We start from the raw sequence: 72,089 nt of genomic DNA, 5'->3' as shown, positions 1-72,089 counted from the left end.
TATACGTTGTTTAGGACATGATTCTGCACAATATATGTCAAATTCAGTGTAATCCAGCTACAAGATCAAAAGATATAGCCATTCGTTCAAAAACTGCTTATTTCACCGAGTTGAAGCGTTTTTGAGTTGGAGTGCAAATTACTAATGAATTAAAATATGCTGGTTTTTGCTGTTGATATATGTTTTTTAGGACATGATTCTGCACAATATATGTCAAATTCAGTGTAATCCCATCACAGGTTCAAAAGATATAGCCATAAGGTCAAAAAGTGCTTATCTCACCAAGTTGAAGCGTTTTTGATTAAGAGAGGAAATAACTATTAAATTTCATCAAGCCTGTTTCTGCTGTTGATAGATGTTGTATAGGACATGATTCTGCACAATATATGTCAACTTCAGTGTAATTCAGTCATAAATTCAAAAGATATAGCCATAAGGTCAAAAAGTGCTTATCTCACTGAGTTGAAGCGTTTTTGATTTTGAGTGGAAATGACTAATGAATTTCATCAAGCTGGTTTCTGCTGTTAAAATGTGTTCTTTAGGACATGATTCTGCACAACTAATGTCAAATTCAGTGTAATCCAACAACAAGTTCAAAAGATATAGCCATAAGGTCAAAAAGTGCTTATCTCACCGAGTTGAAGTGTTTTTGATTAGGAGTGGAAATAACTAATGGATTTCATCAAGCTGGTTACTGCCGTTGAATTATGTTTTATAGAACATGATTCTGCACAATTAATGTCAAATTCAGTTTAATCCAGCTACAAGTTCAAAAGATATAGCCATTTGTTCAAAAAGTGCTTATCTCACCGAATTGAAGTGTTTTTGATTAGGAGTGGAAATAACTAATGAATTTCACCAAACTGGTTTCTGCTGTTGAAATATGTTGTTTAGGACATGATTTTGCACAAAATATGTCAAATTCAGTGTAATCCAGCGACAAGATCAAAAGACATAGCCATTCCTGAAAAAAGTGCTTATCTCACCGAATTGAAACGTTTTTGATTAGGAGTGGAAATAACTCATGAATTTCATCATGCTGGTTTCTGCTGTTGAAATATGTTGTTTAGGACTTGATTCTGCACAATATATGTCAAATTCAGTGTAATCCTATCACCGGTTCAAAACATGTAGCCATTCGTTCAAAAAGTGCTTATCACAACAAGTTGAAGCGTTTTTGATTAAGAGAGGAAATAACTATTGAAATTCACCAAGCCTATTTTTGCTGTTGATAGATGTTGTATTGAACATGATTCTGTCCAATATATGTCAAATTCAGTGTAATCCAGCGACAAGATCAAAAGATATACCCATACATGCAAAATCTGCTTATCTCAAAGAATTGAAGCGTTTTTGAGTTGGAGTGGAAATAACTAATGAATTTCAATATGCTGTTTTTGCTGTTGATATATGTTGTTTAGGACATGATTCTGCACAATTAATGTCAAATTCAGTGTAATCCAGCTATAAGTTAAAAAGATATAGCCATAAGGTCAAAAAGTTCTTATCTCACTGATTTGAAGCGTTTTTGATTTTGAGTGGAAATGACTAATGAATTTCATCAAGCTGGTTTCTGCTGTTGAAATATGTTGTTCAGGACATGATTCTGCACAATACATGTCAAATTCAGTGTAATCCAGCTACAAGTTCAAAAGATATAGCCATAAGGTCAAAAACTGCTTATCTTATCGAGTTAAATCGTTTTTGAGTTGGACTGGAAATAACTAATGAATTTCATCAAGCTGGTTTCTGCAGGATATATGTTGTTTAGGACATGATTCTGCACAATATATGTCAAATTCTGTGTAATCCCATCACAGGTTCAAAAGATATAGCCATTCGGTTAAAAAAGTGCTTATCTTATCGGGTTGAAGCGTTTTTGATTAAGAGTGGAAATAACTAATGAATTTCACTAACCTGGTTTCTGCTGTTGATATACGTTGTTTAGGACATGATTCTGCACATTATATGTCAAATTCAGTGTAATCCAGCTACAAGATCAAAAGATATAGCCATTAGTTGAAAAACTGCTTATCTCACCGAGTTGAAGCGTTTTTGAGTTGGAGTGCAAATTACTAATGAATTAAAATATGCTGGTTTTTGCTGTTGATATATGTTTTTTAGGACATGATTCTGCACAATATATGTCAAATTCAGTGTAATTCAGCTATAAGTTCAAAAGATATAGCCATAAGGTAAAAAAGTAATTATCTCACTGAGTTGAAGCTTTTTTGTTTTTGAGTGGAAATGACTAATGATTTCCACCAAGCCTGTTTCTGCTGTTGATAGATGTTGTATAGGACATGATTTTGTACAATATATGTCAATTTCAGTGTAATCCAGCAACAAGTTCAAAAGATATAGCCATAAGGTCAAAAACTGCATATCTTATCGAGTTAAATCGTTTTTGATTAGGAGTGGAAATAACTAATGAATTTCATCATGCTGGTTTCTGCTGTTGATATATGTTGTTTAGGACATGATTCTGCACAATATATGTCAATTTCAGTGTAATCCCATCACAGGTTAAAAAGATATAGCCATTCGTTCAAAAAGTCTTCACACCGAGTTGAACCGTTTTTGATTAGGAGTGGAAATAACTAATGAATTTCATCAAGCCGGTTTCTGCTGTTGAAATATCTTGTTTAGAACCTGATTCTGCACAATATATGTCAAATACATGTTAATCCAGCAACAAGTTCAAAAGATGAATCCATAAGGTCAAAAAGTGCTTATCTCACTGAGTTGAAGCGTTTTTGATGTTGAGTAGAAATGACTAATAAATTTCATCAAGGTGGTTTCTGCTGTTAAGATATGTTGTTTAGGACATGATTTTGCACAATATATGTCAAATTCAGTGTAATCCACTGCAAGATCAAAAGATATAGCCATTCGTTCAAAAAGACTTTATCTCACCGACTTGAAGCGTATTTGATTCGGAGTGGATATAACAAATGAATTTCATCAAGCTGGTTTCTGCCGTTGACAAATGTTGTGTAGGACATCATTCTGCACAATATATGTCAACTTCAGTGTAATCCCATCACAGGTTCAAAAGATATAGCCATTCGTTCAAAAAGGACTTATCTCACCGAGTTGAAGCGTTTTTGATTAGGAGTGGAAATAACTAATGAATTTCATCTAGCTGGTTTCTGATGTTGAAATATGTTTTTTAGGACATGATTCTGCACAAAATATGTCAAATTCAGCGTAATCCCATCACAGGTTCAAAAGATATAGCCATAAGGTCAAAAAGTGTTTATCTTATCGGGTTGAAGCGTTTTTGATTAGAAGTGGAAATAACTAATGAATTTCATCAAGCTGGTTTCTGCTGTTGAAATATGTTTTTTAGGACATGATTCTACGCAAAATATGTCAAATTCAGTGTAATCCAGCGTCAAGCTCAAAAGATATAGCCTTTCGTTCAAAAAGTGCTTATCTCACGGAGTTGAAGAGTCTTTGATTAGGAGTGGAAATAACTAATCAATTTCATCAAGCTGGTTTCTTTTGTTGAAATATGTTGTACAGGACATGATTCAGCACAAAAAATGTAAAATTCAGGGTAATCCAGCTACAAGTTCAAAAGATACAGCCATTAGTTCAAAAAGTGCTTATCTCAACGAGTTGAAGCGTTTTTGATTAGGAGTGGAAATAACTAATGAATTTCATCAAGCCTGTTTCTACTGTTGAAATATGTTGTTTAGGACAAGATTCTGCACAATATATGTCAAATTCTGTGTAATCCCATCGAAGGTTCAAAAGATATAGCCATTCGTTCAAAAAGTTCTTATCTTATCGAGTTGAAGCGTTTTTGATTAAGAGAGGAAATAACTATTGAATTTCACCAAGCCTTTTTCTGCTGTTGATAGATGTTGTATAGGACATGATTCTGTACAATATATGTCAAATTCAGTGTAATCCAGCGACAAGATCAAAAGATATAGCCATTCGTTCGAAAACTGCTCATCTCACCGAGTTGAAGCGTTTTTGAGTTGGAGTTGAAATAACTAATGAATTTCAATATGCTGGTTTTTGCTGTTGATATATGTTGTTTAGGACAAGATTCTGCACAATATATGTCAAATTCAGTGTGATCCCATCACAGGTTTAAAAGATATATCCATTCGTTCAAAAAGTCTTCATCTCACTGAGTTGAAGCGTTTTTGATTAAGAGTGGAAAAAAAAAAAAGAATTTCATTAAGCTGGTTTCTGCTGTGGAAATATGTTGTTTCGGACATGATTATGCACAAAATATGTCAAATTCAGTGTAATCCAGGTACAAATTCAAAAGATATAGCCATTTGTTCAAAAAGTTCTTATATCACTGACTTGAAGCGTTTTTGACTAGTAGTGGAAATAACTAATGAATTTCATCAAGCCGGTTTCTGCTGTTGAAATATCTTGTTTAGAACATGATTCTGCACAATATATGTCAAATTCAGTGTAACCCAGCTACAAGATCAAAATATATAGCCATTCGTTAAAAAAGTGCTTTTCTCACCGAGTTGAAGCGTTATTGATTAAGAGTGGAAATAACTAATGAATTTCATTAATCTGGTTTCTGCTGTTGAAATATGTTGTTTAGGACAATAGTCTGCACAAAATATGTCAAATTCAGTGTAATCCAACTACAAGTTCAAAAGATATAGCCATTCGTTCAAAAACTACTTATATCATCGAGTTAAATCGTTTTTGAGTTGGAGTGGAAATAACTAATGAATTTCATTATGCTGGTTTTTGCTGTTGATATATGTTGTTTAGGACATGATTCTGTACAAAATATGTCAACTTCAGTGTAATCCCATCACAGGTTAAAAACATATAGCCATTCGTTCAAAAAGTCTTCATCTAACCGAGTCGAAGCGTTTTTGATTAGGAGTGAAAATAACTAATGAATTTCACCAAGCCTTTGTCTGCTGTTGATAGATGTTGTATAGGACATGATTCTGTACAATATATGTCAAATTCAGTGTAATCCAGCCACTCGTTCAAAAGATATAGCCATAAGGTCAAAAACTGCATATCTTATCGAGTTAAATCGTTTTTGATTCGGAGTGGAAATAACAAATGAATTTCATCAAGCTGGTTTCTGCCGTTGACAAATGTTGTGTAGGACATCATTCTTCACAAAATATGTCAACTTCAGTGTAATCCCATCACAGGTTAAAAACATATAGCCATTCGTTCAAAAAGTCTTCATCTAACCGAGTCGAAGCGTTTTTGATTAGGAGTGAAAATAACTAATGAATTTCACCAAGCCTTTTTCTGCTGTTGATAGATGTTGTATAGGACATGATTCTGTACAATATATGTCAAATTCAGTGTAATCCAGCCACTAGTTCAAAAGATATAGCCATAAGGTCAAAAACTGCATATCTTATCGAGTTAAATCGTTTTTGATTCGGAGTGGAAATAACAAATGAATTTCATCAAGCTGGTTTCTGCCGTTGACAAATGTTGTGTAGGACATCATTCTGCACAAAATATGTCAACTTCAGTGTAATCCCATCACAGGTTAAAAACATATAGCCATTCGTTCAAAAAGTCTTCATCTAACCGAGTTGAAGCGTTTTTGAGTTGGAGTTGAAATAACTAATGAATTTCAATATGCTGGTTTTTGCTGTTGATATTTGTTGTTTAGGACATGATTCTGCACAATATATGTCAAATTCAGTGTAATCCAGCTATAAGTTAAAAAGATATAGCCATAAGGTCAAAAACTGCTTATCTTATCGAGTTAAATCGTTTTTGAGTTGGACTGGAAATTACTCATGAATTTCATCAAGCTGGTTTCTGCTGGATATATGTTGTTTAGGACATGATTCTGCACAATATATGTCAAATTCTGTGTAATCCCATCACAGGTTCAAAAGATATAGCCATTCGTTCAAAAAGTGCTTATCTTATCGGGTTGAAGCGTTTTTGATTAAGAGTGGAAATAACTAATGAATTTCACTAACCTGGTTTCTGCTGTTGATATACGTTGTTTAGGACATGATTCTGCACAATATATGTCAAATTCAGTGTAATCCAGCTACAAGATCAAAAGATATAGCCATTCGTTCAAAAACTGCTTATCTCACCGAGTTGAAGCGTTTTTGAGTTGGAGTGCAAATTACTAATGAATTAAAATATGTTGGTTTTTGCTGTTGATATATGTTTTGTAGGACATGATTCTGCACAATATATGTCAAATTCAGTGTAATCCCATCACAGGTTCAAAAGATATAGCCATAAGGTCAAAAAGTGCTTATCTCCCCGAGTTGAAGCGTTTTTGATTAAGAGAGGAAATAACTATTAAATTTCACCAAGCCTGTTTCTGCTGTTGATAGATGTTGTATAGGACATGATTCTGCACAATATATGTCAACTTCAGTGTACTCCAGCTATAAATTCAAAAGATATAGCCATAGGGTCAAAAAGTGCTTATCTCACTGAGTTGAAGCGTTTTTGATTTTGAGTGGAAATGACTAATGAATTTCATCAAGCTGGTTTCTGCTGTTGAAATTTGTTGTTTAGGACATGATTCTGCACAAGTAATGTCAAATTCAGTGTAATCCAGCTACAAGTTCAAAAGATATAGCCATGAGGTCAAAAAGTGCTTATCTCACCGAGTTAAATCGTTTTTGAGTTGGAGTGGAAATAACTCATGAATTTCATCAAGCTGGTTTCTGATGGTGATATATGTTGTTTAGAACATGATTCTGCACAATATATGTCAAATTCAGTGTAATCACATCACATGTTCAAAAGATATAGCCATTCGTTCAAAAAGTGATTACCTAATTGTGTTGAAGCGTTTTTGATTAAGAGTGGAAATAACTAATGAATTTCAACGAGCTGGTTTCTGCTGTTCAAATATGTTGTTCAGTACATGATTCTGCACAATATATGTCAAATTCAGAGTAATCCAGCTACAAGTTCAAAAGATATAGCCACTCGTTCAAAAAGTGCTTCCTTCAACGAGTTGAAGCGTTTTTGATTAGGAGTGGAAATAACTAATGGATTTCATCAGGCTGGTTTCTGCCGTTGAAATATGTTTTATATAACATGATTCTGCACAATTAATGTCAAATTCAGTTTAATCCAGCTACAAGTTCAAAAGATATAGCCATTTGTTCAAAAAGTGCTTATCTCACCGAATTGAAGTGTTTTTGATTAGGAGTGGAAATAACTAATGAATTTCACCAAACTGGTTTCTGCTGTTGAAATATGTTGTTTAGGACATGATTTTGTACAAAATATGTCAAATTCAGTGTAATCCAGCGACAAGATCAAAAGACACAGCCATTCCTGAAAAAAGTGCTTATCTCACCGAGTTGAAGCGTTTTTGATTAGGAGTGGAAATAACTCATGATTTCATCATGCTGGTTTCTGCTGTTGAAATATGTTGTTTAGGACTTGATTCTGCACAATATATGTCAAATTCAGTGTAATCCCATCACCGGTTCAAAACATGTAGCCATTCGTTCAAAAAGTGTTTATCACACCTAGTTGAAGCGTTTTTGATTAAGAGAGGAAATAACTATTGAAATTCACCAAGCCTGTTTTTGCTGTTGATAGATGTTGTATTGAACATGATTCTGTCCAATATATGTCAAATTCAGTTTAATCCTGCGACAAGATCAAAAGATATAGCCATTCGTGCAAAATCTGCTTATCTCAAAGAGTTGAAGCGTTTTTGAGTTGGAATGGAAATAACTAATGAATTTCAATATGCTGGTTTTTGCTGTTGATATATGTTGTTTAGGACATGATTCTGCAGAATATATGTCAAATACAGTGTGATCCTATCACAGGTTCAAAAGATATAGCCATAAGGTCAAAAACTGCTTATCTCACCGAATTGAAGCGTTTTTGAGTTGGAGTGGAAATAACTAATGAATTTCAATATGCTGGTTTTTGCTGTTGATATATGTTGTTTAGGACATGATTCTGCACAATATATGTCAAATTCAGTATAATCCAGCGACAAGATCAAAAGATATAGCCATTCGTTCAAAAACTGCTTATCTCAACGAGTTGAAGCGTTTTGAGTTGGAGTGGAATTAAATGATGAATTTCAATATGCTGGTTTTTGCTGTTGATATATGTTGTTTAGGACATGATTCTGCACAATATATGTCAAATTCAGTGTAATCCAGCTATAAATTCAAAAGATATAGCCATAAGGTCAAAAAGTAATTATCTTACCGAGTTAAATCGCTTTTGATTAGGAGTGGAAATAACTAATGAATTTCATCAAGCTTTTTTCTGCTGTTGAAATAAGTTGTTTAGGACATGATTCTGCACAAAATATGTCAAATTCAGTGTGATCCCATTACAAGATCAAAAGATATAGCCATTCCTTCAAAAAGGACTTATCTCACCGAAATGAAGCGTTTTTGAATAGGAGTGGGAATAATTAATGGATTTCATCAAGCTGGTTACTGCCGTTGAAATATGTTTTATAGAACATGATTCTGCACAATTAATGTCAAATTCAGTTTAATCCAGCTACAAGTTCAAAAGATATAGCCATTTGTTCAAAAAGTGCTTATCTCACCGAATTGAAGTGTTTTTGATTAGGAGTGGAAATAACTAATGAATTTCACCAAACTGGTTTCTGCTGTTGAAATATGTTGTTTAGGACATGATTTTGCACAAAATATGTCAAATTAAGTGTAATCCAGCGACAAGATCAAAAGACATAGCCATTCCTGAAAAAAGTGCTTATCTCACCGAGTTGAAGCGTTTTTGATTAGGAGTGGAAATAACTCATGAATTTCATCATGCTGGTTTCTGCTGTTGAAATATGTTGTTTAGGACTTGATTCTGCACAATATATGTCAAATTCAGTGTAATCCCATCACCGGTTCAAAACATGTAGCCATTCGTTCAAAAAGTGCTTATCACACCTATTTGAAGCGTTTTTGATTAAGAGAGGAAATAACTATTGAAATTCACCAAGCCTGTTTTTGCTGTTGATAGATTTTGTATTGAACATGATTCTGTCCAATATATGTCAAATTCAGTTTAATCCTGCGACAAGATCAAAAGATACAGCCATTCGTGCAAAATCTGCTTATCTCAAAGAGTTGAAGCGTTTTTGAGTTGGAATGGAAATAACTAATGAATTTCAAAATGCTGGTTTTTGCTGTTGATATATGTTGTTTAGGACATGATTCTGCACAATATATGTCAAATTCAGTGTGATCCTATCACAGGTTCAAAAGATATAGCCATAAGGTCAAAAACTGCTTATCTCACCGAATTGAAGCGTTTTTGAGTTGGAGTGGAAATAACTAATGAATTTCAATATGCTGGTTTTTGCTGTTGATATATGTTGTTTAGGACATGATTCTGCACAATATATGTCAAATTCAGTATAATCCAGCGACAAGATCAAAAGATATAGCCATTCGTTCAAAAACTGCTTATCTCAACGAGTTGAAGCGTTTTGAGTTGGAGTGGAATTAAATGATGAATTTCAATATGCTGGTTTTTGCTGTTGATATATGTTGTTTAGGACATGATTCTGCAATATTTATGTCAAATTCAGTGTAATCCAGCTATAAATTCAAAAGATATAGCCATAAGGTCAAAAAGTAATTATCTTACCGAGTTAAATCGCTTTTGATTAGGAGTGGAAATAACTAATGAATTTCATCAAGCTTTTTTCTGCTGTTGAAATAAGTTGTTTAGGACATGATTCTGCACAAAATATGTCAAATTCAGTGTGATCCCATTACAAGATCAAAAGATATAGCCATTCCTTCAAAAAGGACTTATCTCACCGAAATGAAGCGTTTTTGAATAGGAGTGGGAATAATTAATGGATCTCATCAAGCTGGTTACTGCCGTTGAAATATGTTTTATAGAACATGATTCTGCACAATTAATGTCAAATTCAGTTTAATCCAGCTACAAGTTCAAAAGATATAGCCATTTGTTCAAAAAGTGCTTATCTCACCGAATTGAAGTGTTTTTGATTAGGAGTGGAAATAACTAATGAATTTCACCAAACTGGTTTCTGCTGTTGAAATATGTTGTTTAGGACATGATTTTGCACAAAATATGTCAAATTAAGTGTAATCCAGCGACAAGATCAAAAGACATAGCCATTCCTGAAAAAAGTGCTTATCTCACCGAGTTGAAGCGTTTTTGATTAGGAGTGGAAATAACTCATGAATTTCATCATGCTGGTTTCTGCTGTTGAAATATGTTGTTTAGGACTTGATTCTGCACAATATATGTCAAATTCAGTGTAATCCCATCACCGGTTCAAAACATGTAGCCATTCGTTCAAAAAGTGCTTATCACACCTAGTTGAAGCGTTTTTGATTAAGAGAGGAAATAACTATTGAAATTCACCAAGCCTGTTTTTGCTGTTGATAGATGTTGTATTGAACATGATTCTGTCCAATATATGTCAAATTCAGTGTAATCCAGCGACAAGATCAAAAGATATAGCCATTCGTGCAAAATCTGCTTATCTCAAAGAGTTGAAGCGTTTTTGAGTTGGAGTGGAAATAACTAATGAATTTCAATATGCGGGTTTTTGCTGTTGATATATGTTGTTTAGGACATGATTCTGCACAATATATGTCAAATTCAGTGTAATCCAGCTACAAGATCAAAAGATATAGCCATAAGGTTAAAAAGTGCTTATCTTATCGAGTTAAATCGTTTTTGAGTTTGAGTGGAAATAACTAATGAATTTCACTAACCTGGTTTCTGCTGTTGATATATGTTATTCAAGTCATGATTCTGCACAATATATGTCAAATTCAGTGTAATCCAGCGACAAAATCAAAAGATATAGCCATTCATGCAAAAAGTGCTTATCTCACGCAGATGAAGCGTTTTTGATTAGGTGTGGAATTAACTAATGAATTTCATCAAGTTGGTTTCTACTGTTGAAATATGCTGTTTAGGACATGATTTTGTACAATATATGTCAAATTCAGTGTAATCCCATCACAGGTTCAAAAGATATAGCCATTTGTTCAAAAAGTGCTTATCTCACCGAGTTAACGCGTTTTTGATGAAGAGAGGAAATAACTATTGAATTTCACCAAGCCTGTTTCTGGTGTTGATAGATGTTTTGTAGGACATGATTCTGCACAATATATGTCAAATTCAGTGTAATCGAGCGACAAGATCAAAAGATGTAGCCATTCGTTCAAAAACTGCTTATCTTACCGAGTTGAAGCGTTTTTGAGTTGGAGTGCAAATTACTAATGAATTACAATATGCTTGTTTTTGCTGTTGATATATGTTTTTTAGGACATGATTCTGCACAATATATGTAAAATTCAGTGTAATCCAGCTATAAATTCAAAAGATATAACCATAAGATCAAAAAGTGCTTATCTCACTGAGTTGAAGCATTTTTGATTAAGAGAGGAAATAACAAATGAATTTCATCAAGCTGGTTTCTGCTGTTGATATACGTTGTTTAGGACATGATTCTACACAATATATGTCAAATTCAGTGTATCCAGCTACAAGTTCAAAAGATATAGCCATAACGTCAAAAACTGCTTATCTTATCGAGTTAAATCGTTTTTGAGGTGGAGTGGAAATAACTAATGAATTTCATCATGCTGGTTTCTACTGTTGAAATATGTTGTTTAGGACATGATTCTGCACAATATATGTCAAATTCAGTGTAATCCAGCTACAAGTTCAAAATATATAGCCATAAGGTTAAAAAGTGCTTATCTTCCCGAAGTTAAATCTTTTTTGAGTTGGAGTGGAAATAACTAATGAATTTCATCATGCTGGTTTCTGCTGTTGAAATTTGTTGTTTAGGAAATGATTCTGCACAATATATGTCAAATTCAGTGTCATCCAGGTACAAGTTCAAAAGATATAGCCATTTGTTCAAAAAGTGCTTCTCTCACCTAGTTGAAGCGTTTTTGATTAGGAGTGGAAATAACTAATGGATTTCATCAAGCTGGTTTTTGCCGTTGAATTATGTTGTTTAGAACATGATTTTGCACACAATATGTCAAATTCAGTGTAATCCAGCGACAAGATTAAAAGATATAGCCATTCGAGCAAAAACTGCTTATCTTACCGAGTTGAAGCGTTTTTGATTAGGAGTGGAAATAACTAATGAATTTCATCAAGTTGGTTTCTACTCTTGAAATATATTGTTTAGGACATGATTCTGCACAATATTTTTCAAATTTAGTGTAATCACATCATAGGTTCAAAAGATATAGCCATTCGTTAAAAAAGTCTAGATCTCACCGACTTGAAGCGTATTTGATTCGGAGTGGAAATAACTAATGAATTTAATCAATCTGGTTTCTGCTGTTGATAAATGTTGTTTAGGACATGATTCTACACAAAATATTTCAAATTCAGTGTAATCCTGCGACAAGATCAAAATATATAGCCATAAGGTTAAAAAGTGCTTATCTTCTCAAAGTTAAATCGTTTTTGAGTTGGAGTGGAAATAACTAATAGATTTATTCATTCTGGTTTCTTCTGTTGATATATGTTGTTTAGGACATGATTCTGCACAATATATGTCAAATTCACTGTAATCCTGCGACAAGTTCAAAATATATAGCCATGAGGTTAAAAAGTGCTTATCTTCCCGAAGTTAAATCTTTTTTGAGTTGGAGTGGAACTAACTAATGAATTTCATCATGCTGGTTTCTGCTGTTGAAATTTGTTGTTTAGGAAATGCTTCTGCACAATATATGTCAAATTCAGTGTCATCCAGGTACAAGTTCAAAAGTTATAGCCATTTGTTCAAAAAGTGCTTCTCTCACCTAGTTGAAGCGTTTTTGATTAGGAGTGGAAATAACTAATGGATTTCATCAAGCTGGTTTTTGCCGTTGAATTATGTTGTTTAGAACAAGATTTTGCACACAATATGTCAAATTTAGTGTAATCCAGCGACAAGATGAAAAGATATAGCCATTCGTGCAAAAACTGCTTATCTCACCGAGTTGAAGCCTTTTTGATTAGGAGTGGAAATAACTAATGAATTTCATCAAGTTGGTTTCTACTCTTGAAATATGTTGTTTAGGACATGATTCTGCACAATATTTTTCAAATTTAGTGTAATCACATCATAGGTTCAAAAGATATAGCCATTCGTTAAAAAAGTCTAGATCTCACCGACTTGAAGCGTATTTGATTCGGAGTGGAAATAACTAATGAATTTAATCAATCTGGTTTCAGCTGTTGAAATATGTTGTTTAGGACATTATTCTACACAAAATATGTCAAATTCAGTGTAATCCTGCGACAAGATCAAAATATATAGCCATAAGGTTAAAAAGTGCTTATCTTCCCAAAGTTAAATCCTTTTTGAGTTGGAGTGGAAATAACTAATAAATTTATTCATGCTGGTTTCTGCTCTTGATAGATGTTTTTTAGGACATGATTCTGCACAATATATGTCAAATTCAGTGTAATCCAGCGTCAATATCAAAAGATATAGCCTTAAGGTCAAAAAGGGCTTATCTCATGGAGTTGAAGCGTTTTTGATTAAGAGAGGAAATAACTCATGAATTTCACCAAGCCTGTTTTTGCTGTTGATAGATGTTGTATAGGACATGATTCTGCACAATATATGTCAAATTCAGTGTAATACAGCGACATGATCAAAAGATATAGCCATTCGTTCAAAAACTGCTTATCTCACCGAGTTGAAGCGTTTTTGAGTTGGAGTGGAAATTACTAATGAATTACAATATGCTGGTTTTTGCTGTTGATATGTGTTGTTTAGGACATGATTCTGCACAATATATGTCAAATTCAGGGTAATCCCGCGACAAAATCAAAATATATAGCCATTCATGCAAAAAGTGCTTATCTCACGGAGTTGAAGCGTTTTTGATTAAGAGAGGAAATAACTAATGAATTTCATCAAGTTGGCTCCTGCTGTTGAAATATGTTGTTTAGGACATGATTTTGCACAATATATGTCAAATTCAGTGTAATCCAGCTATAAATTCAAAAGATATAGCCATAAGATCAAAAAGTGCTTATCTCACTGAGTTGAAGCGTTTTTGATTTTGAGTGGAAATGACTGAAGAATTTCATCAAGCTGGTTTCTGCTTTTGAAATATTTACTTAAGGACATGATTTTGCACAATATATGTCAAATTCAGTGTAATCCAGCTACAAGTTCAAAAGATATAGCCATTCGTTCAAAAAGTCTATATCTCACCGACTTGAAGCGTATTTGATTAGGAGTGGAAATAACAAATGAATTTCATCAAGCTGGTTTCTGCTATTGAAATATGTTGTTTAGGACATGATTCTACACAAAATATGTCAAATTCAGTGCAATCCAGCGTCAAGATAAAAAGATATAGCCTTAAGTTCAAAAAGTGCTTATCTTACCGAGTTAAATCATTTTTGAGTTGGATTGGAAATAACTAATGAATTTCATCAAGCTAGTTTCTGCTGTTGAAATATGTTGTATCGGACATGATTCTGCACAAAATATGTCAAATTCAGTGTAATCTAGCTACAAGTTCAAAAGATATAGCCATTCGTTCAAAAAGTGCTTATCTCACTGAGTTGAGGCGTTTTTGATTAGGAGTGGAAATAACTAATTAATTTCATCAAGTTTGTTTCTACTGTTGAAATATGTTGTTTAGGACATGATTCTGCACAATATATGTCAAATTCAGTGTAATCCAGCGACAAGTTCAAAAGATATAGCCATAAGGTTAAAAATTGCTTATCTTACCGAGGTTAAATCTTTTTTGAGTTGGAGTGGAAATAACTAATAAATTTCATTATGCTGGTTTCTGCTGTTGATATATGTTGTTTAGGACATGATTCTGCACAATATATGTCAAATTCAGGGTAATCCCGCGACAAAATCAAAAGATATAGCCATTCATGCAAAAAGTGCTTATCTCACGGAGTTGAAGCGTTTTTGATTAAGAGAGGAAATAACTAATGAATTTCATCAAGTTGGTTCCTGCTGTTGAAATATGTTGTTTAGGACATGATTTTGCACAATATATGTCAAATTCAGTGTAATCCCATCACAGGTTCAAAAGATATAGCCATTCGTTCAAAAAGTGCTTATCTCACCGAGTTAACGCCTTTTTGATTAAGAGAGGAAATAACTATTGAATTTCACCAAGCTTTTTCTGCTGTTGATAGATGTTGTATAGGACATGATTCTGCACAATATATGTCAAATTCAGTGTAATCCAGCGACAAGATCAAAAGATATAACCATTCGTTCAAAAACTGCTTATCTCACCGAGTTGAAGCGTTTTTGAGTTGGAGTGGAAATTACTAATGAATTACAATATGCTGTTTTTTTGCTGTTGATCTGTGTTGTTTAAGACATGATTCTGCACTATATATGTCGAATTCAGTGTAATCCAGCTATAAATTCAAAAGATATAGCCATGAGATCAAAAAGTGCTTATCTCTCTGAGTTGAAGCGTTTTTGATTAAGAGTGGAAATAACAAATGAATTTCATCAAGCTGGTTTCTGCTGTTGAAATATGTTGTTTAGGACATGATTCTACACAAAATATGTCAAATTCAGTGCAATCCAGCGTCAAGATCAAAAGATATAGCCTTAAGTTCAAAAAGTGCTTATCTTACCGAGTTAAATCATTTTTGAGTTGGATTGGAAATAACTAATGAATTTCATCAAGCTGGTTTCATCAAGCTGGTTACTATAGTACAGTACTATAGTGTAATGCAGCTATAAGATCAAAATATATTGCCACAAGGTAAAAAAGTGCCTATCTCACCGAGTTGAAGAGTTTTTGTTTAAGAGTGGAAATAACTTATGGATTTCATCAAGCTGGTTTCTGCTGTTGAAATATGTTGTTTAGGACAAGATTTTGTACAATTTATGTCAAAATCAGTGTAATCCAGGTACATTTTCAAAAGATATAGCCATTCGTTAAAAAAGTGCTTATCTCACCAAGTTGAAATGTTTTTGAGTAGGAGTGGAAATAACTAATGAATTTCATCAAGCTGGTTTCTGCTGTTGAAATATGTTGTTTAGGACATGATTCTGCACAAAATATGTCAAATTCAGTGTAATTCAGCGACAAGATCAAATGATATAGCCATTCGTTCAAAAAGTGTTTATCTTATCGGGTTGAAATATGTTGTTTAGGACAAGATTTTGTACAATTTATGTCAAATTCAGTGTAATCCAGCTACAAGTTCAAAAGATATAGCCATTCGTTCAAAAAGTGCTTTTCTCACCGAGTTGAAGAGTTATTGATTAGGAGTCGAAATAACTAATGAATTTCATTAATCTGGTTTCTGCTGTTGAAATATGTTGTTTAGGACATGATTCTGCAAAAAATATGTCAAATTTAGTGTAATCACATCACAGTTTCAAAAGATATAGCCATTCGTTCAAAAAGTGCATATCTTATCGCGTTGAAGCGTTTTTGATTAAGAGTGGAAATAACTAATGAATTTCACAAATTTGGTTTTTGCTGTTAATATATGTTGATAAGGACATGATTCTGCACAATATATGTCAAATTCATGTTAATCCAGCCACAAGTTCAAAAGATGTATCCATGAGGTCAAAAACTGCTTTTCTCACCGAATTGAAGCTTTTGATCAGGAGTGGAAATAACTAATGGATTTCATCATTCTGGTTTCTGCTGTTGAAATATGTTGTTTAGGACAATATTCTGCACAAAATATGTCAAATTCAGTGTAATCCAGCGACAAAATCAAAAGATATAGCCATTCGTTCAAAAAGTGTTTATCTTATCGGGTTGAAATATGTTGTTTAGGACAAGATTTTGTACAATTTATGTAAAATTCAGTGCAATCCAGGTACATTTTCAAAAGATATAGCCATTCGTTAAAAAAGTGCTTATCTCACCGAGTTGAAGCGTTTTTGGTTAGGAGCGGAAATAACTAATGAATTTCATTAATCTGGTTTCTGTTGTTGAAATATGTTGTTTAGGACATGATTCTGCACAAAATATGTCAATATCAGTATAATCCAGCTACAAGATCAAAAGATATAGCCATAAGGTCAAAAAGTACTTATCTTACCGAGTTAAATCGTTTTTGATTAGGAGTGGAAATAACTATTGAATTTCATCAAGCTGGTGTCTGCTGGTGATATATGTTGTTTAGGACATGACTCTGCACAATATATGTTAAATTCAGTGTAATCCCATCACATGTTCAAAAGATATAGCCATTCGTTCAAAAAGTGTTTATCTTATCGGATTGAAGCGTTTTTGATTAAGTGTGGAAATAACTCATGAATTTCATCAAGCTGGTTTCTGCTGTTCAAATATGATGTTCAATACATGATTCTGCACAATTAATGTCAAATTCAGTGTAATCCAGCCGCAAGTTCAAAAGATATAGCCATTCGTTAAAAAAGTGCTTATCTCATCGAGTTAAATTGTTTTTGAGTTGGAGTGGAAATAACTGATGAATTTCATCAAGCTGGTTTCTGCTGTTGATATATGTTGTCTTGGACATGATTCTGCACGATATATGTCAATTTCAGTGTAATCCCATCACAGGTTAAAAACATATAGCCATTCGTTCAAAAAGTCTTCATCTCACCGAGTCGAAGCGTTTTTGATTAGGAGTGAAAATAACATATGAATTTCATCAAGCTGGTTTTTATTGTTGGAATATGTTGTTTAGGACATGATTCTGCAATATATATGTCAAATTCAGTGAAACCCAGCTACAGGATCAAACTATATAGCCATTCGTTCAAAAAGTGCTTTTCTCACCGAGTTGAAGCGTTTTTGATTTTGAGTGGAAATGACTAATGAATTTCATCAAGCTGGTTTCTGCTGTTGAAATATGTTGTTTAGGACATGATTCTGTACAATATATGTCAAATTCATGTTAATCCAGCTATAAGTTCAAAACATATAGCCATAAGGTCAAAAAGTGCTTATCTCACTGAGTTGAAGCGTTTTTGATGTTGAGTGGAAATGACTAATGAATTTCATCAAGCTGGTTTCTGCTGTTAAGATATGTTGTTTAGGACATGATTCTGCACAAAATATGTCAAATTCAGTGTAATCCAGCGTCAAGATCAAAAGATATAGCCATTCGTTCAAAAAGTGTTTATCTTATCGGGTTGAAATATGTTGTTTAGGACAAGATTTTGTACAATTTATGTAAAATTCAGTGCAATCAAGGTACATTTTCAAAAGATATAGCCATTCGTTAAAAAAGTGCTTATCTCACCGAGTTGAAGCGTTTTTGATTAGGAGCGGAAATAACTAATGAATTTCATTAATCTCGTTTCTGTTGTTCAAATATGTTGTTTAGGACATGATTCTGCACAAAATATGTCAAATTCAGTGTAATTCAGCGACAAAATCAAAAGATATAGCCATTCGTTCAAAAAGTGTTTATCTTATCGGGTTGAAATATGTTGTTTAGGACAAGATTTTGTACAATTTATGTCAAATTCAGTGTAATCCAGCTACAAGTTCAAAAGATATAGCCATTCGTTCAAAAAGTGCTTTTCTCACCGAGTTGAAGAGTTATTGATTAGGAGTCGAAATAACTAATGAATTTCATTAATCTGGTTTCTGCTGTTGAAATATGTTGTTTAGGACATGATTCTGCAAAAAATATGTCAAATTCAGTGTAATCCAGCGACAAGATCAAAAGATATAGCCATTCGTGCAAAAAGGGGTTATCTCACGGAGTTGAAGCGTTTTTGATTTGGAGTGGAAATAACTAATGAATTCCATCAAGCTGGTTTCTGCTGTTAATATATGTTGTTTAGGACATGATTCTGAACAATATATGTCAAATTCAGTGTGATCCCATCACATGTTCAAAAGATATAGCCATTCGTTAAAAAAGTGCTTATCTCATCGAGTTAAATTGTTTTTGAGTTGGAGTGGAAACAACTAATGAATTCCATCAAGCTGGTTTCTGCTGTTAATATATGTTGTTTAGGACATGATTCTGCACAATTAATGTCAAATTTAGTGTAATCCAGCCGCAAGTTCAAAAGATATAGCCATTCGTTCTAAAAGTGTTTATCTTATCGTTTCACGATGTGCTGGGGCGGACTCGAGCAGGGAACCACACTTCGGGGCAGAGATGGGTGGAAAGCGCTTTTATTTGGTTGAAGTTGCAGAACTGGATGCGAACGGGACGGGTTGCAGACTGGACTGGACGGGTTGCAGACCGGACTGGACGGGACGAGTTGCAGACTGGACAAGACGAGTTGCAGACTGGACAAGACGAGTTGCAGACTGGACAAGACGAGTTGCAGACGGAACGGCAGAGGCTGGGCCTCAACAGTACGGGTTGCGGGAGGGAACAGAGGTCACGCCGGCCGTCTGGGCCCGGCCGTGACTCGGGAAGGGAACAGAGGTCACGCCGGCCGTGACTCGGGAAGGGAACAGAGGTCAGGACGGCCGTGACTCGGGAAGGGAACAGAGGTCAGGACGGCCGTCTGGGCCCGGCCGTGACTCGGGAAGGGAACAGAGGTCATGCCGGCCGTCTGGGCCCGGCCGTGACTCGGGAAGGGAACAGAGGTCACGCCGGCCGTCTGGGCCCGGCCGTGACTCGGGAAGGGAACAGAGGTCACGCCGGCCGTCTGGGCCCGGCCGTGACTCGGGAAGGGAACAGAGGTCACGCCGGCCGTCTGGGCCCGGCCGTGACTCGGGAAGGGAACAGAGGTCACGCCGGCCGTCTGGGCCCGGCCGTGACTCGGGAAGGGAACAGAGGTCACGCCGGCCGTCTGGGCCCGGCCGTGACTCGGGAAGGGAACAGAGGTCACGTCGGCCATCTGGGCCCGGCCGTTAGTCGGGAAGGGAAAGGAGGTCACACCTGGGGTCCGGTCATAGCAGGCTGAGGTCCGGGTTGGCAAGGGTGAGGTCCAGGTCGTGGCAGGGTCCCAGAGTAGTTCATGAAGACCACAATCCCCCGGCGCCAGGCAGAGAGTACCGCTGCCCTTCATAGGGATCTCGATTAGCGGCATCTGCTGCAGCTGGCACAGATTACAACGGGGATCAGCTGTGAACCCTGACATATCGGGTTGAAGCGTTTTTGATTAAGAGTGGAAATAACTAATGAATTTCACCAAGCTGGTTTCTGCTGTTTATATATGTTGTTCAGTACATGATTCTGCACAATATATGTCAAATTCAGTGTAATCCAGCTACAAGTTCAAAAGATATAGCCATTCGTTCAAAAAGTGCTTCTCTCACCGTGTTGAAGCGTTTTTTATTAGGAGTGGAAATGACTAATGAATTTCATCAAGTTGGTTTCTACTGTTGAAATATGTTGATTAGTACATGATTCTGCACAATATATGTCAACTTCAGTGTAATCCCATCACAGGTTAAAAACATATAGTAATTTGTTCAAAAAGTGTATATCTTATCGGGTTGAAGCGTTTTTGATTATGAATGGAAATAACTAATGAATTTCATCAGGCTGGTTTCTGCTGTTGAAATATGTTTTTTAGGACATGGTTCTGCACAATATATGTCAAATTCAGTGTAATCCAGCTACAAGATCAAAAGATATAGCCATAAGGTCAAAAAGTACTTATCTTACCGAGTTAAATCGTTTTTGATTAGGAGTGGAAATAACTATTGAATTTCATCAAGCTGGTGTCTGCTGGTGATATATGTTGTTTAGGACATGACTCTGCACAATATATGTTAAATTCAGTGTAATCCCATCACATGTTCAAAAGACATAGCCATTCGTTCAAAAAGTGTTTATCTTATCGGATTGAAGCGTTTTTGATTAAGTGTGGAAATAACTCATGAATTTCATCAAGCTGGTTTCTGCTGTTCAAATATGATGTTCAGTACATGATTCTGCACAATTAATGTCAAATTCAGTGTAATCCAGCCGCAAGTTCAAAAGATATAGCCATTCGTTAAAAAAGTGCTTATCTCATCGAGTTAAATTGTTTTTGAGTTGGAGTGGAAATAACTGATGAATTTCATCAAGCTGGTTTCTGCTGTTGATATATGTTGTCTTGGACATGATTCTGCACGATATCTGTCAATTTCAGTGTAATCCCATCACAGGTTAAAAACATATAGCCATTCGTTCAAAAAGTCTTCATCTCACCGAGTTGAAGCGTTTTTGATTAGGAGTGAAAATAACAAATGAATTTCATCAAGCTGGTTTTTATTGTTGGAATATGTTGTTTAGGACATGATTCTGCAATATATATGTCAAATTCAGTGAAACCCAGCTACAGGATCAAACTATATAGCCATTCGTTCAAAAAGTGCTTTTCTCACCGAGTTGAAGCGTTTTTGATTTTGAGTGGAAATGACTAATGAATTTCATCAGGCTGGTTTCTGCTGTTGAAATATGTTGTTTAGGACATGATTCTGTACAATATATGTCAAATTCATGTTAATCCAGCTATAAGTTCAAAACATATAGCCATAAGGTCAAAAAGTGCTTATCTCACTGAGTTGAAGTGTTTTTGATGTTGAGTGGAAATGACTAATGAATTTCATCAAGCTGGTTTCTGCTGTTAAGATATGTTGTTTAGGACATGATTCTGCACAATATATGTCAAATTCAGTGTAATCCAGCGTCAAGATCAAAAGATATAGCCATTCGTTCAAAAAGTGTTTATCTTATCGGGTTGAAATATGTTGTTTAGGACAAGATTTTGTACAATTTATGTAAAATTCAGTGCAATTTCGGTACATTTTCAAAAGATATAGCCATTCGTTAAAAAACTGCTTATCTCACCGAGTTGAAGCGTTTTTGGTTAGGAGTGGAAATAACTAATGAATTTCATTAATCTGGTTTCTGTTGTTGAAATTTGTTGTTTAGGACATGATTCTGCACAAAATATGTCAAATTCAGTGTAATCCAGCGACAAGATCAAAAGATATAGCCATTCGTGCAAAAAGGGGTTATCTCACGGAGTTGAAGCGTTTTTGATTTGGAGTGGAAATAACTAATGAATTCCATCAAGCTGGTTTCTGCTGTTAATATATGTTGTTTAGAACATGATTCTGCACAATATATGTCAATATCAGTATAATCCAGCGACAAGATCAAAAGATATAGCCATAAGGTCAAAAAGTACTTATCTTACCGAGTTAAATCGTTTTTGATTAGGAGTGGAAATAACTATTGAATTTCATCAAGCTGGTGTCTGCTGGTGATATATGTTGTTTAGGACATGACTCTGCACAATATATGTTAAATTCAGTGTAATCCCATCACATGTTCAAAAGATATAGCCATTCGTTCAAAAAGTGTTTATCTTATCGTTTCACGATGTGCTGGGGCGGACTCGAGCAGGGAACCACACTTCGGGGCAGAGATGGGTGGAAAGCGCTTTTATTTGGTTGAAGTTGCAGAACTGGATGCGAACGGGACGGGTTGCAGACTGGACTGGACGGGTTGCAGACCGGACTGGACGGGACGAGTTGCAGACTGGACAAGACGAGTTGCAGACTGGACAAGACGAGTTGCAGACTGGACAAGACGAGTTGCAGACGGAACGGCAGAGGCTGGGCCTCAACAGTACGGGTTGCGGGAGGGAACAGAGGTCACGCCGGCCGTCTGGGCCCGGCCGTGACTCGGGAAGGGAACAGAGGTCACGCCGGCCGTCTGGGCCCGGCCGTGACTCGGGAAGGGAACAGAGGTCACGACGGCCGTGACTAGGGAAGGGAACAGAGGTCAGGACGGCCGTCTGGGCCCGGCCGTGACTCGGGAAGGGAACAGAGGTCACGCCGGCCGTCTGGGCCCGGCCGTGACTCGGGAAGGGAACAGAGGTCACGCCGGCCGTCTGGGCCCGGCCGTGACTCGGGAAGGGAACAGAGGTCACGCCGGCCGTCTGGGCCCGGCCGTGACTCGGGAAGGGAACAGAGGTCACGCCGGCCGTCTGGGACCGGCCGTGACTCGGGAAGGGAACAGAGGTCACGCCGGCCGTCTGGGCCCGGCCATTAGTCGGGAAGGGAAAGGAGGTCACACCTGGGGTCCGGTCATAGCAGGCTGAGGTCCGGGTTGGGAAGGGTGAGGTCCAGGTCGTGGCAAGGTCCCAGAGTAGTTCATGAAGACCACAATCCCCCGGCGCCAGGCAGAGCGTGCCGCTGCCCTTTATAGGGATCTCGATTAGCGGCATCTGCTGCAGCTGGCACAGATTACAACGGGGATCAGCTGTGAACCCTGACATATCGGGTTGAAGCGTTTTTGATTAAGAGTGGAAATAACTAATGAATTTCATCAAGTTGGTTTCTACTGTTGAAATATGTTGATTAGTACATGATTCTGCACAATATATGTCAACTTCAGTGTAATCCCATCACAGGTTAAAAACATATAGTAATTCGTTCAAAAAGTGTATATCTTATCGGGTTGAAGCGTTTTTGATTATGAATGGAAATAACTAATGGATTTCATCAAGCTGGTTTTTGCCGTTGAAATATGTTGTTTGGAACATGATTTTGCACAATATATGTCAAATTCAGTGGAATCCAGCAACAAGTTCAAAAGATATAGCCATTCGTTGAAAAATTGCTTATCTTACCGAGTTGAAGCGTTTTTGATTAGGAGTAGAAATAACTAATGAATTTCATCAAGCTGGTGTCTGCTGGTGATATATGTTGTTTAGGACATGACTCTGCACAATATATGTTAAATTCAGTGTAATCCCATCACATGTTCAAAAGACATAGCCATTCGTTCAAAAAGTGTTTATCTTATCGGATTGAAGCGTTTTTGATTAAGTGTGGAAATAACTCATGAATTTCATCAAGCTGGTTTCTGCTGTTCAAATATGATGTTCAGTGCATGATTCTGCACAATTAATGTCAAATTCAGTGTAATCCAGCCGCAAGTTCAAAAGATATAGCCATTCGTTAAAAAAGTGCTTATCTCATCGAGTTAAATTGTTTTTGAGTTGGAGTGGAAATAACTGATGAATTTCATCAAGCTGGTTTCTGCTGTTGATATATGTTGTCTTGGACATGATTCTGCACGATATCTGTCAATTTCAGTGTAATCCCATCACAGGTTAAAAACATATAGCCATTCGTTCAAAAAGTCTTCATCTCACCGAGTTGAAGCGTTTTTGATTAGGAGTGAAAATAACAAATGAATTTCATCAAGCTGGTTTTTATTGTTGGAATATGTTGTTTAGGACATGATTCTGCAATATATATGTCAAATTCAGTGAAACCCAGCTACAGGATCAAACTATATAGCCATTCGTTCAAAAAGTGCTTTTCTCACCGAGTTGAAGCGTTTTTGATTTTGAGTGGAAATGACTAATGAATTTCATCAAGCTGGTTTCTGCTGTTGAAATATGTTGTTTAGGACATGATTCTGTACAATATATGTCAAATTCATGTTAATCCAGCTATAAGTTCAAAACATATAGCCATAAGGTCAAAAAGTGCTTATCTCACTGAGTTGAAGTGTTTTTGATGTTGAGTGGAAATGACTAATGAATTTCATCAAGCTGGTTTCTGCTGTTAAGATATGTTGTTTAGGACATGATTCTGCACAATATATGTCAAATTCAGTGTAATCCAGCGTCAAGATCAAAAGATATAGCCATTCGTTCAAAAAGTGTTTATCTTATCGGGTTGAAATATGTTGTTTAGGACAAGATTTTGTACAATTTATGTAAAATTCAGTGCAATCCCGGTACATTTTCAAAAGATATAGCCATTCGTTAAAAAACTGCTTATCTCACCGAGTTGAAGCGTTTTTGGTTAGGAGTGGAAATAACTAATGAATTTCATTAATCTGGTTTCTGTTGTTGAAATTTGTTGTTTAGGACATGATTCTGCACAAAATATGTCAAATTCAGTGTAATCCAACGACAAGATCAAAAGATATAGCCATTCGTGCAAAAAGGGGTTATCTCACGGAGTTGAAGCGTTTTTGATTTGGAGTGGAAATAACTAATGAATTCCATCAAGCTGGTTTCTGCTGTTAATATATGTTGTTTAGGACATGATTCTGAACAATATATGTCAAATTCAGTGTGATCCCATCACATGTTCAAAAGATATCGCCATTCGTTCAAAAACTGCTTATGTCACCGAGTTGAGGCGTTTTTGAGTTGGAGTGGAAATAACTAATGAATTTCAATATGCTGGTTTTTGCTGTTGATATATGTTGTTTAGGACATGATTCTGCACAATATATGTCAATATCAGTATAATCCAGCGACAAGATCAAAAGATATAGCCATAAGGTCAAAAAGTACTTATCTTACCGAGTTAAATCGTTTTTGATTAGGAGTGGAAATAACTATTGAATTTCATCAAGCTGGTGTCTGCTGGTGATATATGTTGTTTAGGACATGACTCTGCACAATATATGTTAAATTCAGTGTAATCCCATCACATGTTCAAAAGATATAGCCATTCGTTCAAAAAGTGTTTATCTTATCGTTTCACGATGTGCTGGGGCGGACTCGAGCAGGGAACCACACTTCGGGGCAGAGATGGGTGGAAAGCGCTTTTATTTGGTTGAAGTTGCAGAACTGGATGCGAACGGGACGGGTTGCAGACTGGACTGGACGGGTTGCAGACCGGACTGGACGGGACGAGTTGCAGACTGGACAAGACGAGTTGCAGACTGGACAAGACGAGTTGCAGACTGGACAAGACGAGTTGCAGACTGGACAAGACGAGTTGCAGACGGAACGGCAGAGGCTGGGCCTCAACAGTACGGGTTGCGGGAGGGAACAGAGGTCACGCCGGACGTCTGGGCCCGGCCGTGACTCGGGAAGGGAACAGAGGTCACGCCGGCCGTCTGGGCCCGGCCGTGACTCGGGAAGGGAACAGAGGTCACGACGGCCGTGACTAGGGAAGGGAACAGAGGTCAGGACGGCCGTCTGGGCCCGGCCGTGACTCGGGAAGGGAACAGAGGTCACGCCGGCCGTCTGGGCCCGGCCGTGACTCGGGAAGGGAACAGAGGTCACGCCGGCCGTCTGGGCCCGGCCGTGACTCGGGAAGGGAACAGAGGTCACGCCGGCCGTCTGGGACCGGCCGTGACTCGGGAAGGGAACAGAGGTCACGCCGGCCGTCTGGGCCCGGCCATTAGTCGGGAAGGGAAAGGAGGTCACACCTGGGGTCCGGTCATAGCAGGCTGAGGTCCGGGTTGGGAAGGGTGAGGTCCAGGTCGTGGCAAGGTCCCAGAGTAGTTCATGAAGACCACAATCCCCCGGCGCCAGGCAGAGCGTGCCGCTGCCCTTTATAGGGATCTCGATTAGCGGCATCTGCTGCAGCTGGCACAGATTACAACGGGGATCAGCTGTGAACCCTGACATATCGGGTTGAAGCGTTTTTGATTAAGAGTGGAAATAACTAATGAATTTCATCAAGTTGGTTTCTACTGTTGAAATATGTTGATTAGTACATGATTCTGCACAATATATGTCAACTTCAGTGTAATCCCATCACAGGTTAAAAACATATAGTAATTCGTTCAAAAAGTGTATATCTTATCGGGTTGAAGCGTTTTTGATTATGAATGGAAATAACTAATGGATTTCATCAAGCTGGTTTTTGCCGTTGAAATATGTTGTTTGGAACATGATTTTGCACAATATATGTCAAATTCAGTGGAATCCAGCTACAAGTTCAAAAGATATAGCCATTCGTTGAAAAATTGCTTATCTTACCGAGTTGAAGCGTTTTTGATTAGGAGTAGAAATAACTAATGAATTTCATCAAGCTGGTTTCTGCTGTTGAAATATGTTTTTTAGGACATGATTCTGCACAAAATATGTCAAATTCAGTGTAATTCCATCACAGGTTCAAAAGATAGAGGCCATTCGTTCCATAAGTGTTTATCTTATCGGGTTGAAGCGTTTTTGATTAAGAGAGGAAATAACTATTGAATTTCATCAAGCTGGTTTCTGCTGTTGAAATATGTTGTTTAGGACATGATTCTACACAAAATATGTCAAATTCAGTGTAATCCAGCGTCAAGATCAAAAGATATACCCTTTCGTTCAAAAAGTGCTTATCTCACGGAGATGAAGCGTTTTTGATTAGGAGTGGCAATAACGAATGAATTTCATCAAGCTAGTTTCTGCTGTTGAAATATGTTGTTTAGGACATGATTCTGCACAATATATGTCAAATTCAGTGGGATCCCATTACAGGTTCAAAACATATAGCCATTGGTTCAAAAAGGACTTATCTCACCGAGTTGAAGCGTTTTTGATTAGGAGTGGAAAAAACTAATGGATTTCATCAAGCTGGTTTCTGCTGTTGAAATATGTTGTTTAAGACATGATTCTGCACTAAATATGTCAAATTCAGTGTAATCCAGCGACAAGATCAAAATATATAGCCATTCGTTCAAAAAGTGCTTTTCTCACCGAGTTGAAGCGTTTTTGATTTGGAGTGAAAATAACTAATGGATTTCATCAAGCTGGTTTCTGCTGTTGAAATATGTTGTTTAGGACATGATTCTGTACAATATATGTCAAATTCAGTGTAATCCAGCTATAAATTCAAAATATATAGCCATAAGGTCAAAAAGTGCTTATCTCACTGAGTTGAAGCGTTTTTGATGTTGAGTGGAAATGACTAATGAATTTCATCAAGCTGGTTTCTGCTGTTAAGATATGTAGTTTAGGACATGATTCTGCACAATATATGTCAAATTCAGTGTAATCCAGCGTCAAGATCAAAAGATATAGCCATTCGTTCAAAAAGTCTTTATCTCACCGAGTTGAAGCGTATTTGATTCGGAGTGGAAATAACAAATGAATTTCATCAAGCTGGTTTCTGCCGTTGACAAATGTTGGTTAGGACATCATTCTGCACAATATATGTCAACTTCAGTGTAATCCCATCACAGGTTCAAAAGATATAGCCATTCGTTCAAAAAGAACTTATCTCACCGAGTTGAAGCGTTTTTGATTAGGAGTGGAAATAACTAATGAATTTCATCTAGCTGGTTTCTGATGTTGAAATATGTTTTTTAGGACATGATTCTGCACGATATATGTCAAATTCAGTGTAATCCCATCACAGGTTCAAAAGATATAGCCATTCCTTCAAAAAGTGTTTATCTTATCGGGTTGAAGCGTTTTTGATTAAGAGTGGAGATAACTAATGAATTTCATCAAGCTGGTTTCTGCTGTTGAAATATTTTTTTAGGACATGATTCTACGCAAAATATGTCAAATTCAGTGTAATCCACCGTCAAGATCAAAAGATGTAGCCTTTCGTTCAAAAAGTGCTTATCTCACGGAGTTGAAGCGTTTTTGATTAGGAGTGGAAATAACTAATCAATTTCATCAAGCTGGTTTCTGTTGTTGAAATATTTTGTATAGGACATGATTCAGCACAAAAATTTAAAATTCAGGGTAATCCAGCTACAAGTTCAAAAGATACAGCCATTAGTTCAAAAAGTGCTTATCTCACCGAGTTGAAGCGTTTTTGATTAGGAGTGGAAATAACTAATGAATTTCATCAAGTTGGTTTCTACTGTTGAAATATGTTGTTTAGGACATGATTCTGCACAATATATGTCAAATTCTGTGTAATCCCATCCAAGGTTCAAAAGATATAGCCATTCGTTCAAAAAGTTCTTATCTTATCGAGTTGAAGCGTTTTCGATTAAGAGAGGAAATAACTATTGAATTTCACCAAGCCTTTTTCTGCTGTTGATAGATGTTGTATAGGACATGATTCTGTACAATATATGTCAAATTCAGTGTAATCCAGCGACAAGATCAAAAGATATAGCCATTCGTTCGAAAACTGCTCATCTCACCGAGTTGAAGCATTTTTGAGTTGGAGTTGAAATAACTAATGGATTTCAATATGCTGGTTTTTGCTGTTGATATATGTTGTTTAGGACATGATTCTGCACAATATATGTCAAATTCAGTGTAATCCAGCTATAAGTTAAAAAGATATAGCCATAAGTTCAAAAAGTGCTTATCTCTCTGAGTTGAAGCTTTTTTTGTTTTTGAGTGGAAATAACTAATGAATTTCATCAAGCTGGTTTCTGCTGGTGAGATATGTTGTTTAGGACATGATTCTGCACAATATATGTCAAATTCAGTGTAATCCACCTACAAGTTCAAAAGATATAGCCGTAAGGTCAAAGAGTGCTTATCTTACCGAGGTTAAATCTTTTTTGAGTTGGAATGGAAATAACTAATGAATTTCATCATTCTGGTTTCTGCTGTTTATATATGTTGTTTTGGACATGATTAAGCACAATATATGTCAAATTTAGTGTAATCACATCACGGGTTCAAAAGATATAGCCATTCGTTCAAAAAGTGCTTATCTTATCGGGTTGAAGCGTTTTTGATTAAGAGTGGAAATAACTAATGAATTTCACCAAGTTGATTTTTGCTGTTGATATATGTTGTTTAGGACACGATTCTACACAAAATATGTCAAATTCTGTGTAATCCAGCTACAAGTTCAAAAGATATAGCCATAAGGTCAAAAAAGTGCTTATCTTACAGAGGTTAAATCTTTTTTGAGTTGGAGTGGAAATAACTAATGAATTTCATCAAGCTGGTTTCTGCTGTTGAAATATGTTGTTTAGGAAAAGATTCTGCACAATATATGTCAATTTCAGTGTAATCCCATCACAGGTTAAAAAGATATAGCCATTTGTTCAAAAAGTCTTCATCTCACCGAGTTGAAGGGTTTTTGATTAGGAGTGGAAATAACTAATGAATTCCATTAAGCTGGTTTCTGCTGTTGAAATATGTTGTCTAGGACATGATTCTGCACAATATATGTCAATTTCAGTGTAATCCCATCACAGGTTCAAAAGATTTAGCCATTCGTTCAAAAAGTCTTCAACTCACTGAGTTGAAGCGTTTTTGATTCGGAGTGGAAATAAAAAAATGAATTTTATTAAGCTGATTTCTGCTGTGGAAATATGTTGTTTAGGACATGATTCTGCACAAAATATGTCAAATTCAGTGTAATCCCATCACATATTCAAAAGATATAGTCATTCATTCAAAAAGTGTTTATCTTATCGGGTTAAAGCGTTGTTGATTAAAAGTGGAAACAACTAATGAATTTCACCAAGCTGGTTTCTGCTGTTCAAATATGTTGTTCAGTACATGATTCTGCACAATATATGTCAAATTCAGTGTAATCCAGCTACAGGTTCAAAATATATAGCCATTCGTTAAAAAAGTGCTTTTCTCACCGAGTTGAAGCGTTATTGATTAGGAGTGGAAATAACTAATGAATTTCATTAATCTGGTTTCTGCTGTTGAAATATGTTGTTTAGGACAATATTCTACACAAAATATGTCAAATTCAGTGTAATTCAGCGACAAAATCAAAAGATATAGCCATTCGTTCAAAAAGTGTTTATCTTATCGGGTTGAAATATGTTGTTTAGGACAAGATTTTGTACAATTTATGTCAAATTCAGTGTAATCCAGGTACATTTTCAAAAGATATAGCCATTCGTTAAAAAAGTGCTTTTCTCACCGAGTTGAAGCGTTATTGTTTAGCAGTGGAAATAACTAATGAATTTCATTAATCTGGTTTCTCCTGTTGAAATATGTTGTTAAGAAAAAGATCCTGCACAATTAATGTCAAATTCAGTGTAATCCAGCTACAAGTTCAAAAGATATCGCCATTTGTTAAAAACGTCTTATCTAACCGAGTTCAAGCGTTTTTTATTAGGGATGAAAATAACAAATGAATTTCATCAAGCATGTTTCTCCTGTTGAAATATGTTGTTTAGAAAATGATTCTGCACAATATATGTCAACTTCAGTGTAATCCAGCTACAAGTTAAAAAGATATATCCATAAGGTCAAAAACTGCTTATCTTATCGAGTTAAATTGTTTTTGAGTTGGAGTGGAAATAACTCATGAATTTCATCATGCTGGTTTCTGCTGTTGAAATATGTTGTCTAGGACATAATTCTGCACAATATGTGTCAATTTCAGTTTAATCCCATCACAGGTTAAAAAGATATAGCCATTCGTTCAAAAAGTCTTCATCTCACCGAGTTCAAGCGTATTTGATTCGGATTGGAAATAACTAATGAATTTCATCAAGCTGGTTTCTGCTGTTGAAATATGTTGTTTAGGACATGATTCTGCACAATATATGTCAAATTCAGTGTAACCCAGCTACAGGATCAAAATATATAGCCATTCGTTCAAAGAGTGCTTTTCTCACCGAATTGAGGCGTTTTTGATCAGTATTGGAAATGACTAATGGATTTCATCAAGCTGGTTTCTACTGTTGAAATATGTTGATTAGGACATGATTCTGCACAATATATGTCAACTTCAATGTAATCCCATCACAGGTTCAAAAGATATAGCCATTCGTTCAAAAAGTGTATATCTTATCGGGTTGAAGCGTTTTTGATTAAGAGTGGAAATAACTAATGAATTTCACCAAGCTGGTTTCTGCTGTTCAAATATGTTGTTTAGGACACGATTCTACACAAAATATGTCAAATTCAGTGTAATCCAGCGTCAAGATCAAAAGATATAGCCTTTCGTTCAAAAAGTGCTTATCTCACCGAGTTGAAGCGTTTTTGATTCGGAGTAAAAATAACGAATGAATTTTATCAAGCTGGTTTCTGCCGTTGAAATATGATGTTTAGGACATGATTCTGCGCAATATATGTCGAATTCAGTGGGATCCCATTACAGGTTCAAAAGATATAGCCATTGGTTCAAGAAGGACTTATCTCACAAAGTTGAAGCGGTTTTGATTTGGAGTGGAAAAAACTAATGGATTTCATCAAGCTGGTTTCTGTTGTTGAAATATGTTGTCTAGGACATGATTCTGCACTAAATATGTCAAATTCAGTGTAATCCAAGGACAAGATCAAAAGATATAGCCATCCGTACAAAAAGTGCTTATCTCACAAAGTTGAAGCTTTTTTGATTAGGAGTGGAAATAACTAATGAATTCCATCAAGCTGGTTTCTGCTGTTGATATATGTTGTTTAGGACATGATTCTGCACAATTAATGTCAAATTCAGTGTGATCCCATCACAGGTTCAAAAGATATATCCATTCCTTCAAAAACTGCTTATCTCACCGAGTTGAAGCGTTTTTGATTGAGAGAGGAAATAACTAATGAATTTCACTAAGCCTGTTTCTGCTGTTGATAGATGTTGTATAGGACATGATTCTGCACAATATATGTCAAATTCAGTGTAATCCAGCGACAAGATCAAAAGATATAGCCATAAGGTCAAAAAGTGCTTGTCTTACCGAGTTAAATCGTTTTTGAGTTGGAGTGGAAATAACTCATGAATTTCATCAAGCTGGTGTCTGCTGGTAATATATGTTATTTAGGACATGATTCAGCACAATATATGTTAAAATCAGTGTAATCCCATCACATATTCAAAAGATATAGTCATTCATTCAAAAAGTGTGTATCTTATCGGGTTAAAGCGTTGTTGATTAAAAGTGGAAACAACTAATGAATTTCACCAAGCTGGTTTCTGCTGTTCAAATATGTTGTTCAGTACATGATTCTGCACAATATATGTCAAATTCAGTGTAATCCAGCTACAGGTTCAAAAGATATAGCCATTCGTTCGAAAAGTCTATATCTCACCGACTTGAAGCGTTTTTTATTCGGAGTGGAAATAACAAATGAATTTCATCAAGCTGGTTTCTGCTGTTGAAATATGTTGTTTAGGACGTGATTCTACACAAAATATGTATAATTCAGTGTAATCCAGCGACAAAATCAAAAGATATAGCCATTCGTTCAAAAAGTGCTTATCTTATCTTATCTTAAAAAATTGCTTATCTCACCGAGTTGAAGCGTTTTTGAGTTGGAGTGGAAATAACTAATGAATTTCAATATGCTGGTTTTTGCTTTTGATAGATCTTGTTTAGGACATGATTCTGCACAATATATGTCAAATTCAGTGTAATCCAGCTATAAATCCAAAAGATATAGCCATAAGGTCAAAAAGTGCTTATTTCACTGAGTTGAAGCGTTTTTGATTTTGAGTGGAAATGACTAATGAATTTCATCAAGCTGGTTTCTGCTGTTGAAATATGTTGTTTAGGACATGATTCTGCACAAAATATATCAAATTCAGTGTAATCCAGCTACAAGTTCAAAAGATATAGCCATAAGGTCAAAAAGTGCTTGTCTTACCGAGTTAAATCGTTTTTGAGTTGGAGTGGAAATAACTCATGAATTTCATCAAGCTGAAGTCTGCTGGTGATATATGTTATTTAGGACATGATTCAGCACAATATATGTTAAAATCAGTGTAATCCCATCACATGTTCAAAAGATATAGTCATTCATTCAAAAAGTGTTTATCTTATCGGGTTGAAGCGTTTTTGATTAAAAGTGGAAATAACTAATGGATTTCACCAAGCTGGTTTCTGCTGTTCAAATATGTTGTTCAGTACATGATTCTGCACAATATATGTCAAATTCAGTGTAATCCAGCTACAAGTTCAAAAGATATAGCCATTCGTTCAAAAAGTGTTTATCTTATCGGGTTGAAGCGTTTTTTATTAGGGATGGAAATAACTAATGAATTTCATCAAGCTGGTTTCTGCTTTTGAAATATGTTGTTTAGAAAATGATTTTGCACATTATATGTCAACTTCAGTGTAATCCAGCTACAAGTTAAAAAGATATATCCATAAGGTCAAAAACTTCTTATCTTATCGAGTTAAATTGTTTTTGAGTTGGAGTGGAAATGACTAATGAATTTCATCATTCTGGTTTCTGCTGTTGATATATGTTGTCTAGGACATGATTCTGCACAATATATGTCAATTTCAGTGTAAACCCATCACAGGTTAAAAACATATAGCCATTCGTTCAAAAAGTCTTCATCTCACCGAGTTGAAGCGTTTTTGATTAGGAGTGAAAATAACGAATGAATTTCATCAAGCTGGTTTCTACTGTTGAAATATGTTGTTTAGGACATGATTCTGCAATATATATGTCAAATTCAGTGTAATCCAGCTATAAATTCAAAATATATAGCCATAAGGTCAAAAAGTAATTATCTTACCAAGTTAAATCGCTTTTGATTAGGAGTGGAAATAACTCATGAATTTCATCAAGCTGGTTTCTGCTGGTGATATATGTTGTTTAGAACATGATTCTGCACAATATATGTCAAATTCAGTGTAATCCAATCACATGTTCAAAAGATATAGCCATTCGTTCAAAAAGTGTTTATCTTATCGGGTTGAAGCGTTTTTGATTAAGAGAGGAAAAAACTAATGAATTTCACCAAGCTGGTTTCTGCTGTTCAAATATGTTGTACAGTACATGATTCTGCACAATATATGTCAAATTCAGTGTAATCCAGCCACAAGTTAAAAAAAAAAAGCCATTCGTTCAGAAAGTGCTTCTCTCACTGAGTTGAAGCGTTTTTGATTAGGAGTGGAAATAACTAATGGATTTCATCAAGCTGGTTTTTGCCGTTGAAATATGTTGTTTAGAACATGATTCTGCACAATTAATGTCAAATTCAGTGTAATCCAGCTACAAGTTCAAAAGATATAGCCATTCGTTAAAAAAGTGCTTATCTCACCGAGTTGAAGCATTTTTGATTAGGAGTGGTAATAACTAATGAATTTTCATCAGGTTGGTTTCTACTGTTGAAATATGTTGATTAGCACATGATTCTGCACAATATATGTCAACTTCAGTGTAATCCCATCACAGGTTCAAAAGATATAGCCATTCGATCAAAAAGTGTATATCTTATCGGGTTGAAGCGTTTTTGATTGGGAATGGAAATAACTAATGAATTTCATCAAGCCGCTTTCTGCTTTTGAAATGTGTTGTTTAGGGCATAATTCTGCAAAATATATTTCAAATTCAGTGTAATCCAGCTACAAGATCAAAAGTTATAGCCATTCGTTCAAAAAGTGCTTATCTCACCGAGTTGAAGCTTTTTTGATTTGGAGTGGAAATAACTAATGAATTCCATCAAGCTGGTTTCAGCTATTGAAATACGTTGATTAGGACATGATTTTGCACAATATATGTCAAATTCAGTGTAACCAAGCTACAAGATCAAAATATATAGCCCTTCGTTCAAAACTTGCTTATCTCACCGAGTTGAAGCGTTTTTGATTAGGAGTGGAAATAACTAATGGATTTCATCAAGCTGGTTTTTGCCGTTGAAATATGTTGTTTAGAACATGATTCTGCACAATTTATTTCAAATTCAGTGTAATCCAGCTACAAGTTCAAAAGATATTGCGATACGTTCAAAAAGTGCTTATCACACCGAATTGAAGCGTTTTCGATTCGGAGTGGAAATAACTAATGAATTTTATCAAGCTGATTTCTGCTGTTGAAATATGTTGTTTAGGACATGATTCTGCAATATATATGTCAAATTCAGTGTGATCCCATAACATGTTCAAAAGATATAGCCATTCCATCAAAAAGGACTTATCTCAGCGAAATGAAGCGTTTTTGATTAGGGGTGGAAATAACTAATGAATTTCATCAAGCTGGTTTTTGATTTTGAAATATGTTGTCTAGGACATGATTCTGCACAATATATGTCAAATTCAGTTTGATCCCATTACAGGTTCAAAACATGTAGCCATTCGTTCAAAAAGTGCTTATCTCACCAAGTTGAAGCGTTTTTGATTAGGAGTGGAATTAACTAATGAATTTCATCAAACTGGTTTCTGCTGTTCAAATATGTTGTTTAGGACATGATTCTGCACAAAATATTTCAATCTCAGTGTAATCCAGCGACAAGATCAAAAGATATAGCCATTCGTTCAAAAAGTGCTTATCTCACCGAGTTGAAGCGTTTTTGATTAAGAGAGGAAATAACTCATGGATTTCATCAAGGTGGTTTCTGGTGTTGAAATGTGTTGTTTAGGGCATTATTCTGCACGATATATGTCAAATTCAGTGTAATCCAGCTATAAATTCAAAAGATATAGCCATTCTTTCAATAAGTGTTTATCTTATTGGGTGTAAGCGTTCTTGATTAGAAGTGGAAATAACTAATGAATTTCATCAAGCTGGTTTCTGCTGTTGAAATATGTTGTTTAGGACATGATTCTGCACAAAATATATCAAATTCAGTGTAATCCAGCTACAAGTTCAAAAGATATTCCCATCCGTTCAAAAAGTGCTTATCTCACCGAGTTGAAGCGTTTTCGATTCGGAGTGGAAATAACTAATGAATTTTATCGAGCTGGTTTCTGCTGTTGAAATATGTTGTTTAGGACATGATTCATCACAAAATATGTCAAATTCAGTGTGATCCCATTACAGGTTCAAAAGATATAGCCATTCCTTCAAAAAGGACTTATCTCACCGAAATGAAGCGTTTTTGATCATCAAGCTGGTTTTTGCTGTTGAAATATGATGTTTAGGACATGATTCTGCACGATATATGTCAAAGTCAGTTTGATCCCATTACAGGTTCAAAAGATATAGCCATTCGTTCAAAAAGTGCTTATCTCACCGAGTTGAAGCGTTTTTGATTAGGGGTGGAAATAACTAATGGATTTCATCAAGCTGGTTTCTACTGTTGAAATATGTTGTTTAGGACATGATTCTACAAAATACATTTCAAATTCAGTGTAATCCAGCTACAGGTTCAAAAGATATAGCCAGAAGGTCAAAAAGTGCTTATCTTACCGAGTTAAATCGTTTTTGAGTTGGAGTGGAAATAACAAAACATTTTCATCATGCTGGTTTCTGCTGTTGATATTTGTTTTTTAGGACATGATTTTGCACAATATATGTCAAATTCAGTGTAATCCAGCGACAAGATCAAAAGATATAGCCAGAAGGTCAAAAACTGCTTATCTCACCGAGTTGAAGCGTTTTTTAGTTGGAGTGGAAATAACTAATGAATTTCAATATGCTGGTTTTTGCTGTTGATATATGTTTTAGGACATGATTTTGCACAATATATGTCAAATTTAGTGTAATCCCATCAAAAGTTCAAAAGATATAGCCATTCGTTCAAAAAGTGTTTATCTTATACGGTTGAAGCGTTCTTGATTAGAAGTGGAAATAACTAATGAATTTCACCAAGCTGGTTTCTGGTGTTAAAATGTGTTGTTAAGGGCATGATTCTGCACGATATATGTCAATTCAGTGTAATCCAGCTATTTTTCAAAAGATATTGCCATTCGTTCACAAAGTGCTTATCTCACCAAGTTGAAGATTTATTGATTAGGAGTGGAAATAACTAATTAATTTCATCAAGCTGGTTTCTGCTGTTGTTATTGTTGTTTAGGACATGATTCAGCACAAAATATGTGAAATTCAGTGTGATCCCATTACAGGTTCAAACGATAAAGCTATTCGTTCAATAAGGACTTATCTCACCGAGTTGAAGCGTTTTTGATTAGGAGTGGAAATAACTACTGAATTTCATCAAGCTGGTTTCTGGTGTTGAAATGTGTTGTTTAGGGCATGATTCTGCACGATATATGTCAAATTCAGTGTATTCCAGCTATAAGTTCAAAAGATATAGCCATTTGTTCACAAAGTGCTTATCTTATCGAGTTAAATTGTTTTTGAGTTGGAGTGGAAATAACTGATGAATTTCATCAAGCTGGTTTCTGCTGTTGATATATGATGTTCAGTACATGATTCTACACAATTAATGTCAAATTCAGTGTAATCCAGCGGCAAGTTCAAAAGATATAGCCATTCGTTAAAAAAGTGCTTATCTTATCGAGTTAGATTGTTTTTGAGTTGGAGTGGAAATAACTGATGAATTTCATCAAGCTGGTTTCTGCTGTTGATATATGTTGTCTTGGACATGATTCTGCACGATATATGTCAATTTCAGTGTAATCCCATCACAGGTTAAAAACATATAGCCATTCGTTCAAAAAGTCTTCATCTCACCGAGTCGAAGCGTTGTTGATTAGGAGTGAAAATAACAAATGAATTTCATCAAGCTGGTTTTTATTGTTGGAATATGTTGTTTTTGACATATATATTGCAGAATCATGTCCTATTCAGTGTCACCCAGCTACAGGATCAAACTATATAGCCATTTGTTCAAAAAGTGCTTTTCTCACCGAGTTGAAGCGTTTTTGATTAGGAGTGGAAATAACTAATGAATTTCATCAAGCTGGTTTCTGCTGTTGAAATATGTTTTTTAGGACATGATTCTGCACAAAATATGCCAAATTCAGTGTAATCCCATCACAGGTTCAAAAGATATAGCCATTCATTCAAAAAGTGTTTATCTTATCGGGTTGATGCGTTTTTGATTCGGAGTAGAAATAACTAATGAATTTCATCAAGCTGGTTTCTGCTGTTGAAATATGTTGTTTAGGACATGATTCATAACAAAATATGTCAAATTTAGTGTGATCCCATTACAGGTTCAAAAGATATAGCCATTCCTTCAAAAAGGACTTATCTCACCGAAATGAAGCGTTTTTGATCATCAAGCCGGTTTTTGCTGTTGAAATATGTTGTTTAGGACATGATTCAGCACAAAATATGTCAAATTCAGTTTGATCCCATTACAGGTTCAAAAGATATAGGCATCCGTTCAAAAAGTTCTTATCTCACCGAGTTGAACCGTTTTTGATTAGGAGTGGAATTAACTAATGAATTTCATCAAGCTGGTTTCTGCTGTTGAAATATGTTGTTTAGGACATGATTCTGCACAAAATATTTCAAACTCAGTGTAATCCAGCGACAACATCAAAAGATATAGCCATTCGTTCAAAAAGTGCTTATCTCACCGAGTTGAAGCGTTTTTGATTAGGGGTGGAAATAACTAATGGATTTCATCAAGCTGGTCTCTACTGTTGAAATATGTTGTTTAGAACATAATTCTGCAAAATACATTTCAAATTCAGTGTAATCCAGCTACAGGTTCAAAAGATATAGCCAGAAGGTCAAAAAGTGCTTATCTTACCAAGTTAAATCGTTTGTGAGTTGGAGTGGAAATAAAAAAACAATTTCATCATGCTGGTTTCTGCTGTTGATATATGTTTTTTAGGACATGATTCTGCACAATATATGTCAAATTCAGTGTAATCCCACCACAAGTTCAAAAGATATAGCCATTCGTTCACAAAGTGCTTATCTCACCAAGTTGAAGCGTTATTGATTAGGAGTGGAAATAACTAATTAATTTCATCAAGCCGGTTTCTGCTGTTGAAATATGTTGTTTAGGACAAGATTTTGTACAATTTATGTCAAATTCAGTGTGATCTCATTCCAGGTTCAAAAGATATAGCCATTCGTTCAAAAAGTGCTTATCTCACCGAGTTGAAGTGTTTTTGATTAAGAGTGGAAATAACTAATGAATTTCATCAAGCTGGTTTCTGCTATTGAAATATGTTGTTTAGGACATGATTCAGCACAAAATATGTAAATTCAGTGTGATCCCATCACATGTTCAAAAGATATAGCCATTCGTTCAAAAAGTGTTTATCTTGTCCGGTTGAAGCGTTATTGATGAAGCGTGGAAATAACAAATGAATTTCACCAAGCTGGTTTCTGCTGTTGAAATATGTTGTTTAGGACATGATTCAGCAAAAAATATGTCAAATTCAGCGTGATCCCATTACAGGTTCAAAAGATATAGCCATTCGTTCAAAAAGTACTTATCTCACCGAGTTGACGCGTTTTTTTTAGGAGTGGAAATAACTAATGAATTTCATCAAGCTGGTTTCTGCTGTTGAAATATGTTGTTCAGGATAAGATTTTGTACAATATATGTCAAATTCAGTGTGATCCAGCTACAAGATCAAAAGATATAGCCATTCGTTCAAAAAGTGCTTATCTCAACGAGTTGAAGCGTTTTTGATTAAGAGTTGAAATAACTAATGAATTTCATCATGCTAATTTCTGCTGTTGAAATATGTTGTTGAGGACATGATTCTGCACAAAATATATCAAATTCAGTGTGATTCCATTCCAGGTTCAAAAGATATAGCCATTCGTTCAAAAAGTGCTTATCTCAACGAGTTTAAGCGTTTTTGATTAGGAGTGGAAATAACTAATGAATTTCACCAATTTTTTTTTTTTCTGTTCAAATTTGTTGTTTAGGACATGATTCTGCACAATATATGTCAAATTCAGTGTAATCCAGCTACAAGTTCAATAGATATAGCCTTAAGGTCAAAAACTGCTTATCCCACCGAGTTAAATCGTTTTTGAGTTGGATTGGAAATAACTAATTAATTTCATCAAGCTGGTTTCTGCTGTTTAAATATGTTGTTTAAGACATGATTCAGCACAAAATATGTCAAATTCAGTGTGATCCCATTACAGGTTCAAAAGATATAGCGCTTCGTTCAAAAAGTGCTTATCTCACCGAGTTGAAGCGTTTTTGATTAGGAGTGGAAATAACTAATGAATTTCATCAAGCTGGTTTTTGCCGTTGAAATATGTTGTTTAGGACATGATTCTGCACAATATATTTCAAATTCAGTGTAATCCAGCTACAAGTTCAAAAGATATAGCCATTCGTGCAAAAAGTGCTTATCTCACTGAGTTGAAGCGTTTTAAATTCGGAGTGGAAATAACTAATGAATTTTATCAAGTTGGTTTCTGCTGTTGAAATATGTTGTTTAGGACATGATTCAGCACAAAATATGTCAAATTCAGTGTAACCCAGCGACAAGATCAAAATATATATCCATTCGTTCAAAAAGTTCTTATCTCACCGAGTTGAAGAGTTTTTGATTAATAGTGGAAATAACTCATGGATTTCACCAACCTGGTTTCTGCTGTTGAAATATGTTGTTTAGGACAAGATTTTGTACAATTTATGTCAAATTCAGTGTGATCTCATTACAGGTTCAAAAGATATAGCCATTCGTTCAAAAAGTGCTTATCTCATGGAGTTGAAGCGTTTTTGACTAGTAGTGAAAATAACTAATGAATTTCACCAAGCTGGTTTCTCCTTTTGAAATATGTTGTTTATGACATGATTCAGCACAAAATATCTCAAATTAAGTGTGATTCCATTACAGGTTCAAAAGATATAGCCATTCGTTCAAAAAGTGCTAATCTCACCGAGTTTACGCATTTTTGATTAGGAGTGGAAATAACGAATGAATTTCATCAAGCTGGTTTCTGCTGTTGAAATATTTTGTTTAGGAAATGATTCAGCACAAAATATTTCAAATTCAGTGTGATCCCATTACAGGTTCAAAAGATATAGCCATTCCTTCAAAAAGGATTTATCTCACCGAGTTGGAGCGTTTTTTATTAGGAGTGGAAATAACAAATGAATTTCATCAAGCTGGTTTTTGCTGTTGAAATATGTTGTTTAGGACATGATTCTGCACAAAATATATCAAATTCAGTGTGATCCCATTACAGGTTCAAAAGATAAAGCCTTTCGTTCAAAAAGTACTTATCTCACCGAGTTGAAGCGTTTTTTATTAGAAGTGGAAATAACTAATGAATTTCATCAAGCTGGTTTCTGCTGTTGATATATGTTGTTTAGGACATGATTCTGCACAATATATGTCAAATTCAGTGTAATCCAGGTACAAGTTCAAAATATATAGCCATAAGGTCAAAAAGTGCTTATCTTCCCGAGTTAAATCGTTTTTGATTAGGAGTGGAAATAACTAATGAATATCATCAAGCTGGTTTCTGCTTTTGATATATGTTGTTTAGGACATGATTCTGCACAATATATTTCAAATTCAGTGTAATCCCATCACAGGTTCAAAAGATATCCCCATTCGTTCAAAAAGTGTTTTTCTTATCGGGTTGAAGCGTTTTTGATTAAGCGTGGAAATAACTAATGAATTTCATCAAGCTGGTTTCTGCTGTTGAAATATGTTGTTAAGGACATGATTTTGTACAATTCATGTCAAATTCATTGTAATCCAGGAAAAAGTTCAAAAGGTATAGCCATTCGTTCAAAAAGGACTTATCTTACCGAGTTGAAGCGTTTTTGAGTTGGAGTGGAAATAACTAACGGTTTTCATCAAGCTGGTTTCTGCTGTTGAAATATGTTGTTTAGGACATGATTCTGCACAATATATGTCAAATTCAGTGTAATCCAGCCATAAGTTCAAAAGATATAGCCATTCGTTCAAGAAGTGTTTATCTTATCGGGTTGAAGCGTTTTTGAATAAAAGTGGAAATAACTAGTGGATTTCACCAAGCTGGTTTTTGCCGTTGAAATATGTTGTTTGGAACATGATTTTGCACAATATATGTCAAATTCAGTATAATCCAGCCGCAAGTTCAAAAGATATAGCCATTCGTTCAAAAAGTGCTTATCTCACCGAGTTGAAGCGTTTTTGATTAGGAGTGGAAATAACTAATGAATTTCATCAAGCTGGTTTCTGCTGTTGAAATATGTTGTTTAGGACATGATTCAGCACAAAATATGTCAAATTCAGTGTGATCTCATTACTGGTTCAAAAGATATAGCCATTCGTTCAAAAAGTGCTTATCTCACCGAGTTGAAGAGTTTTTGAGTTGGAGTGGAAATAACTAACATATTTCATCAAGCTGTTTTCTGCTATTGAAATATGTTTTTTAGGACATGATTCAGCACAAAATATGTCAAATTCAGTGTGATCCCATCACAGGTTCAAAAGATATAGCCATTCGTTCAAAAACTGCTTTTCTCACCGAGTTGAAGCGTTTTTTATTAAGGATGGAAATAACAAATGAATTTCATCAAGCTGGTTTCTGCTGTGGAAATATGTTGTGTAGGACATGATTTTGCACAAAATATGCCATATTCAGTGTAATCCAGGTACAAATTCAAAAGATATAGCCATTCGTTCGAAAAGTGCTTATATCACTGACTTGAAGCGTTTTTGACTAGTAGTGGAAATAACTAATGAATTTCATCAAGCCGGTTTCAGCTGTTGAAATATGTTGTTTAGGACATGATTCTGCACAATATATGTCAAATTCAGTGTAATCCAGGTACAAGTTCAAAAGATGTAGCCATTCGTTCAAAAGTGCTTATCTCACCGAGTTGAAGCGTTTTTGATTAGGAGTGGAAATAACTAATGAATTTCATCAAGCTGGTTTCTGCTGTTGAAATATGTTGTTTAGGACATGATTCTGCACAATATATGTCAAATTCATTGTAATCCCAGCACAGGTTCAAAAGATATAGTCATTCGTTCAAAAAGTGCTTATCTCAAAGAGTTGATGGGTTTTTGAGTAGGAGTGGAAATAACTAATGAATTTCATCAAGCTGCTTTCTGCTGTTGAAATATGTTGTTTTGGACAAGATTTTTTACAATATATGTCAAATGCAGTGTTATCCAGCCACAAGTTCAAAAGATATAGCCATAAGGTCAAAACGTGCTTATCTTACCGAGTTAAATCGTTTTTGAGTTGGAGTGGAAATAACTCATGAATTTCATTATGCTGGTTTCTGCTGTTTATACATGTTTTATAGAACATTATTCTGCACGATATATGTCAAATTCAGTGTAATCCCATCACAGGTTCAAAAGATATAGCCATTCGTTCAAAAAGTGTTTATCTTATCAGGTTGAAGCATTTTTGATTAATAGTGGAAATAACTAGTGGATTTCATCAAGCTGGTTTCTACTGTTGAAATATGTTGTTTATTACATGATTCAGCACAAAATATATCAAATTCAGTGTGATCTCATTACAGGTTCAAAAGATATAGCCATTCGTTCAAAAAGTGCTTATCTCACCGAGTTGAAGCGTTTTTGAGTTGGAGTGGAAATAACTAACGAATTTCATCAAGCTGGTTTCTGCTGTTTCAGCTGGTTTCTTCAAGTGCTTATCTCACTGAGTTTAAGTGTTTTTGATACAGAGTGTAAATGACTTCAGATTCCTTTCTAGCAGCTTACTGGTGCTGAAATATGTTGAAAAGGACCAGATTCAGCACAATATATGTCAAAGTCATTGTGATCCTGCAACATTTTCAAAAGATATAGCCATATGTTCAAAAAGCTCTTATCTCACTAAGTTTAAACGTCTTTGGTACGCAGTGTAAATAACTACAGATTCATTTCAATCAGGTTACTTGTCTTCAAATATGTTGAAAACAACCATATTCTGCACAATATATGTCAAAATCACTGTAATCCAGCAACATATTGAAAAGATACAGCCATATGGTCAAAAAGTGCACTCTCACTGTATTGAAGCTTTTTTGGTACACAATGTAAATAAATCATAAAAGTCTTCAAGCAGGTTACTGGTGCTGAAATATGTTGAAAAGGACCAAATTCATCACAATATATGTCAAAATCACTGTAATCCAGCAACAAATTGAAAGATATAGCCATACGGGCAAAAAGTGCTTATCTCACTGCGTTGAAGCAGTTTTGATACAGAGTGTAAATAACAAAAGATTCATTTAAAGCAGGTTACTGGTGCTGAAATATGTGTAAAGGGACCAAATTCTGCACAAAATATATCAAAATAGTTGTGATCCTGCAACCGATTCGAAAGATATAGCCATACAGTCAAAAAGTTCTTATCTCACTGAGTTGAAGCGTTTTGGTACACAGTGTAAATAACTACAGATTCCTTTCAAGCAGGTTAGTGGTGCTAAAATATGTTGAAAAGGACCAGACTCTGCACAACACATGTCAAAATCACTCTTATCCAGCATTACATTCAAAAGATATATCCATATGGTCAAAAAGTTATTTTCTCACTGAGTTAGAGCGTTTTTGATACAGATTGTAAATAACTAAAGATTCCTTTCAAGCAGGTTACTGCTGCTGAAATGTGTTGAAAAGGACCAGATTCTGCACAATATATATCAAAATCACTGTAATCCAGCAACATATTGAAAGGATATAGCCATATGGTCATAAAAGTCCTTATCTCACTGAGTTGAAGCGTTTTTGGTACACAGAGTAAATAAGTCATGAAAGTCTTCAAGCAGGTTACTGGTGCTGAAATATGTTGAAAAGGACCATATTCTGCACAACCTATGTAAAAATCACTGTAATCCAGCAACAAATTGAAAAGACATAGCCATATGGTCAAAAAGTGCTTATCTCCCTGAGTTGAAGTGTTTTTGATACAGAGTGTAAATAACTAAAGATTCCTTTGAAGCAGGTTACTGGTGCTGAAATGTGTTTGAAAGGACCAAATTCTGCACAATATATGTCAAAATAATTGTGATCCTGCAACCGATTCAAAAGATATAGCCATATGGTCAAAAGGTGCTTATCTCACTGAGTTGAAGCGTTTTTGCTACAGAGTGTAAATAACTACAGATTCCTTTGAAGCAGGTTACTTGTGCTGAAATATGTTTGAAAGGACCAAATTCTGCACAATATATGTCAAAATAATTGTGATCCTGCAACCGATTCAAAAGATATAGCCATATGGTCAAAAGGTGCTTATCTCACTGAGTTGAAGCGTTTTTGCTACAGAGTGTAAATAACTACAGATTCCTTTGAAGCAGGTTACTTGTGCTGAAACATATTGAAAAGGAAACAATTCTGCACATTATATGTCAAAATTATTCAAATCCAGCCACTTGGTTGAAAGATATAGCCATGTGGTCAAAAACTGCTAATCTCACCGAGTAAAAGCGTTTAGTGTACAAATTGTAAATAACTTATGAATTCTCTCAATCTTGTATCTGGTGCTGATATATATTGAAAAGATCATGATTCTTTACAATATATATCAAAATCCCTCTTATCCAACCACAGCATTGAAAGATATAGCCATGAGGTCAAAAACTTTTTATCGCACTGAGTTGAAGCGTTTACTTTACAAAATGTAAATAACATATGAATTCTCTCAAGCTTTTTTCTGGTGTGGAAATATGTCTAAAAGGAAATGATTCTGCACAATATATATATCAAAATCACTCAAAATCCAGCCATAGGTTCGAAAGATATATCCAGGTGGTCTAAAAGTGCTTATCTCACTGACTTTAAGCTTTTACTGTACAAATTGTAAATAACTTAGGAATTCTCCCAGGCTTGTGTCTTGTGCTGATATATGTTGAATAGAACATGATTCTGCACAATAAATGTCAAAATCACTCAAATCCAGCCACTTGGTCCAAAGATATAGCCATGTGGCAAAAAAGTCTTATCTCACCGAGTTGAAGCGTTCACTGTGTAAAAATTGTAAATAACGTATCAATTCTCTCAAGCTTTTGTCTGGTGCTGAAATATGTTGAAAAGAACATAATTCTGCACAAGATATGTCAATTTTTTTTTTTTTTTTTTTTTTTTGGGGGGGGGGGGGCGAGAGGATGCTGGCGCGCTTAGCTGCCGCTTCCCGCTCTCAAACCAACCAATCTAACCAACCAAAGACAAATCTCTCAATAGTTACGATCCTCCAGCCAACTAACCAAAGTCTAATCGCCCTGTAGCTACCGTTACTGTCTCGATCTCTCCACCAATCTACCTGCATCTCACAACCTCGACATCCCACCGGACTGCTTGTGTTCTGCTAGCTAGCCGGCTAGCGTCTCGAAACTCCGGATCCCGACGGCGCCTAGCAAGACGGCATTTCCATCGGCCGAAATCTGCTTGCTCCACCTGCTCCACCATCTCTTTCTCCACCAGCAACTATCTCCAACATCCAGCTCCAGCACCTGCCTCCTCATAGCCCCGGGTATGACACTCAGCTACACTCCGAAGCAACTCCTCCAGCTCATCCCTAAACTACCCCCCCCTACGACACTCCTCGCCACACTCTGTAATCATGGACTTCTTCGTCGACCCCACTACATTCACCGTAGCTCCCGTCGCAACTTTTCATACTTTCTTACAACAGAAAATTCAATTCCAACGCTATGGACACAGCACAGCTCATAAACCGGACCCCAAACCTCTTCCCCGCGTCATCACAATAAACCGCATCATCATCCCCGCGTGAACTATTTAAACCTCCGTCAAATTCCAACTTCCGCCCCATCCACTTCACAACAAAAGGCAATAAAAATCGCTCTCTTCAATACAAGATCCCTCAACAATAAAAGCCTCATATTAAATGATTTCATCTCTGATAAACAACTTGACCTTCTGTGCCTAAATGAAACATGGCAAAAACCCCAGGATTATTTCTCTCTCAACCAAACCACCCCCACTGGATACTCTTACCTGGACAAACCGCGCACTGAGGGCAGAGGAGGAGGGATTGCTGCAATTTTCCACAAAGATCTCCAACCTCGCATACTCTCCATCCCTTCTGCCCCTTCTTTTGAACACCTGACTTTTAAACTACCCGGACCCAAACCACTCATCACAGCGATCATATACCGCCCCCCCAAACCCAACCCATCTTTTCTATCAGATCTCTCAGAATTCATCACCTCGCTATTTTCAGTTTCAACCACCGTTATACTTCTTGGCGACTTTAACCTTCATATTGACTCCCTGGACTGTAAAGATGCATCTGACTTCTTGGACCTACTCAACTGCACAAACTTCACACAACACATAACCTTTCCCACCCATAACCACGGACACATCCTTGACCTGGTCTGCTCCACTGGCTCACAGATTCACAACATCTCCAGTTTTGATCTCTCCATATCTGATCACCTGGCCATCACATTTGATATCAACATCCCCACGCCCCTACCTAAGCCCAGCCGCAAAATCACTTTCCGCAACCTAAAATCTGTCTGCCCAGTAAAACTCTCCACCTGCATAACCAACACTCTCTCTAATCTCACCCTTCCAGTAAATCCAACCCCTATGGACCTGGTCAACATTTACAATAACACCCTTTCTACCTCCCTCAATACGCTGGCTCCTTTGAAATCCAAAACAGTCACATTCACTCACTCTGCCCCCTGGTTTACCCCGGAACTCCGCAAGCTAAAAAAACAACTCCGTAAACTTGAACGACTACATAAGAAAACCGGCCTCACTGTTCATGCCCAAGCCTATAAGGACCATATGCAACATTACAAGACAGCACTCAATGAAGCCCGTTCCCGTTACTACTCTGGCATCATTCACTCGGGATCCTCCAATCCACGCTCTCTGTTCTCCACCATAAACAAACTACTCAAACCGCACGACAACATCTCATCCACTTTCACCCCGGAAAAATGTGACCTCCTCATGTCATTTTTCACCTCAAAGACAGACACCATCCATAATCAACTTGCATCTTCCTCTGCCACCACCCCAGTCCCAGAGTCCCTACTCACCTCCCCTTCTATCCATCGACTCACTCACTTCTCTCCAATAACTACAGCAGATCTCACCAAAATACTCACCACCATGAAGCCATCCACCTCCCCCCTGGATCCCATGCCTTCAAATCTTGTCATAGCCTGCCTCACCCCCTTTGCCCCACTCATCACCGATACCATTAACGCCTCCCTCACCTCTGGAACAGTCCCCACATCACTTAAGCTTGCTGCCATCACCCCTCTCCTTAAAAAACCTGGCCTCGACCCCGACGACCCCAACAACTTCCGACCCATCTCCAAACTCACATTCCTCTCAAAAGCACTGGAAAGAGCTGTCACAGCACAATTAAATCAACACCTCTTCACACATGACCTGTATGAAACTTTCCAATCCGGCTTCAGAAACCAACACAGCACTGAAACAGCTCTCATCAAAGTAACAAATTACCTCCTTCTCTCTGACTCCGGATCCCTCACCATCCTCCTCCTCCTTGATCTCAGCGCTGCCTTCGATACAGTCAACCATCAAATCCTCCTCAACCGTCTGGAATCATTAGGCATCACCGACACCGCCCTCTCCTGGTTCCACTCTTACCTCTCCGGCAGATCTCACTACATCAACACAAACAACCATACATCTTCCACCACCCCCGTCCGACACGGAGTTCCACAAGGCTCAGTTCTTGGCCCCGTACTTTTCACCCTCTACACACTGCCACTTGGACACATCATCCGCCGCCATGGACTCCATTTTCACTGCTATGCTGATGACACTCAGCTCTACATAAACACCAAAACAATCACTCCCGAAATCCTTTCCTCCCTTACCGACTGCATCACAGACATAAAAACCTGGATGAACCAAAATTTCCTCAAACTCAACAGCAACAAAACAGAAATTATCATATTCGGCCCAAAATCCTTGCTCAATTCCTGTCACAATCTCGCAGTCTCCATTGATGGTCACTCTGTTTCCCCCTCCCCCCTGGTAAGAAATCTTGGAATCTACATGGACCCTGCACTCTCTTTTAGGCCACACATAAATCACATCACCAAAACATCTTTTTTCCACCTCCGAAACATAGCACGCCTCCGACCCACTCTTTCACCCTTTGCTGCTGAAACACTAATCCATGCATTTATCACCTCCAGACTCGACTACTGCAATAGTATCCTATATGGCCTCCCCTCTAATGCCCTTCAAAAACTGCAATACATCCAAAACTCTGCTGCCCGACTACTTACCCGCTCCCCTTCCAGAGAACACATCACCCCCATTCTCCGTCAACTTCACTGGCTGCCCATCAAACAACGCATCCACTTCAAGATCCTCCTCACCACCTACAAAGCCCTCAACAACCTCGCCCCCCCATATCTCACCGACCTTCTACGTCGCCACTCTCCGGCGCGTTGTCTTCGCTCCTCGGATGAAAACCTCCTAACTCCAATCTGTAAGTCCAAGTACCGCACCCTGGGAGACAGAGCCTTCGCCATCGCCGCCCCCACCCTCTGGAACTCCCTCCCCCCAGCCATCCGAGAGTCAAACTCATTGTCTTCCTTCAAAAACAACCTCAAGACCCACCTCTTCCAAACCACCTACAACACCTACAGCTCTTCCCATTAACAATGTTTATGTTCTATGTTTTTCTGTCGTCAACTTGTAAAGCGTCTTTGTGTACCGTGAAAAGCGCTATACAAATCGTATGTATTATTATTATTATTATTATTGAATTCAGTCAAATCCAGCCACTTGGTCCAAAGATATAGCCATGTGGTCAAAAAGTGCTTATGTCACCGAGTTGAAGCGTTAACTGTACAAATTTAAGATAACTTATGAATTCTTACAAGTTTGTTTCTGGTGCTGAAAGATGTTGAATAGAACATGATTCTGCACAATATATATCAAAATCTGTTTTATCCAACCGCAGGTTTAAAAGATATTGCCATGTGGTCAAAACGTGCTTATCTCACCGAGTTGAAGCATTTACTCGACAAAGTGTAAATAACATATGAATTCTTTCAAGCTTGTGTTTGTTGCTGATATATGATGAAAAGGATATGATTCTGTACAATATATGTCCAAATTACTCCAATCCAGCCACTTGGTCGAATGATATAGCCATGTGGTCAAAAAGTGCTTATCTCACCAAGTTGAGGAGTTTACTGTTCAAATTGTAAATAAATTATGAATTCTTACAAACTGTGTTTCGTGCTGAAATATGTCTAAGAGATCATGATTCTACAAAGAATATGTCAAAATAACTCAAAGCCAACTGCAGTTTCAAAATATATTGCCATTTGGTAAAAAGTGCTTATCTCACAGAGTTGAAGCATTTATTGTACTAATTGTAAAAAATGTATGAATTATTTCAAGCTTGTTTTTGGTGCTGCAATATGATGAAAAGGAAATGATTCTGCAGAATATGTATCAAAATTACTCAAATCCAGCCACTTGGTCAAAAGATTAGCCATGTGGTCAAAAAGTACTTATCTAACCGAGTTGCAGCGTTTACTGTACAAATTGTAAATAACGTATCAATTCTCTCAAGCTTTTGTCTGGTGCTGAAATATGTTGAAAAGAACATGATTCTGCACAATATATGTCAAAATCACTCAAATCCAGCCGCAAGCTCAAAATATATTGCCATTTGGTCAAAGAGTCCTCATCCCACAGAGTTGAAGCGTTTATTGTATAAATTGTAAATAACTTAGGAATTCTTTCAAGCTTGTGTTTGGTGCTGATATATGATGAAAATGAAATGATTCTCTACAATTTATCTCAAAATTACTCCAATCCAGCCCCTTTGTCAAAAGATATAGCCATGTGGTCAAAAAGTGCTTAACTCACCGAGTTGAAGAGGTTTACTGTACAAATTGTAAATAACATATACATATTTGCAAGCATTTGTTTGGTGCAGAGTATGTTAAACAAAGAAACCATTCAGCACAATATATGTCAAAATTACTAAAATCCAGCCACTTGGATGAAAGATATAGCCATGTGGTCAAAAAGTGCTTATCTCACCGAGTTGAAGCGTTTAATGTACGAATTGTAAATAACATATGAATTCTTTCAAACTTGTGTTTGGTGCTGAAATATAATAAAAAGTAAATGATTCATCACAATATATGTCAAAATCACTCAAATCCAGCCCCAGGCTCAAAATATATTGCCATTTGTTCAAAAAGTGCTCATCTCACAGAGTTGAAGCGTTTATTGTACAAATTGTAAATAACATAGGAATTCTTTCAAGCTTGTCTTTGGTGCTGATATATGATGAAAATGAAACGATTCTGCACAATGTATGTCAAAATTACTCCAATCCAGCCCCTTTGTCAAAAGATATAGTCATGTGATCAAAAAGTGCTTATCTCACAGAGTTGAAGAGGTTTACTGTACAAATTGTAAATACCTTAAATCTTTTGTCTAGTGCTAAGACATGTTGAATAGAACATGATTCAGCACAACATATGTCGAATTCAGTGTAATCCAACCGCAGGTTAAGTAGATATAACCATGTGGTCAAAAACTGCTTATCTCACCGAGTGAAAGCGTTTGCTGTACAAAGTGTAAATAGCATATGTGGTCAAAAACTGCTTATCTCACCGAGATAACTTTTGCTGTACAAAGTGTAAATAGCATATATATTTTTGCAAGCTTATGTTTCGTGTGGAGTATGTTGGAAAGGAATCTTTCTGCAGAATATATTTCTAAATGACTAAAATCCAGCCAGTTGGTTGAAAGATATATCCATGTGGTCAAAAAGTGTTTTCTCACGAAGTTGAAGCGTTAACTGTACAAATCGTAAATAACCTATATATTTTTTGCAAAAAATTGTCTGGTGTGGAGTATTTTGAAAAAGAAATAATTCTGCTCAATATACGTCCAAATTACTCCAATCCAGCCAATTGGTCGAAAGATATAGTCATGTGGTCAAAAAGTGCTTATCTGGACTTCTGGTGACACAATGTTCTGAGACATACGCACAGAGTTGAGCCCTCCCGAAAATTGGTAGTATTCAGCAGTTTATGAAAAAATACTTGTCAGTTTAATGGTGGAAGAGTGAGTCTGAAGCATTACAGATTAGGATGAGCACTGCCAGAGACACACGGAACGCAGCAAAACAGCAAAAACAGCAAGAAGAAGCGAAAGGAAAAAAATCGGCCGCCATCTTCCCGAAGCCAGGTGAGCGGAAAAATGGATGAACAGAACATGGAGAACATTCTTCGTGAGTTGAAAGAATTGAGGAAAGAAAATAAGCAAGCATTTGCAGACACTAGGGAACAATTAACTAGACTGGAGGTGTCGGTCACGGACTTGATTCAAAGGATGAAGAAGCAAGAGCAGAGAACTGAGGAAGCGGAGACCAGGATATGCCAGGTGGAGGACACAGGCCAGCGCCATGAGAGGATGCTGAGGCACCTGTTGAAACGGGAGGCGGCCCTGACGAACATGTGCGATGATCTACAGAACTGGATGCGCCGCAACAATCTGAGAATTTATCAAGTACCCGAGGAAAGTGAGAAAGGTGACATGATTGGTTTTGTGAGGAACTTAATTGAGACGGCACTACAGGCACTACAACTCCCGCCCGGGCTAAATATAAAAATCGAGAGGGCACACAGATCACTGGGGCTAAAGCCTGCGAGTTCAGCGCCTCCGCGCTCCATTATCGTGAGGTTTCTGGATTATACAGTAAAGGAAGCAGTGCTGCGACAAGCATGGGCCCAAAACGAGTGAAGTTCCAAAAAGGAGTGATTTACTTTGACCATGATTACTCTCCAGAAATACAGAGGAAGAGAACGCGGGTCCGAGGATTGATCAAGCAGCTGAAGGAGAAGGAGATCCGGGCAATGTGCCGCTATCCAGCGCAGCTGAGAATCAACTTGGAGTCGGGAGTGAAAATATTTCCTCCGCTGGCAAAGACAGGATGGTGGGAAGAGAGAAAGAAAGGACACATCACTGTCCGCCGCATACCTGCGGGCTGTTTTGCTGGACTAAAATGATGAAGAGTACTGTGCCCGGGTAATGTTAAAATAATTAGATAACGTTAATACTGTCAATCTTAAAGTTCTATGTGTATTACTGTTCATAGTTTAAACAGCCAAATATGCTGAAGTTAATTGAATCATATTGTAAAGTTATTGAGAGGAGAGGAGAGTTAACTTTGCTATTATTTTCAATTGATATTTTTTTACGATGAGACCTGTGTTGGGATCACCGCCTCACCAAAGATTTTGTTTTTTTCTTTGGTCTGTGGTTGGGACAGCACTTAGTGCACTTTTCCCAGAGGGAATCTTAAATCACAACCCTCTGCCTGCATTACAACAGGAGCTGGACAGATATCTGTACTCAGCTGGACTATTGGAAGTCACATATGTTTACTTTATTTTTTCTGTTTTGTGTTTAAAGAGTTCTTATTTCCTTGACATGTCGGTTTGGTCAGCAAACCGACATGTCAAGGATAGTTACTTTATGCAAAGGTGAATCTGGGGAGAGTAAAATGAAAATAGGAAATGCCGATTTATGTCAGAGGTAGGGATTATCAGTTATAATGTCAAAGGATTAAATAATCCTATAAAAAGGAAGAAAATGCTGACTCAGTTGAAGAAATGTAATTGCTCAATAGCGTTACTACAGGAAACTCACTTAAATGAGGTAGAACATAAGAAATTGAGGAGAGACTGGGTTGCACAGGTATTCTATGCTTTTTGTTCAAACAGCAGAAAGAGGGGAGTAGCAATTTTAATCAGTCATTCAATTAGTTTTGCAATTCAGAGAGAAGTGAAGGATAAAGCGGGGAGATATATACTTATTATGGGAACAGTAGGTGGAGTAGAGCTAACTATCATGAATATCTATGCCCCCAATGAAGATGGCCCCAATTTCTTTAAAGAAGTGGCAACTGTAATGGCAAGAGAAGCCAGAGGTACTATAATTTTAGGAGGAGATTTCAATTGTGTTTTAAATGTAAAATTGGATAAAACTCCTTTTGATTATGGGCCCATTAGCAGGAAATCCAGGGCAGCAAAACATATGTTGGAAGAATAAGGACTTGTGGATGTTTCGAGGGCTAAGAACCCAACCACGAGAAATTTCACCTTTCTGTCCATGGTACATGGGTCATATTCAAGAATTGATTTGATTTGCATCTCAAAACAAAGCTTATATAAAGTCAGAGAATGTGTTATTGAACCTGGTACCCTATCTGATCATGGTCCTGTATATATGAAATTAAATTTAGGCTTTGGTTGGCACTTCAAATACTGGAGACTAAATATTTCCTTGTTGACAGATCCAAATATAAAGGAAAACATAAAAAAAACAATTGATGAATACCTCAAAATTAATGATAATGGATCAGTATCCCCCTCGACTCTTTGGGAGGGGGCAAAGGCTGTGCTGAGAGGGAAATGTATTGAAATTGCGGTTGGATTAAACAGACAGAGATTGGAAAAGGAAAAACAGCTGGAAAGTGACATAAAAAGACTACTACATGAACACAAAATGACAAGGGACAAAAATGTCTTTAAACAAATACATGAAAGTAAAACCTCTTTGGATGAACTTCTCACACAAAAAGCAGAGGGAGCACTTCGATACACAAGCCAAAGGTACTATGAAAAGGGAAATCGGGCGAGCCGGCTATTGCCTTTCAACTGAGGAAACAACAATCAAGCCGTATTGTCCCTAAGATAAAACACCCCTCCTCTCTGACCGAGGTCTCCCACCCAGAGGAGATAGCTGAGGCATTCCATACTTACTATAAAAATCTTTATGATACATCAGGAGAAACACAAGACAAAAGGATATTAGAAGATATATTCAAAAATCTTAACTTAAGAAAACTCTGCATCTGAGGCGGACGAATTAATAGCTCCTATCCGAGAAAACGAGATACAAGACGTTATTAAATCATTAAAAAACAACAAATCCCCTGGCACAGATGGTTTACCAGGTGAATTTTATAAGGCCTTTGGAGAGGAGCTTGTGCCAAAACTTTGCCAGATCTTTAATTATGCCTTACAGGAAAATGACCCACCTCAGAGCTGGTCTGAGGCAGTAATAACGGTTATACACAAAGAGGGGAAAGATCCATTAGACTGTGATGCCTATAGGCCGATCAGTTTGTTGGGGAATGACGTAAAGATTATTAGTGCCATGTTAGCAAATAGAATGCAGAAATACTTAGGTAAATTGATTAATCCAGACCAGACCGGTTTCATACCAGGTCGACAAGGAGCAAACAATATTAGAAGAGCATTAAATGTACAATCATTGGCAAGACATTCAGTTCACCCGTCAATGCTTCTCAGTCTAGATGCTGAGAAGGCGTTCGACAGGGTGGACTGGACATATCTGAAATTTACTATGGAACAAATGGGATTTAATTTGACATTTATAAAATGGATTGAAGCACTGAATAAAGACCCAATATCAAGGGTCAGGGTGAATGGGTACTGCTCCCAATTTTTTCACCATAAAAAAGGAGTCAGGCAGGGGAACCCAATCTCGCCTATTTTGTTCGCATTGTGTATTGAACCGCTTGCTGAATTGATAAGGACAAACGATTCGATCGAGGGAATAGTAGATGAAGGAGGGGAGATACACAAAATTTCGTTGTTCGCGGATGACGTTCTTTTGTTTATAAGAAACCCTCAGTCATCTATACCGGCCCTTATGCAATGCCTGAGAGACTATGGGGAGATGTCAGGGTACAAGGTGAATGAGGGGAAATCAGAAGCAATGATGATAACAGGATGCTGGCCGACATGCTTGGATGGAGAGGTGAAATTCAAGTGGTCAAAAGGGGGCTTTAGATACCTGGAAATCATTCTCACACACGACACAAGTCAGCTATATAAGGCAAATTATGGTAAACTAATTTCTCAGATCAAAAATGACATGGAAAGATGGGAGGTGCTTCCTTTGTCCTTAGTTGGGAGGATAGAAAGTATCAGGATGAATGTCCTACCTAGAATGCTGTTTCTGTTCAATGCTCTGCCGATCACTGTTCCTGTATCTACCTTTACATCACTGGATAAGCTCATTTCCAAATATATATGGCAGAACAAGAGGCCCAGAGTGAGATTGAAAATACTCTGTACACCCAGAGATAAGGGCGGATTGGCCTTGCCACACTTCCGAAGTTACTACCTGGCAGCACAACTTGGAAAATTGGTCTCATGGATAAAACTAGATATGGACACAAGATGGGTGCATATACAGCAAGGTTCATTTAAAAATGTGTCGCTTACAACTCTTCCCTTTCTAAATTCAAAAGCAAGACGTGGACTTAAGATACAAAATTAATATGTCAACCATACACCTAAGGTTTGGGAAAAGACAAGACGATTCCTTAAGCTACCTCTATCCCTATCAAGGGCAGCAAAAATAACAGCAGCAGGTGACTTTCTGCCAGCAAAGATGGACGGTGGTTTCATTAGTGGGCAGGGAAAGGTTTAATCACAATAAATCAGTTATTTGAAGGAAGAACTCTGAGGGCTTTTTCACAACTTCAGGCAAAATACGACATTGACTCTAAGGATTTATTTAGATATTTTCAAATTCGACATTATTTGATGACACACAAAGAATGGGACAATATTAAAGAAGCTTCAACTAATTATGAACAATATTGATTGAGATAGTTGAGAACAAAATGAACATTAAAAATACAATATCAGATATATATGGCAGGATAAGTATGGACACTTTAGTAGACACACTGGATGTGAAAGCTAAGTGGGAACTGGAATCTAATGCCGTGATTGCTGATGGAGAATGGGAGAGTTCTTGGTTACCCTGGCAAAAATGTTTAAGCAGCCCAACATGGAGGGAGTTCAGCTGGAAGTTAAGAATAAGGTATTTTAAAACTCCCTTGATAATAGCTTCTTATGATGATAACTGTTCTCCCCTGTGTTGGAGGGGCTGTGGCATAACGGGGGACTTCTCCCACATCTTTTGGGACTGCCCTAAACTGATGAAATTCTGGGAAGAGGTAAAAAAACAAATAAGTGAGATTTTAAGATCATACAGACCAATTGATCCACAGCAATTTATTATGGGTACAGCATCAACAAGCAAGTTAAGGAAAAACCAGGTGTTTTCGCTTAGAGTTCTTCTATTAATTGCACATAAAATGATCACAGTAAACTGGCTCAAACCCCACCCACCTACCTTGGACCGGTGGCGTCAGAGACTTAAGGATGTAAACTTCATGGAACGCATAACAGCAAACTTACAAATTCAGACAGACCTATATCTTGACAAATGGTCACCCATTCAAAAATATTTGGAGAGTTGAAGATATTATCTCTATTTGACTGAGTTAGATGTTTTTTTTGTGTTTTGTTTTTTTTTTTTTTTTTTTTAGTTTTATTTTATTTTTCGCTTGCTATTGAGGAAATAAGTGACCTATAAAGAATATTGTATAATGTATATCTTGTTATGAGGTTTTGTAAGAATGTTGTGACTCTGGTAAGGAACCTGTTCTAATAAATTTTCAAAAAGAAAAATGTCAAAATCACTAAAATCAAGAAACTGGTTCAAAATATATTGCCATGTTGTCTACAAGTGCTTATCTCACACAGTTGAAGCGTTTACTGTCTTCTTCTTTCGGCTTTTCCCGTCAGGGGTCGCCACAGCGAGTCAACTTTCTCCATCTAACCCTATTCTCCGTATCCTCCTCTCTCACACCAACTACCTTCATATCTTCTCTCACCACATCCATAAATCCTCTCTTTGGTCTTCCTCGAGACCTCTTGCCTTGCAGCTCCAATTACAGCATCCGTCTACCAATATATTCTCTATCCCTCCTCTGTACATGACTGAACCATCTCAGTCTGGCTTCTCTGACCTTTTCTCCAAAACATCGAACATGTGCTGTTCCTCTGATAGACTCATTCCTGATCCTATCCATCCTGGTCACTCCCAAAGAGAACCTCAACATCCTCATCTCTGCAACCTCTAGTTCTGCCTGCTGTCTTTCGGTCATTGTAACAGTTTCTAGTCCATACATCATTGCTGGTCTCACCACTGTCTTGTACACCTTTCCTTTTATTCTGGCTGAAAGTCTTCTATCACATAGTACCGCTGACACTTTTCTCCACCCATTCCAACCTGCTTGGACCCGTCTCTTCACCTCTTTTACGCGCTCTCCGTTGCTCTGGACTGTTGACCCTAAGTACCTGAAATCCTCCAGCTTCTTGATCTGCACTCCCTGTAGCCTCACCGTTCCACCCGAGTTCCCCTCATTCACACACATACGGTATGTTCTGTCTTGCTGCGACTAACTGTCATTCCTCTCTTTTGCAGAGCATACCTCCACCTCTCTAGATTTTCCTCTACCTGTTGTCTGCTCTCACTACAGATCAAAATGTCATCCGCAAACATCATGGTCCATTGGGATTCCTGTCTAACCTCATCTGTCAGCCTACCCATCACCATTGCGAACAAGAAGGGGCTCAGAGCTGATCCCTGATGGAGTCCCACCTCCACCTTGAACTTCTCTGTTACCCCTACAGCACACCGTACCAGTGTCTCACAGCTAGCATACATGTCCTGCACCAGTCTAACATACTTCTCTGCCACTCCAGACTTCCTCATACAATACCAGAGCTCCTCTCTTGGCACCCTGTCAGATGCTTTTTCTAGGTCTACAAAAACACAAACCAGCTCCCTCTGGCCTTCTCTGAACTTTTCTATTAGCATTCTCAACGCAAATACTGCATCTGTAGTACTCTTCCTAGGCATGAAGCCATACTGCTGTTCACAAATGCTGACTCCTGCTCTCAGTCTAGTTTCCACTACTCTTTCCCATAACTTCATTGTATGGCTCATCAACTTTATCCCTCTATAATTGCCACAATTCTGCACATCCCCTTTATTCTTAAAAATAGGCACCATCACACGTCGTCCCCATTCTTCAGGCATCTCCTCACTCTCTTAGATCCCGTTGAATAATCCGGTCAGAAAATCTACCGCTGTCTCTCCAAGACACTTCCACACCTCCACAGGTATATCATCAGGACCAACTGCTTTTCCACTCTTCATCCTCTTCAATGCCTTCCTTACTTCACTTTTACTCATTTGTGCTACTTTATGGTCTACAATAGTCCCCTCTTCTACCCTTGCCTCTCTTTCGTTTTCCACATTCATCAGCTCTTCAAAGTACTCTTTCCATCTTCCCATCACTCTTCTAGCATGTGTCATTTCCCTCTCTGTCCTTAATCACCCGGACCTGTTGTACATCCTTTCCATCTTTATCTCTCTGTTTCGCCAACCTGCATAGATCATTCTCACCCTCCTTACTATCTTACCGAGCATACAAGTCATCATACGCCCTTTGTTTTGCCTTTGCTACCTCTATCTTTACCTTTCGCCGCATCTCCCTGAACTCCTGTCTGTTCTCTTCAGTCCTCTCAGTATCCCACTTCTTCTTCGCTAACCACTTTCTCTGAATATACTCCTGCACTTCCTCATTCCACCACCAAGTCTCCTTATCTACTTTCCTTCCAGATGACAAACCAAGTACTCTTCTACCTGTCTCCCCGATAACACTAGCTGTTGTCGTCCAATCATCTGGAAGCTCACCCTGACCACCCAGGTCCTTTCTCAACTCCTCCCTGAAAACCATGCAACACTCCTCCCTTTTCAGCTTCCACCACTTTGTCCTCTGCTCTGCCTTTGTCCTCTTCATCCACCTTGTCACCAGAGTCATCCTACAAACCACCATCCTATGCTGTCTGGCTACACTCTCACCTACAACTACTTTGCAGTCACTGATCTCTTTCAGGTTACCTCGTCTATACAAGATGTAGTCTACCTGCGTGCTCCTACCTCCGCTCTTATAAGTTGCCCTATGTTCCTATTTTTTCTGGAAAAAGTTGTTCACTACAGCCATTTCCATCCTTTTTGCAAAATCTACCACCATCTGTCCCTCTGCTTTCCTATCCTGGATACCAAATCTGCCCATCACTTCTTCATCCCCTCTATTGCCTTCACCAACATGTCCATTGAAGTCTGCACCAATTACCACTCTCTCATTTCTGGGAATATTCTGCATCACTTCATCCAACTCATTCCAGAACTTCTCCTTCTCTTCAGATTCACATCTCACCTGTGGGGCATAGCCACTAACAACCTTGAGCATCACACCTTCAATTTCCTATTTCAGACTCATAAGTCTATCTGACATTCTTTTCACCTCTAGGACGTTCCTAACAAACTCCTCCTTCAAGAGAACTCCTACTCCATTTCTCTTCCTGTCAGTATCATGATAGTACAGCTTAAAGCCTGCTCCTATGCTTCCAGTCTTACTACCTTTCCACCTGGTCTCCTGGACACACAGTATATCCACCTTCCTTCTCTGCATCATGTCCACCAACTCTCTACCTTTTCCTGTCATAGTCCCAATATTCAAAGTCCCTACTCTCAGTCCCAGGCTCTTTCCTTTCCTCCTCTCTCTCTGCTTCCGAACACGCGCTCCTCCTCTTCTTCTTGTTCTTGTTCTTCGACCCACAGTGGCCCAATTTCCATTAGTACCCTGTAGGTCATCAGTACCAATGGCGGTCGTTGTTAACGCGGTCCGCGACCGATCCGGTGTGGTTATGGTTGACTCGCATGTTTGGTTTTGGCAAAAGTTTTACGCTGGATGCCCTTCCTGACGCAACCCTCAGCAGTGTCTCCCTGTGCCGGTCCCAAACCCGGATAAATGTACTGTGCCCCCCCAAGGCAGGCTTGGAGAGACACAGGCCAGTGCCGCCCTGAGGCTGCATTACCCTCTCTTTCTAACATGTTTTATAAAAATATGCTTCTCTTCCTTATAGCTCATCACACATGTCTTTATTTTTTCAGTCCATGCCTCAGCCAGCCTTAAGCTCCACTGATGCGCATGTGCGGATGCCTCTATCTAGCGGACATAAAATATAGACAGTCAATTAAATGTGAATGTGTTGGCGTGATGCTCCGGGATGTGTGGAGCTCAGGGAGCTCCACGAGTGAGGGAGAGAAGTTGGGGTGGGGGTGTAAGTAGGGTCTAGGATTCCCCGAGTCAGGGCCAGCGATGCATTTAGAGGCATACTGCATAGAAGATAATGGCTTCATATTCTTCTTGGACTTTTATACAGCCTTTGACTCGGTCGAACATCCATTTATCATAGCGACGCGCGAACATTTTGGATTTGGTTTAAAATTCAGGAATGTGATCCGTGGGCTCCAGGAGAATATTCATAGCTGTGTCACCCTGCCAAGCGGCACCACTCCAAGCCTCCATGTGGGTTGATGTGGGAATCCCCCAAGGTTGCCCCATCTCACCCTATTTATTTATACTTGCTACCGAAATGCTAGCCGTTTATGTTAAAAATAGCAACGATATCCAAAAGTTAAACGTGTTGGGGACAGAAATTGTTATTAGCCAGCTGGCAGATGACACAACCTTGATGAACATCAAGTCCAAATGAGCGTTGAAAAACATTCTCCAAGGCTTCAGGATTGTCATTAAACTTAAAGAAATGCAAACTTCTTGCGCTGCACGACTCGCCACTAAAGGAAATCAGCAATGTTCCTATCAAATCAGAAATAAAATACTTGAGCATTTTCCTATCTAAGGACCAAAAGTTAAAGCAATCCAGGAACATTGAATCAAAGTAAAGCTAAATTGAATATATGGCTCAGTTTAGATTCAAAGAGATTTATCAATATTAGGCTGGATATATTTGACTAAAAGGGAATGTTTATCCAGATGTATATACCCAGTGTATTCCAATGCTGCTCCAAATCAACTCATAAAATCTATTAACCAAATAAATTTCAACTTTATCTGGAGGAACAGACCACACCATCTAAAAAAAAAAAAAAAAAACACATTTGGTGAAAGAAACAAGTGAAGGAGGGCTGAAAGTGATAGAGTTGGACTGCCTGAATGGGACATTGATGATGTTTGATCCAGGATTTCAACCAGTTCACCTTCATTCTTTCTGGTATTGTACTCCAAACTACTTATTCAACATAGTCGGCAGCCTAAGTCTTCTGCTTATCTCTGACTTTGATATCAACAAGATTCCTGTCCAATTTTCAGCGTTCCATAAACAAATATTATATTGGAAAATGATATACGTACATGATTTCTCACCACACAGTACAATAATTTGGAACAATAGATATGTACTGCATGGCAACAAACCTCTCCCATTGTCATCCAGCAAGTCAATTATTGACCATATACCTTTCTCAAACCATTCCTTGTAAAACAGTCCTCAACTATGAACAGTTCTGTACTACACAGATTTAAGCCTCCCGTATTAGAGTTCATAAAGTTACGAAACGCACTGCCTCGACAATTTGTATTCCCGACCAAAAATTTAATGACGCACCAAACCGTACAACCAGTGTTACGGTTGGTTTCCAAGAGGACAGACACAGGTTCATAGATTCGCAGGAGGTATAAGTTGATAGACCGGGAGGTCATACACACATCAGGGAGAAGAATACGCAGACTTGTCATAGCAACGAGATCAGACAATGTCTGCAACTTTAGGCAAGAGTATAAAGGGCGGGCCCAATTAGTGGGATTGTTTCCTGGTGAGGCGTGTTCACCAGGTGCAGGGGATAACTGCCGTGATTGCTGTGCCGCTTGCCCGGGGATCCGATGAGTCGTGACAGTACCCCCCCCCTCCAGCCTCCTTCTCCTTGGACGAGGGCGCACGGCGATGGGGACGACCACAGGGACGCGGAGCCGGTTGACCTGGATGGGCGCTATGGAACTCCTCCCACAGCAGTGGGTCCAGGATGTCCTTGCGGTGGACCCAGGAGCGTTCCTCTGGCCCGTACCCCTCCCAGTCGACCAATCTCGACACCGCCGGGGTCAACTGGAGTACCTGGAGTATCTGGCGTACTGCATAGATGGGTCGTCCAGGAGGGGAGGTGGTGGAGGCGGCACAGCAACCCCAGGGCCTGCAGCGTCTGAAGAGTAAGAGGAATACCACGGTTTTAACAGAGATACATGAAATAACGGGTGAATTTTATATTCAGGCGGGAGTTGTAGGCGAAAAGTAACCGGATTGATCTGGTGGGAGATCCTGAAGGGCCCGATATACTTTGGCCGAGTTTTTTGCAGGGGTGTTTCATGCGAAGGTCCCGTGTCGAGAGCCACACTTTCTGTCCCACGACATAGGCAGGGGCCTGGGCTCGGTGGGCATCCGCACAGCAGCGGCGGCGGCGTAGAGCCCCTTGCAAATGCCGGTGGGCTCTGGCCCACACCCTCTCGCTCTCCCTGAACCATTGATCAACTGCTGGGACTTCTGAGGATTCTCCTGTCCAGGGAAACATGGGTGGTTGGTAGCCAAGCATGCACTGGAATGGCGTCAACCCGGTGGTTGGTTGCTGAGGGAATTTTGAGCATATTCTGCCCAGGGAAGGAATTGACTCCGAACGTACTGCCAGCAACACCCTGCAAATTGAAGGTAGCGGCATACCTCTTGGATCTTGCGTTCTGTTTGGTTACCATCCCCAGACGACAAGCTCACTGTCACCCCCAGCAGGCGAAGGAAGGCTCTCCAAAACCTGGATATGAATTGAGGTCCTCGATCAGAGACGATGTCCTCCGGCAGTCCAAAGTTCCGGAAGACCTGGTTGAAGAGGGCTTCTGCTGTCTCTGATGCTGTAGGGACTCCCCTCATGGGGATCAACTTGCATGCCTTAAAAAAAAAAAAAAAAAAAATCGATCCCCCCCTCCAAGGGATACACGAGCATCCTAGTGGTTGTGGAAGGTCTGTGGCATAATCAATGTGAGATGGGACCAGGGTCTATTTGGGATGGGTAAGGGTTCCAGTTTCCCTGCTGGTAGGTGACGAGGCATTTTTGCCCTGGCACAGTCGGGGCATTGGCTGACATATCTTCGGACGTCTCTCGACATTCCTGGCCACCAATATTTGTTTCGAAGTATGTTCTGAGTCGCACTCATTCCTGGATGCCCGGTACCTGGTGCGGAGTGTGCAGAGGTGAGGAGAGATTCCCGGATGGTCTGTGGTACGTAGGTACGATTTGCCGGAGTGTTGGGTGGTGCGGGGTCGGACACGGTGTGCTCGTAAACCCCATCCGGTGGAGCCTGGATGAAGAAATCCGGGAAGCATCAGTCAGGATTTTCTCTGTCACGGATTCACTCCAGAAAACGCCCTGGAAGAACCAGAGCGTCGGCTCGCCCATCGAGAGCACCAGATTTCAGTTCAACATCCGATATCGCCCTGGCAAAGAAGAGGGCCCATCTAGCTTGGCGGGGGTTTAACCTCTTGGCTTGGCGCAGGTACTGCAAGTTCTTGTGGTCTGTTAGCACCGTGAAAGGGTATTTCGCGCCCTCAAGCCAGTGGCACCACTCTTCCAATGCCAGCTTGATGGCCAGGAGCTCTCTATTGCCAATATCATAATTGCTCTCTGCCTTCTTTTCAAAAAGGATGAGTTCAGCACAGGGCTGGAGTCAGGCCGGCTTTCCATGGGGTTGGGACAGGACAGCTCCCACCCCCGTGGTCAAAGCATCAACCTCCACTGTGAAGGGAAGATCTGGGTCCGGGTGGTGCAGCAGAGGGGCGGTCGTGAAGGCCTTCTTGAGCTCCAGGAAGGCTCGTGTGGCGGTTGGGTTCCATTGCAGGCGTTTTGGTTTGCCGCACAACAGGGAGGTGAGGGGTGTAGCCAGTTGGCTGAAGTTCTCTTGGCCTCAACCCCAGACAATCCAGCAACTCCAGAGGTTTCTGGGGTTCGCTAACTTCTACCGACGGTTCCTAGAGTGGACGGCACTGACCTTTTCTTCATCCATACTCACTCCCTGTGGATCGAGGTGGTAGCCGAGGAACTGGACGGTGGTCTGGTGGAACAGGCATTTCTCTGCCTTGAGGAACAGTTGGTGTTCGCGAAGCCTGGTGAGGACCTGGGTGACATGGCGTACGTGACTGGACAGATCAGGGGAGTGGATCAGGATGTCATCTATATAGACCACAAATTTTTGGAGGAAGTCCCTGAATATCTCATTCATGAAGCCTTGGAACACGGAAGGGGCATTGGCTAGGCCATATGGCATGACCCTGTACTCCCAGTCACCAGAGGGGGTTACGAAGGCAGTTTTCCACTCATCCCTTCTTCGAAGGTGCACCAGGTTATAGGCGCTCCGGAGGTCCAGTTTGGAGTCCCTCCGGGGGTCCAAAATATTCACCAAAGCCGCTGGCACCAAAGGTAGAGGATAACGGAATTTTACGGTGGCTTGGTTCAGGATCCGGTAGTCCACAAAGGGCCTCAACCCTCCATCCTTCTTTGTGATGAAGAATGTCGAAATCCCCTGCGGCCTCGCCAGTCGGATATAGCCCTGGCGCAGGGATTCCTCTATATAGGTCTCCATGGCCGCCTGTTCAGGGAGAGAGAGAGGGTAGATCTTTTCGTTCGGTAGCGGTTGGCCTGGAAGTAGATCAATCGCACAGTCCCAGGGACGATGTGGAGGCAGCGCGGTGGCTCGTTGGGAGCTGAAGACGTCCTGAAAACCCGCATACTGGGAAGGGATCTGGCCCGGTGGTCTTGCTTGGGGCTTTCCACTGATGTGGCATAGAGATGCACTACTCTCCTCGGAGGGAGCTGGGGAAAACAGTGCTCCTTGCAAGTCTCACCCCAGCGCAGGATTTCCCCAGTGGCCCAGGAAACCGTAGGCTCATGCGCCCTCAACCAAGGTCTGCCTAACACTAGATCTATCTGTGATTCCTCCAGGACATGAAACAAAATGTTCTCCACATGCAGAACCCCAATTCTAAGCTGAAGGGAGGAGGTTTGTGTGTTGACTTGCCTGGAAGATAGAGGTTTTCCCATCACTGATCGAACGGTGAAGGAGGGGGAACACGGGATCCGGGGAATTTGTAGCTGTCGGCAGAGTGCACCGGAGATGAAGTTCCCTGCCGAGTCGGAGTCTAGGAGGGCGTGCACAAGGTGGGTAGAGTCAGACACACAAAGCTGGGCTGGGATAGTCAATGGTGTTAAGTAGACGTTAGGAGAAAGCACAGCGCCCACCTGGGGTGTTGGAGGTGTCGTGGGGCAGTGTGATATCCGGTGATCCTTATCTCCACAGTAGAGGCAGAGGCGGTTGGCTATGCGTCTGCGTCTCTCTGTGGTTGATAATTGGAGGGCATCCACCTCCATGGCCTCTCCTGCTTGCTCCGGCTGGTTCCGGGACGGCCCTGTGGCAGACCTTCCCGGGACAGAGAAACAGGCCTCTCTCCGGTGCGATACCCGGATGGCCAGCTGGATGAACCTCTCCAACCCCATGCCGTCATCGTACGCCGCCAGGTGGAGGCGCAAGGAGGTGTTCAGGCCTTGTCGAAACTTGGCCAGAAGGGCTGGCTCATTCCATCCACTGCTAGCGTCCGGAACTGTAGGGCATACTCCACGATGGACCCCTTCCCCTGACGGAGGTTTAAAAGTTGAGCCTGGAGGGAGGAATCCCCCTCAGGCAGGCTGAAGGCTTCTAGGAAGTGCTCCATGAAGTTCTGCGCCGTCGCCGTCACCGTGCCTGGGGTATTCCAGATCGCTTCCGCCCACTGGAGTGCCTTACCCGACAGGAGGGAGATGACGTAGGCGATCTTGGACTTCTCCGTGGGGAACCAAGTGGGCTGCATCTCAACCATCAGTGAGCATTGTAACAGTAAGCCCTTACAACTTTCTGGGGAGCCGGAGTAGGTGGCGAGGCTAGCCATCGGGGCAGCCTGGATGACCTGATGAGGCGTGGAAGAGCTTGTGGGCTCCATACCAGGTCTGATCTTCTGTTACAGTTGGTTCCCAAGAGGACAGACACAGGTTCATAGATTTGCAGGTGGTTTAATAAGTTGATAGAGCGGGAGGTCATACACACATCAGGGAGAAGAATACGCAGACTTGTCATAGCAACAAGATCACACAATGTCTGCAACTTTGGGTCCGCCCTTTATACTCTTGCCTAATTCGTGGGATTGTTTCCTGGTGAGGCGTGTTCACCAGGTGCAGGGGATAACTGCCGTGATTGCTGTGCCACTTGCCCGGGGATCCGATGAGTCGTGACACACAGTTACCCCAACTATCACTCCAGGGAATCTCAATTCTGGGGAGAAAGTGCAGTTGTTATCTGAGAAATATGCTCTCAGTTATTTCCCTTTTATTTTGAAGGGCCAGTCCCAGCGTTCGATCTGTCCGTTGTGTTTTTATTTGCTTGAAAATAAACCTAACTTCTTCCAGTTCTGCAAAGCAAGAGGCTGTCACACATATTATTCCTCCGTAAAAGACCCAGTTGGTATTGAGGGGTAGCACGCAGATCTACTGCACAAATGACCTCTGGGGGTTTCCTGGGGCCATAACCTGTTATCAAAGACGGCTGAAGACAGTTTGGAGCCGCTGAGAAGAGCGACGATACTGCGAACTCGGAGTGAAGGTTAGCTTGAGTGGCGAGACTCCAGACCCGGCACCCCAGTGCCTTCATAGCCATCTTTGGGGATTTCAACCACGCCACCCTGTCATCATCTCTGCCCACTTTCAAACAGTTTGTGGACTGCAAGACCAGAGACAATAAAACTCTGGACCTGCTGTATGCCAATGCCAAGGACGCATACAGCTGCACAGCTCTCCCTGCTCTGGGCAGATCAAACCACAATCTGGTCCACTTGAAGCCTCGCTATGTTCCTGAAGTCCAGCGGCAACCTGTGATCACCAGAACTGTCCGGAGGTGGTCACAGGCGGCAGAACTGACTCTTCAGGGATGCTAGGAGACGACGGACTGGGATGTGCTCTGCGAAGACCAGGGAGGCGACATCGGAAAACTCTCCGACTGCATTACTGACTCTGAGAAACAACGCACAGTCTTGGTGGGGATGATGTTGTCCGTGCAGAAGTTGACAAACAACAAACCCTGGGTGACTAAGGACATTAAGGACACACTGAACAGGAAGAAGGCAGCATTCAGGAGTGGAGACAAAGAGGAACCGAAGAAGGTGCAGACTGAGCTGAGGGAGAAGATCGCAGAGGGAAAGGACAGTTACAGGAGGAAGCTGGAGAGCAAACTCCAGCGGAACAACATGAGGGAGGTGTGGAGTGGGTTGAAAACCATCACTGGCCATGGAAAACAAGCAAGCCAGATGATGGAAGGAGACTTGCAGGAGGCAAACGAACTAAACCTGTTTTTTAACAGATTTGATGAAGGTGCCTCCGCCCACCCTCCCCCCAGTTCCTCTCAGGACTTTCCTTCCCCTGTGCCCTCACCCCTCACTTTAAGGAGCTTTCCCCCTCCCCCACGCACCTCTTCTGCTTCCCTGGACGATGTCTCGTTTACACCTCAGCCCTCCTGCCCCCCACTGGGACTCTCTCCACCCCCTCCTGTCGCCTTCACCGCTCAGGAGGTGAGAAGAGAGTTCAGCCGCCTTCGTCCCAGGAAAGCTGCTGGCCCTGACGGCCTTAGCCCCAGAGTGCTGAAAGGATGTGCCTCTCAGCTGTGTGGGATCTTCTCACATCTCTTCAACCTGAGCCTGACCCAGACGGTTGTCCCCGACCGGTGGAAAACCTCATGCCTGGTTCCAGTGCCCAAGGTGAAGCATCCCAGCACACATAGCGACTACAGACCAGTGGCCCTGACATCGCACGTCATGAAGTCGCTGGAGAGGCTCGTCCTGAGGCACCTTGGCACAGTCGTCGGACCTTCGCTGGACCCCCTGCGGTTCGCATACCACCCACGGATAGGAGTGGAAGACGCCATCATCTTCCTGCTGCACAGAATCTACACACACCTGGAGGAGGCAGGAAGCACTGTGAGAGTCATGTTCTTTGACTTCTCCAGTGCTTTTAAAACCATTCGACCTGCCCTGCTGAACAGGAAGCTTCTGGACATGCAGGTAGATGCTCCACTCGCGGCTGTTGGAGAGTAATTCTAATTCATGCTGGTCTAAGTTAAAACCTGTAAAGAGGAGACTGAGGTTATAATAAGAAATAACACAGACAAGCGACTATTCTTTTGTGCTCTGCAGAGGGGGAGACTCAGCGCGCTCTTTGGAGCCAAGATCCAGAGAATCCCCCCGAGTTCCTCCTTGCTCGGCTTTTTATTGTGTGAAAGTGTTTATTTACATAACAACATTCATTGGATAGTATAGTTCATGCATATGTGAAGTTGTCCAGGATGATATACAGGGGTGGGCAGGTTTCTCTCCAGAAGTGTTTATCCTCGTTTAGATTTACGTTTACAGGGGTTAGGTTCTTATCTAAAGATGTTTACGACCATTGGAATATCTTGGAGGGCCCAATTCTTGTTAGAGGACAAAGGTCTTTTGTGCTCGGGCATGTCTGGCTAACTTCATGTGAGTAGTCGAAATAACATAGTTATAGAAATAGAGAGAAAACTCTAACAATTCCCTCCTGTTTATGAGACTACGAACAATGTTAAACTCTTCAGCATCATCATGCCATGTTGGTACATAGTTTACAGATAACACTTCATACAACATTATCGGCGTCGTCCTCCACAGTCGAATCATTATCATTTTCTTTTTCTGAATCACTTATAGGCAGTTGCTCATATATCTGTCCAGTGTAGTGAGTCCTTGGTTGGGTCTGCACTGCTACTATTGCCATCTGGACAAAGGCTGCGGAAGCCATTTTAGCAATCATGCTTCTCAAACAAGGAATAACGCACAAAGTAAATAAACAAAACAAAATAAGAATCACAATCACAGGTGTAAGGCATTTTAAAAGTATTTGCCACCAAGTTCCGTTGATGATCCATCCAAGAGGGTCAAACTGTAAAAACGACATTAAAGTATCACTGTCCTCTTTACCCTCTAGTTGGTTCTTTAATGTCGTCATTTTGTCATGAATTGCTGTGAAATTGTCTCGCATGTCTGGGATATATGTGCAACATTGTTGTCCTATTATCGCACATACACCACCTTCCTTGGCTAAGACAATGTCTAAAGCCATACGATTTTGTAAAAGCATTTCTTTCATAGCCATAGTCTCTGGATTGTTTTGTATCAGTCCATTCAATTCTAGAACCCTTGACGTTAGGTTCTCTAATGTCGCCCAGACCTCATTCATTTGATGTCCCAAGTAGGCTACACCATAGTTAGGGAACATTGTCATAAGTATTCCTCTAGAGTCACTTATCAAGGCTCTTCGACTACGTTCATGTCCCATAGGCCTAATGAGTTGTACGCTATGAGTCATGTTATGCTCTGGTATAAAAGTCATAGCACTTCCTAATCGGGCCAAATAGCATGTGCCACACCAATGTTCAGGCAGATACAGAAATGCTCGTTTGCCACAAATCCATACATGTGTTTTTGGGCATGTATGGATAACCGTATTTGTGTGGGAATGCAAAAATCCTCCATGGTGGTATACCAGATTTGGTGAGGTTTGTTTCAATGCCCAATAATGGCTTGAGGGCTGTCAGATTCATGGCACACACGCCCATTCCCCACTTTCCAACCTCACATATACTATTATTATAGTAGTCATAGGTTTTCCTAACCGGTCTATCCGTTTCCATATCTAGCACAGTGTCACACTTTAGTTGGCCGAGATAATGCTCTTTCTTACCACACTGTCGTTTCATACAAAATGGTGGTGTCTTTTGTATTGTCATTAGAGTGAATCCCTCAATGACAGTTTTATTGGTTACCATAGAATAATTAGCTGGTAATCGCCATTTGGATGGATCGTAAGGCAGAAAAGGAAGGACTGAGGTATTTGTTATATTCTGAAAAATTCCAAATCTCTGACTCAGTCCTTGGGAATATACCCATATTATAGACAAGGTCTCACTTTGGTTAATTGGATGAGGTTGTATAGTCGGGTTATGAGACATTGATATTGGCATTACCGTACAAACATAACAATCAGTTAGGTCTCCTGCCGTTACATTTACCAATCGCCACCAGAGACTGTCTCGGTGTGGAAGATGAGAAGCAGTATGAACTCTGGGAGACTAAATGCTTGGCCTACATGCGGCTGCAGGGGCTCAAAGACACAATTCTGAGTGAAACTCCAGAATTTGATGACGATGACGAGGAGGCGAAGGACAAGGAGCAGAATGAAATGGCCCATGCCGAACCGATCCAGTTTTTAGATGACAAAAGTCTAGGCCTGGTCATGCGCGAAGCTGCAGATGATGGGAGAAAGGCACTGAAGATGCTACGAGAGTATTACGCAGGTAAAGGGAAGCCTGGCATTATAAACCTGTATACTGACCTGACAAAACTGCAGAAAGGAAGCAATGAAAGCGTAACAGACTTTGTGATTAGGGCAGAGACTATAATCACGGTGCTAAGAAATGCAGAGGAAGTCATGAGTGATGATCTTCTCATAGCTATGGTGCTAAAGGGACTTCCAGAATCGTTCAAACCATTTGCAGTTCATGTGACTCAAAGTGAAGAAAAGCTCAAATTTGCTGACTTCCGTGTTTTTCAGTGACTTTCAGAGCTGACACACACCATGTTGAGCTGGCAGACGGGACCAAGTGTCAAGGCGCGGCGAAGCAGCGGGGAGAGGCAGAGGTGATCCTCATCGACAGCGGAGGACGTCACCACACAGCAACACTGAGAAACGCAATGTTCATCCCTTCCTGTCCACAGGACATTTTTTTCTGTGATGGCCGCCACAGCAAGCGGAGCAACGGTAATCTTCAATGAAGGAAAAGACATAGTCAAAATGAGTGACGGTACTGTATTTCCTATTCATGTGCAGAACACACTTTACTACCTATCTACAGCAGATGAAAGTAATGACGAATGCAAAGGGTGTTTTGATTTACAAACATGGCATGAAATTTTCGGCCATTGTAATTAGAGCGATGTACAAAAGTTGACAAAAGTGGTTGATGGTATGGTAATCAAAGGGAAAACTGAAAAACCTGTATCACCATGTGAAGTGTGTATTCAAGGGAAGTTTGTGCAGATCAGAAACAGAGAGCCTGATGCAAGAGCAACAGAGGTGTTTGATTTAGTGCATACAGATCTGGCAGGGCCAGTAAATCCCATATCTATAGATGGACACAGATTTGCATTGTAGTTTACTGA

This window comes from Fistularia commersonii, chromosome 32 (assembly GCF_037954325.1).
Source record: "Fistularia commersonii isolate RoL2024-O1a breed Wild chromosome 32, RoL_Fcom_v1.0, whole genome shotgun sequence".
Classification (NCBI taxonomy): Eukaryota; Metazoa; Chordata; class Actinopteri; order Syngnathiformes; family Fistulariidae; genus Fistularia; species Fistularia commersonii.
Note: the sequence above shows the minus strand (reverse complement) of the source record.